At 46.7% G+C, this 60,948-nt stretch overlaps 1 protein-coding gene across 1 annotated transcript; it reads right to left on the reverse strand.

Annotated features, from left to right (window-relative positions):
• Positions 1 to 517: 517 nt before the first annotated feature.
• Positions 518 to 56,807, reverse strand: phf19 (PHD finger protein 19). Its single transcript, XM_033048743.1, has 15 exons — positions 56,602 to 56,807; positions 37,826 to 38,023; positions 35,331 to 35,412; positions 31,612 to 31,707; positions 28,435 to 28,535; positions 22,860 to 23,008; positions 18,409 to 18,504; positions 16,606 to 16,674; positions 14,883 to 15,006; positions 11,317 to 11,384; positions 9,245 to 9,421; positions 7,635 to 7,737; positions 6,072 to 6,157; positions 3,560 to 3,661; positions 518 to 2,360 (listed from the first exon to the last, which is right to left on the reverse strand). The coding sequence occupies exons 2-15, from the start codon at positions 38,006 to 38,008 to the stop codon at positions 2,030 to 2,032; spliced, it is 1,767 nt and encodes a 588-aa protein (XP_032904634.1). The 5' UTR covers positions 38,009 to 38,023; positions 56,602 to 56,807; the 3' UTR covers positions 518 to 2,029.
• Positions 56,808 to 60,948: the final 4,141 nt, after the last annotated feature.

The following is a 60,948-nucleotide window of genomic DNA, read 5'->3' on the forward strand; positions in this document are numbered from 1 at the left end:
ACCCATCCGTTTTCTCCAGAGGTTGACTCTCTACCAATCCTCCCCTCTGGCCAGAATCATGCTTTATTTAAAAGGACACAAAGTGCTGGAGTAGCTCAGCGGGTCAGGCAGCATCTCTGGACAAGTGATGTTTCGGGTCGGGACCCTTCTTCATACGTGATTGGAGGAGAATTAGGCCATTCAGCCCATCAAGTCCATTCAATCATGGCTGATCTATCTTTCCCTCCTAACCCCATTCTCCTGCCTTCTCCCCATAACCTTTGACACCTGTACTAATCAAAAATCTACTGATCTCTGCCTGAAAAATATCCATTGACGTGTGGCAAAGAATTCCACTGATTCACCACCCTCTGACTAAAGAAATCCCTCCTCACCCCCTTTCTAAAGAAACATCCTTTAATTCTGATGCTATGGCCTCTGGTCCTAGACTCTCCCACTAGTGGACAAATCCTCTCCACATCCACTCTAGCCAGGCCTTCTGATGTCCTGTCCATGAAACATCACCTATCCATGAACGCCAGAGATCCTGGCTGGTCCGCTGACATACTCCAGCACCTAGTGTCCTATGTGTATTAACCAGCATCTGTTGTTCCTTGTTTCTACACGTCTTACTTCATTTAGATTGGGGTGCTCACGTTTCAATGAAAGGATTCTTTCCAGAATCCCATGCTCTTCTCTTCCCTTGGGGTGAACGGGAAGCAAAAGGTGCAAATCACCCGGTGAAAGGTGAGGGGCAGGATAGTGCAAATCTGACAGAGCTTCCCCAGAAAGAATGGGAGCAGCATGAAATCTTTCAAGCAGCAAACAGGCAGGTGAGAGGAAAGACCAGGCGACCACCGTGTGACCAGCACACGGCGCCAATGCCGCGGAAAGCCACGGGCACAGCGGTGTAACAGCGGCCGTCAGCGCAGGTGGGCCCAGCCGGTTCTCAAAGGGTGTAAATTGCGAGGTGTGAAATCTGCCTGGTCAGATCCACACAGCGAGAGCAGCACTGTATAAAATCATGTCCATTCACATTGTGTCAAAGCATTGTGTACATAGCCTGGCTTCACCCACAGCACGGGGCACCCTGGAGCCCCTTGCGAGAGGCATTGAGGAGCAGCAGCCGGGACAACACAGATCAACGGACAAGGCCACTGACTTTAGCCACAGTCTGAATCTTTCCATAAAGCCGGCTAGTAGCAGATTCAAGCAGCTGAGAGCGGTCTCTCCAAAGTCAGGTGCACTTTGATCATTCACAAGTGGCTACATATGACAGCTGGTGTGATTCTAAATCTAAAGCAGAGCTGTGGGTGGAAATAGATTAAATATGCAGCAGATACACTGGAGCCTCCAAGATCAACTTAGTCAGGCCTGTTCCCACTCTACAATGAAACATTCTCAGTACACAACATCCATTTCCAATCACCGCTCTCTCCGCCTGCACTCCTCAAACCTGCAACAAGAACAAAAACGAATCACATTCCATTTACATTCACAACTTTCTCGTCTCATCCTCAGTCACTTGGTCAAATAAAACTTCCCGTTTTTCTTCCCTGAAGCACAGGACCATCTTTGAATAGGGCTTGCAAATCAACTCTGGAGCCATTGACGGGTCTCAATGAGGCAGGACCAGGAGGAGTGAGCAGAGGGTGGTGAATCGTGGGGTCAGTGTGGGGACAGATGCTGCCCGCTCTCCACATCAACACCCCCTCCACTGCGCTCGTGGGCGGGTAAAGCCAGTCCAGTATTCATTCATTACAAATACATCTCAGGATTGCACTGTAAATGCTCCTCGGTCGAGTATTAACTAACACTAGCGACTACTAGCAGCAGAAAGCGGGTGCGGTACCAACGTTGTCTTAAATGCGTTGGCACAGCGAGTGCCTACGATCTCAAGTCTTCAATTAACAGTCTCTCTCTGGTCTCCACGAGGCTCCACAGAAGGTGGCTGTTTTTTCACCTTGCACCAGGCGCGTGCGATGGTTTCAGGCCATGGGGCTGAACCCTGGGGTTGCCGAGCGGGCGGGGGGAGGGTCCCAGCTGCGGCTCAGTATGGTGTGGTGCCTTCCCACTGAACGAGGTACTGGACGCTGCCATCCAGCGTCTCCCTGCGGGCCAGGACGTGGAACCTCTCTCTGCACGCCAGCCTGCCCGCCGCGCCAAGGTAGCTGCTGATGGACGACTTGAGGTTGGAGATGGAGGTCTCGTCATCGCTCATGCTGTCAAAGGTGTGCACGCTGTGGTAGTTATTCTCCATCGCTTGCTCCACCCGACCCAATCCGTTGGCCGTGTGCGTGTAGACGGCTTCCTTACGGCTGTCGTTGGCGTTCAGCGAGTATTCCATTGGCGCCTTTCTCTTTTGGCTTCCCGCCATCTTTCTGTGGGGCGGGAACACAGACCATCAGCGGAGTCATAAAGTGACGCAATGTAGGAACACCCAGAGAGTTCCCAGGCTTCACGATAACTGCCCAACACAGTGGCAACCAGCGTGTCGGAAGGAACTGCAGATGCTGGTCTACACTGAAGATAGACATAAAATGCTGGAGTAACTCAGCGGGTCAGGTAGCATCTCAAGGGAAAAGGAATAGGTGACGTTTCGGGAAGAAGGTTTTCGACCTGAAATGTCACCCTGTCCCTTCTCTCCAGAGGCGCTGCCTGTCCCGCTGAGTAACTCCAGCATTTTGTGTCTATCTGCAGTGAGAACCAGCAGTGCCCGCTTCCTGTAGGGTTCAACAACCTGGGACACAAACAACCAGCGTTGGCAACGTGGATGTGGACAAGTGTGGAGGGAAAATTGGCTTCATGGAAGGAAGCAGAGAGTGATGGTGGAAGGTTGCTTCTCGGACTGGAGGCCTGCGACTACAGTGGTGTGGCTTCAGGGTTCGGTGCTGGGCCCCATTGCTGTTTGTCATCTACATCGATGAGTTGGACGAGAACGTACGTGTGGCATGGTCGGCCAATTGCAGATGGCACAAAAGTTTGTAGACAGTGAAGATGGTTGTCAGAAATTGCAGCAGGATCTTGATCGGTTGTGCATGTGGACTGAGGAATGGTGTTGCATTTTGAGAGTACTAACATGGGCAGAACCTACACAATGAATGGTAGGCTCTGGGGAGTGTTGTAGAGCAGAGGGATCCAGGTGCATGGTTCCTAGAGCAGGCAGGGACTATTCTTTGGAGCGCAGGAGGATGAGGGGTGATCTTATAGAGGTGTATAAAATCAGGAGAGGAATAGATCGGGCAAATGACTCTTGCCCAAAGTAGGGGAATCAAGAGCCAGAGGATATAGGTTTAAGGTGAGGGGGGGAAAGATTAACTATGTGTGAAAGGTAACTTTTTCACACAGAGGGTTGTGGATGCATGGAACAAACTGCCAGGGGAGGTAGTTGACATAGTTACTATTGCAACAGTTAGAAACAGTTAGACAAGTACATGGATGACAGGTTTAGAGGGATATGGGGCAAACGCAGGCAGGTGGGACTAGTGTAGCTGGGACATGTTGGTCAGTGTGGGCAAGTTGTGTTGAAGAGCCTGTTTCCACGTTGTATCACTCTATGACTCAGTTAGCAGGAACTCACCGGGAGTCTCCAGAGGAGCTTGTTGAGGCAGATCCAGATGTGCTTGCTGCATCTGTCGAATCCAGGTCCACGTTGAAGTTTTCCTCCGAGCGATCGCTGAAACTGGGACGGAAAGTAGTCTTTAGTCAGAGCGCGGTGGATCTGCGGAACTCATTGTCACACAAGGCTATGGAGGCCGTCAATGGATATTTTAAAAGCAGAGATAGATAGATTCTTGAATAGTACGGGTGTCAACGGATATGTGGAAAAGGCAGGAGAAAGGGGTTGGGGGGGGGGGGGAGAGAGATAGATCAGCCATGATTAAATGGTGAAGTATTCTTGATGGGCTGAATGTCCTAATTCTGCTCCTAAATCTTATGAACTTACGATGCTCTTTGTTTCAAGGGATGTAAGTGATGTCCGACCAGCGTGGTAAACCATAATAACTACACCTTTTGGATTTGATCGCTGGCCCTCCTGGTCTGGAATGTTCCCAGGACATTTTACGACCTCTGGGATTCTGCCCCTATCACATATGAAGCTTTGAAAGGAAGGAGCTGCCGTTTCCAGGGTGGGGAGGTGGCCAGTGGGCGTTGTGGCCAGCAGCGGTGACAGTGGCTGTCAGGGCCCAGTGCCACTGTAAGTATCGCAGCACTGGCAATGCCAATGTCTGATCCCCCCGCAGTTGCACCGAGCAGCCTGGTCAATGGGTGGCATCGAGGGTGGGCCTGGCCTCAACCACACGCGAGACCCACACTGCCAACCATGGCAGAAATGGGCGGCACGATAGAGTTGCTGCCTCACAGCACCAGAGACCCAGGTTCGATCCTGACTATGGGTGCTGTTTGTACATTCTCGAGTTTGTACATTCTCCCTGTAGGATAGAAATCAATGTACAGGGATCGCTGGTCGGCACAGACTTGGTGGGCCGAAGGGCCTTCTGCATCTCTAAACTAAACTCAACAATGTTTTCCTGCATGGTGAGGTTTTCTTTGTGCTCGTCCTCACGACCCCGACTGGTCACGTCAGGGCCTGGCTCGGCAACTCTCTAACATACAGGAACGCTAGAGGCTACAGAGAGTGGTGGACTCAGCCCGGCCCATCACAGGCACAGCCCTCCCCACCATCAAAAGCATCTACACCAGGTGCTGCCTGAAGGTGGCGGCATCTATCATCAATGTTCCCCACCATCAGGGCCGTGCCCTCTTCTCACGCCCACCCTCGGGCAGGAGGTACACGAGCCTGAAGTCCCACACCACCAGGATCTGGAACAGATACTTTTTTACAGAGGTTCTTGAGCCGACCTGCATAACCCTAACCCTCATCAACAGTTCACCGCTTGCACTACCTGGGACTTTTTATCTAATCATGCATTTCCAATGAAGATAGACACAAAGTGCTGGAATAACTCAGCGGGTCAGGCAACACTTCTGGAGATAAAGCATGGGTAACGTTTCGGGTCGGAACCCTTCTTCTGAAAATCGTCCTTTTTCTCCAGAGATACTGCCTGTCCCGCTGAGTTACTCCAGCGCTTTGTGTCTAGCTTTGGTATAAACCAGCATCTGCAGTTCCTTCTTATACGTGCCTTTCCACTAATATCTTGTATCTTCTTTTGGAATTTGATGTGTAATTTATAAATAATGTGTTTGTGTGTGTGTTTGGAAGTCATTGAATGGAGCTATGGAGTCAGACAGCACGGCAACAGGCCCTTCGGCCCAACTCGTCCATGTTGACCAAGATACCCCATCTGAGCCAGTACCGTTTGCTTGTGTTCGGCCCACATTACTGTGTGCGTGTTGTCCGAGTGTATGTGCCTGTGATGATGCTGCAGGCAGGATGTTTCAATGTACTTGTGCCTAGGACAATAAACCTGAGCTCGAAACTTAAGACGTCCTTATTTCAAATTACTAAGGGAGTTTAAATTCCACTCCTGCCCTGCTGAGATTTGAACTCGGTCTCTGGATCGGTTCCTCTGCTCTGCTCTACAGGGAAGTGAAGCCCTGTGTCGCCACCATGGCAGTGGCCATCACCACCCTGACGTACAACAAGGATGAGGCCGCTGGGTTTGTGCGTGCACCCGTTGCCGTGGCAACAATCACTTGTCCTCAGGCTCAATGCAAACCTGTGCCATCAATGGGCTCCGGGAAGCCCTGGTCCAAGGCCTGGGTGGCACAGTGGCGCAGCGGTAGAGTTGCTGCCTTCCAGCGCCAGGGACCCGGGTTCAATCCCCACTACGGGTGCTGTCTGTACGGAGTTTGTACGTTCTCCCCGTGACCGCGTGGGGTTACTCTGGGTGCTCCAGTTTCCTCCAACACTCCAAAGACCGACAGCTTTGTAGGCTAATTGGCTTCTGTAAATTGTCCCTAGTGTGTAGGATGGTGTTAGTATGGGGTGATCGCTGGTCAGCATGGACTTATTGGGCCAAAGGGCCTGTTCCCACACTGTATCTCCACAGTCTAAAGACAGAGCAGTCAGCAGCAGGAGATGCCTGGACCTGCTGAGGGTGGGAACTCTAAGGTGGGAACTTACTCACCTTTTCAAACTCTGCATGTCGTCCACTGTAAAGTCAAATATGTTGGCCAAGTGGTAGCTCGTGCTCTCAGCTGTTGAGAAATCGCTCTGCGATGGGACAAACGAAACATAAACAACAATTAATGTATTATTGCAAATTAACATCATAACACTTTAGAATTAAAATGCGTCACCAATGTGAAATCTCAGCTTCCTTCAATGCACAGTGACGATCACATTTTGTTACCAACATCACACAAGCACAGTGGTGCAGAAGGTAAAGCTTCTGCCTCAGCGGTTCGATCCTGATCTCGGGGTGCTGTCTGTGTGGAGTTTGCGCGTGTTCCCTGTGACCGCCTGGGTTTCCCCGGTTTCCCCCCCACACTCCAAAGACGTGTGGCCCTCTGTAAAATTGTCCCCAAGTATGTGGGAGTGGATGAGAAAATGGGATAATATAGAACTAGTGAGATGGTCGGCATGGACTTGGTGGCCCCAAGAGCCTGTTTCCGTGCTGTATCTCTCAATTGAACTAAATCTTGCAATGGGACTAAAGTCTTTACTTTAGAGTTTAGACTTTTGGGATACATCGCAAAAACAGGCCCTTCAGCCCACCGAGTCCACGCCAACCACTGATCGCCCCGTACATTAGAGACAATTTACAATTTTATCAAGGCCAATTAACCTACAAACCTGTACTTTTTGGAATGCGGGAGGAAACCAGAGCACCCGGAGAAACCCCACATGGTCACGGGGAGATTCTACAAACTCCGTACTGACAGCACCCGTGGTCAGGATTGAACCTGGGTCTCTGACGCTGTGAGGCAGCAACTCTACCGCTGCGCCACCGTGCCGCCCATTGTCCATGGCATAATTCTGGGTAATCACAGCGTCTGGGCGATTGTCGAAGGAGATTACAGATTGTCACCAGTTCCTGTCACCTCTGGAGTCCGTGATTCAGGAGGAGACCAGTGTCAGGCCGGCCTTACCTTATACACACACACACATTGCTGGAGTAACTCAGTGGGTCAGGCAGCATCTCTAGAGAACTAGGACAGGTGACATTTTGGGTCGGGCCCCATCTTCAGGATTGTCCCAGGAAGCAGGACAGGCTCTCCAACGACGGTGACTAGGCCGGTGGGGCCGGCACACCTACCGTGGCCTCCAAAGTCAGCCCTGAACCACCGCTGTTGACGGGACCAGAGGGAGAGGAGGTCCCAGAGGGAGGTGGACCATCAAGAACGAGGAGGAACCCGCAAGCTATGGGGACCATCGAGAACAAGGTGGACCCTTGACAACAATGGGGGGATTTGGTGGGGGGCCGCTGAGAATGAAGGGGGACCCAGCAGGGGGGGGGCTACTGCCATCTACAGGCAGAGGATGGGACTGTTCCGTGAACATTTGTAATGTAGACTGCGGCAGAAACGTGGCAACACAAGTGTACTGCCTCGCTCAGGTCCGCTGCAGGATTTGACCAGGTTTTGTGCGTTTCACTGTACCCAGGTACATGTGACAATAGAGTAACATCAAGGCATCGGTTGTCAGTGCAGGGTGCCCAGGGTTCCGTGACCCCAGGTGGGTGACTGACCTTTGGCACAGCATCCTGCAGAAACCAGCTCGACTTCCTGTTCCTCCGGCCCCATTTCAGTGGCAGCTGTGGCCGGCGAGGCTGGGGTACATCTGGCAGCGGCCTGTGGAACAACAAATAGAGCATAGGCATGTACACACGCAACATGCACCAAACACACAGCAGGGCAGTCAGCGTGTGTGGACGGAGGAACGGAGTCAATGTTTCAGGACAACAGCTCCCCGTCAGAACTGGAAACTGGAGACAAGAAGCGCCATTTAATCAGGGAGTGAGATTTGGTCAACACCCGAGCTGACTAATGAAGGGAATCAGAAAACATTTAGGGTAAGCAAGGTGAAAGAGACAAACTCACATCCCGTTGGAGATTGGAACACAGCTTCTTCAAGGTGCTCATTGCTTGAGAGAAGTGACAGGCAGGTAAAAGCAGAAAACAAGTTCATGTCATGCCCATCAAGTCTACGATGCCATTCAATCATGGCTGATCTATCTTTCCCTCTCAACCCCATTCTGCTGTCTTATCCCCATAACCCCCGACACCCTTATTAATCAGGAATCTGTCAATCTGCACCTTAAAAATACCCGATGACTGAGGCAATGAGTTCCACAGATTCACCACCCTCTGGCTAAAGGAATTCCTCCTTATCTCCCTTCTAAAGATACATCCTTTTATTTAGAGGCCTCTGGTCCTAGACAATCCCACTAGTGGAAACATCCTCACCACATCCACTTCATCCAGGCCTTTCACTATTTGGTAATTTTCAATGAGGTCCTCCTCATTCTGGTGTGTGAGACCAGTCTAGCAAAACTCTCTGAATCTCGTCAGATGTTATGTCATGTGATAGGAGTAGAATTAGGCCATTCGGCCCATCAAGTCAACTCCACCATTCAATCATGGCTGATCTATCTCTCCCTCCGAAGCCCATTCTCCTGCCTTCTCCTCATAACCTCTGACACCTGTACTGACCAAGAATCTATCTGTCTCTGCCTGAAAAATATCCACTGACGGCCTCCACAGCCTTCTGTGGCAAAGAATTCCACGTATTCACCACACTCTGACTAAAGACATTTCTCATCTTCCTAAAAGAACGTCCTTTAATTCTGAGGCTATCTCTAGTCCTAGACTCTCCCACCAGTGGAAACATCCTCTCCACATCCACTCTATCCAGGCCTTTCACTATTCTGTATGTTTCAATGAGGTCCCCCCTCATTCTTTTAAACTCCAGCGAGTACAGGCCCAGTGCCGACAAACGCTCATCATATGTTAACTTACTAATTCCTGGGATCATTCTTGTAAACCTCCTCTGGACCCTCTCCAGAGCCAGCACATCCCTCCTCAGATATGGTGCCCAAAATTGCTCACAATATTCCTAATGCATCCTTACTTGAGCCTTATAGAGCCTCAACATTACACCTGTTACACCTCTCAAGGCTGTGAGGCAGCTGGATGTAACGTCAAGATTTCCACCTGACGTTACTCAAGCTGAACCAGTTATTGATGCAACAACAACAGCAGATTAATGGTTTCTCCATCAATGCAGCTGCAGTTTTCACTGGTCAGACGGGTTCCCTGGATTTGCAGGTCGTGCAGTATAAATGTACACAGTACTCACCCATATTTAGTTGCAAACACCAACACGTTTTTTCCTCGTCTCTTGATCTCGGTGGAGGCGTGATCGGTCAACTGGCCGATGTTATCGGGCAGAATCACATTAGGAGGAACTGGCGGCACTCGAGTGCGGAGACGGAAAATACATTTCTTCTTCTTAATTTCTTTACCACAGATAAATCTGCAACACGACAGATAAGGACGTTGAACACCTCTTTATCAGCATTATCTGGTCCCCTATCATTGGGTTCAAGTTTACAGCACTAATTAAATCACAGTCTTTGAAAGCAAAAGCCTTGAGCCTTTGCACCCTACAAAAGCCCATTATAAACCATCCCTGACACGGGGGAAACATGCCCACGTACATCATGCATGACATTCTGCTCACATAATCATGTAGATAGGGGTTTCAAGGAGGCTTTCTGTACATTGCCCTTCATCAGTCAGGTACTGAGTATAGAATGTGTAGAAAGGAACTGCAGTTGCTGGTTTATACTGCAGATGGCCACAAAGTGCTGGAGTAACTCAGCGGCTCAGGCAGCATCTCAGGAGAGGAGGAATGGGTGACACTTTTAATCCTTCTACAGATTGAAAGATAGGGGTGAGGGTGGTGGGTGGGAGGGCAAGAAAAGGTCAGAACCACGGGGCTGGCAACAGATGACCTCAGGAAGGGTGGAGCCCGTAATGAGAAATGTCATCTATTCCTTTTCTCCAGAGATGCTGCGTGACACGCCGGGTTACTCCAGCACTTTGTGTCTATCTTGGGTATAAACCAGCATCTGCAGTTCCTTCGTACATCACAGTAGCTTCAGTCAAAAGTGCCACGAGAGGAGGTTTAGTTTAGTTTAGAGACAGCGCTGAAACAGGCCCCTCGGCTCACTGGGCCTGTGCCAACCAGCGACCCCTGCACACTAACACTACCCTACACACACTAGGGAATGTCGCTGTAAAAAGCAGATCCTAAAGGGAGAGGTGCTCCTTGAGCGAGCGGAACGGTGGTGCAGCGGGTAGAGCTGTTGCCTTACAGTACCAGAGACCCGGGTTCCATCCTGACCACGGTGCTGTCTGCACGGCATTTGTACGTGGAATTCTTTGCCACAGAAGGCTGTAGAGGCCGTCAGTGGATATTTTTAAGGCAGAGACAGATAGATTCTTGATCAGTACAGGTGGTAGAGGTTATGAGGAGAAGGCAGGAGAATGGGCTTCGGAGGGAGAGATAGATCAGCCATGATTGAATGGTGGAGTAGACTTGATGGGCCGAATGGCCTAATTCTACCCCTATCACATGACATAACATCTGACGAGATTCAGAGAGTTTTGCTAGACTGGTCTCACACACCAGAATGAGGAGGACCTCATTGAAAATTACCAAATAGTACGTTCTCCCCGTGACCATGTAGGTTTTCTCCGGGTGCTCCGGTTTCCTCCCAAGATGTACAAGTTTGTAAGTTAATTAATTGGCTTCGGTGAAAATTGTAAATTGTCCCTAGTGTGCAGGGTAGTGTTGGTGTACGGGGTGAATGCTGGTCGGTGTAGACTCGGTGGTCCTAAGGACCCGTTTCCACACTGCATCTCTAAACTAAACTGACCTATGCTACATACTTAGAGCTCAGTTTCTCATGGGTTTTACACGTTGAATTCAAGCCCTTTAAGAAACACCCAAATTCAATTTTATTGGCAACGTTTCGTGTGCAATGGTGGCATGGATTTTGTGCAGAGAGATAAGAGCTAGTCTTGACATTGTGGGCTGAAGGGCTGTTCATGTGTCGGAACTGCTCCAGCTTCAATATGGTAGACACAAAATGCTGGAGTAACTCAGCGGGTGAGGCAGCATCTATGGAGAGAAGGAATGGGCGACGTTTCGGGTCGAGACCCTTCTTCAGACTTTATCCAGCTTCAATATACTGTGGAGTGAGAAATTGTTCCCAGGGACAGCGTGAAGACAAAACACCAGCATCTAATAGTTGCTGCACCTGGACTCTTTCCAGCAGAATATTCTCACAAAACCAATATCATGAAACGCAGATGTGCTTTTTCCCACTTTACTCAATTGTAAAACACAAGACAAGATCTCACCGGCTTTTATAGCTGTTTAACGCATTCAGGAGATGCTGCTTTCGTTCCAGCATGGCAGTTTCTGTCAGCTGGAGAGAAATAAGAACAATTATTCATTCCAGGACACTAAACATCTCAGTAACAGTGTCTGCCTTCAGTCAGAAAAAGGGTTGAGCTGGTACTCTGAAACCCACCCGGTACTTTAACATCTGCACATCAACCACTAACCACGTGAGCTGCACTTTGTAACATTATCAATTGTAGCTCTGGTATTATAGTCACAGAGTCATACAGCATATAAACAGGCCCGACATCCATACCAACCAAGATGACCCATCTAAGCTAGTTCCAGTTGCCTGCATTTGGCTCATATCCTACTGAAACATCCTATCACCAACTAGAGAGCAGTCCTGAGCTACTATCTACCTTATTGGAGACCCTTGGACCATCTTTGATCGGACTTTACTGGACTTCATCTTGCACTAAATGTGATTCACACTATTGTCTTTGTTGTGTATCTGGATGGCTCGATTGTAATCATGCAGTGTTTGTCTGCTGACTGGTTAGCACGCACCAAAAGTTTGTAATCAGTTTTCCTTTGAGCCTGAAAGTCAAACAAACGGCTCCTGATAGAGACACAGTGTGGGCTACTCTTACTGTTCTATGTTCTGTGATCATGTACGGAGGCTGTCCCTCAAACTTTTGTTGGAGTTGTCACAGTGAAGATCCATTGTCTTGCTGGATGGATGTGAATCGATACACTGTGGATGGCTCGATTGTAATCATGTACTGTCTTTCTGCTGACTGGTTAGCACGCAATCAAAGCTTTTCACTTCGGCACACGTGCTATAATCTAAACTCATATCCCACTAAGCCTTTCCTATTTATTCTCTTAGACAAAAATGCTGGAGAAACTCAGCGGGTGAGGCAGCATCTATGGGGCGAAGGAAATAGGCAACGTTTCGAGTTTCCACCCGAATCTTTGCCTATTTCCTTCGCCCCATAGATGCTGCCTCTACCGCTGAGTTTCTCCAGCATTTTTGTCTACCTTCAATTTTTCAGCATCTGCAGTTCCTTCTTCAACTATTTATTGTCTTCCTATTTCCCCCACTCGGTTAAGGAAGTGAATACTCTGCTCCCTCCCAACATGTGGAGTTTGTGAACTTGAAACCAAATGGGAAAGTTTGTCTTGGCAGTTGGCTTTAAATCTGATTATAGTTGGGAATTTCTGCTATGAAAACCCCGACAAAAGGTCCACGGGGCCAGAAATTGTCAAAGGACATTCCTTTTACATTTGAGATCATCGCTGCGTGCAAGAGACCCGGGTTTGATCCTGTATACGGTGCAGTCTGTACGGAGGTTGTACATTCTCCCTGTGACTCACCAGGTCCTCCCACACTCCAAAGAGGTTTGTAGGTTAATTGGCTTCAGTTAAAAAAATAATTATGAATTGTCCCTGGTGTGTAGGTCAGCGTTAGTGTCTGGGGCGATCGCTGGTTGGCCCAGACTGGGTGAGCCAATGGGCCCGTTTACATACTGTATCTCTAAAGTCTATCCAAAATTACCACAATAACCATTGAATCACCAAAGCGGAGAAGGCTACAGCAATCATTGTCCCAAAACGTTCACTATTTCTTTATCTTCAAGCATCTTGTTTTCATTTCAGATTTCCAGCATGTGACATTCTGAAGGCCGCAATCTATGATAAATGGGATTAATATGGATGGGTCCTTGATGTCTGGCGTGGATATGATGAGTCAAATGACCTCTTTCTCTGCTGTGCGACTTTATTCGGTATCCAAGCCTTTCATGCAGAGCACAGCCTGGTTCTAAACCTATCTGCAGTAGATATCTGGTATAACTGAAGAAGCAGGTGTAGATTCCACACTCCCATTAATTCTTCTCTGTCTGCAGGGAAGGAAGTTAAAATCTAACTTCTCTCTTGCTTCTCAATCATAGTTATCATGTGCAGTGGTTCCAATACCAGGCTCATAATGCTAAAGGTAGAAACAAGGAACTGCAGATGCTGGTTTACAAAAGAAGACCCAAAGTGCTGGAGTAACTCAGTGGGTCAGGCAGCAGCTCTGGAGAACATGAATTCAGACTGTGATTGTGGTGGAGAGGAGTAAGACAGAAAGTGTGAGACAAAAAGCATAGACTTGTTTATATTACAGCAGGGAAACAGGCCCCTCGGCCCATCGAGCCCATGTCGATCATCGATTACCCGTTCACACTAGTTCAATGTATCCACTCCCTACACACTAGGGGGCAATTTACAGAGGGCCACTTAACCTACAAACCCGCACGTCTATGGGACGTGGGAGGAAACCGGAGCACCCGGAGGAAATCCACCCGGTCACTGGGAGAACATGCAAACTCCACACGGACAGCACCCGAGGTCAGGATGGAATCCAGGTCCGTGGTGCTGTGAGGCAGCAGCTCCACCCACCGCATCACTGTGCCGCCCATGCCTAATGGCATGTTTAAAATCTCGGCATCACAAGTGAGGAGGTTAAATTCAATTAATTTACAATCTAGAATAAAAAGTTGTTTAATGGACACCATGTAACCACTAAAATGTTAAAAAAAAAATCTGGTTTGCTCATAGCTTTAATATATACCCTACAGATGATCCGAGCTAATTCAAGAGTTCTCCCGCATTCCCCTGATTCGAACTTGGAGAATTACGGTAATAGCCGCTCGTAGGTACTCGGGGCTCTCGTGGACATTTTTCAAAGTTGAAAAATCTTCACGAGTCTTCACGAGCTTACCGCGTTTCCCGAGTACTTGCTGTTAGCGTTACGAGCCGCCCCGAGCTCCGACGTACCCGCTACGTACATTCTACGTGCTTACCACGAGCTCGATTTTTTATAAAACTCGGGAGAGCTCTTGAATTAGCCCCTTAAGACGGCAAGTAGATTTGCTTTTCCAGACTGCTACTGTGTCGTCTCGAGCAGAGTGCAACTGTGTTAACCCAGTCATTCAAAGTGGTGCCCTTTGTAGAGATTGGACAGCACATACCACAGACTGACGTCTGATTAAAGCTGATGGCTACACAAAAAGCAGCTGCCCTTTTGTAGTGCACATCTATCTCCCTTCTCCAGAGACCCAGGTTCAATCCTGGCCTCAGCTGCTATCTGTGTGGAGTTTGCACGTTCTACCTGTGACCTCGTGGGTTTCCTCCGGGTGTACCAGCCTCCTCCCACATCCCAAAGATGTGCAGATTTGGAGGCTAATTGGCCTCTACAAATGTCCCCTAGTGTGCAGAGAATGGATGAAAAAGTAGGATCACATGGAGCTAGTGTGAACGGGTGCTATGGTCGGCATGGACTCGGTGGGTCGAAGGGCCTGTTTCCATGCTGTGTCTCTAAACTAAAGCTAAACAAAGTAAGTTGGTTTTAAATGAGGGAATCAGGCACGGGGGAACAGAACAGCTTTCAAACTAGCTTCACCTCAACCTCTGGCCTAAATATTGCTTCACACATCCTGTTTTCAATATTAAACAAGGGCTCTGATATATAATTCTAGTTGCATTGCATTGAGAATGGGAGAGAATTCACTAAACAACTCCACAGTAAAGCACCTACCTTTCCAAGTTGGAGACTCAACCAGTTTTGATTAATAAATATAAAAATTTCCTCTTCAAAGTCAAAGTATTTCTTTTTACCACGGACTCCTAAATTGTACAAGACGAGGTGCACAACATCTACCCTGGAAGCAAATGGACAAGTTATTCATTAAAGGTTCAACTAGCTTCTCTCAATCCTGCAACACTGATGCAGAAATAAAGAACTGCAGATGCCGTTTATACCAAAGATAGACACAAAGTGCTGGAGTTACTCCATGTCAGGCACCATCTCTGGAGAAGAAGGTTGAGTGACATTTCTAAACTAAAATGAAACAAAGTAAGTTTGGTTTTAAGACAGCACCCGAGGTCAGGATCGAACGGGGTTTCTGGTCACTCATCCTTTTTCTCCTGCAGGTACGATTGCAATGTCTAAGAAACATGTAAACAGGTAGAGTAGGAAGGAAGTGCAGATGCTGGTTTAAACTGAAGATAGACACAAAACACTGGAGCAACCCAGCGGGTCAGAAAGCATCTCTAGAGAAAAGGAATAGGTGACATATGGTCCCGAGACGGGTACATGGATAGGACGGTTTAGAGGGATATGGGGCAAACGCAGGCAGGTATGACTGGTATAGATGGGACATCTCGGGCAAATTCAACTCGCCGATGAGGTTGAGATCGGCCGCCTCACCCGGCCTAGGCGCCACACCTTTTTTTTGGGGGGGTGGGTGGGTACTTCTGCTGGGGGGGGGATTTCAAATATGCTCTCGTTATTTTGTCCAGATTAAAGGAGGTGCCAGACCACCAGTTGCTGTAAAAACCGGTGCAGAAACTTGCTTTGGGTTCAGTTCTAACCACACACTGTGTACTGGGTTTATCATATATTGACTGGGCTTTTGAGCACTGCGTCCAGACCAAGAGTAAAAAGCATAACATGATGGAAAACCACCAGGGGCACCGGGGAGATGGCTGCCCTGCCGGCAGTCTGTTCGTATTTTCTTTCTTTTTGTTATTTTTTAGTGCGTTAAAAGTTTGTTTTAATGTTCTTCGGTTTGTTTTATGTGGGGGGAGGGGGGAGGGGATCGAGGGAAACTTTTTTTCAAGCTCTTACCTTCCCGGAGATGTGATCAATTTTCGGATCACATTCTCAGGGCTCTGCAGCCTACCATCGCTGGAGCTGGAAGCCTCCTCGGACTGTCGTGAGCCCCACTGCGGGGCTCAGACTTAACATCGGAGCTGATCCCTTGCCTGGGATCGCACCCACTGCGGAATCACCATTAAGGGCTCGCAGTCTCGGGTGAGGCCGAGTCGGGAGCTTCAAAGTCACGGAAGGTTCACCAGCCCCGACGTGAGGTTCGATCGCACGGCGCGGGGGAGTTGACATCCTCCCGATGCAGGAGCAGATCGCCTCGACGCGGAGGGCCCGAACGCCGCCGGCTACGGGAGTCAAGATCATCCCGTCAACGGGGGCTCGAGGCCCACGACCGAGGAAGAACTAAGGGAAGGACTTGAACTTTATTTCGCCTTCCATCACAGTGAGGAATGTGTAGGAGTCACTGTGGTGGATGTTCATGTTAAAATGTGTTTTGAGTGATCTGTTGCTTTTAATTGTATGACTGACCTGGCCAATGAAATTCCTCGTATGTTGCAAAACATACTTGGCGAATAAAGTGTGATTCTGATGTAAATGTACAACTGCAAACTCATGAAGCTATGTTTTTATACATTTTTGCATATCTTACCATCTGAGGGGCAGGCGTTTGATATATTCCGGTCCTTTATTGCACACTGAACAAACAAACAAATAGAATCTGAAACAAAAGCAGAACAGAAAATGCTGTTATGTCAGGTCCTGTTCTGAATGAATGTTCTACACATGTTCTGAATGAATATCTTATTTATGGGAAATTCTGTCTGAAGGAAATATTGGAGAATGATAGCGGCGTGTGAAGGCTTTGCACAGATCGGCCAGCGAGCTGGGAGGATTGAACAGAATTAGGGGAATTATAGGAAGATTGAATCCCATTCAGTTGAGTGCAATGTAGTTCTGGTCGTCCCATTACAGGAAGATGTGCAGGCTTCAGAGAGGGTGCAGAGGAGGTTTACCAGGATGTTGCATGGATTAGAGGTTTCAGCTACAGGGCGAGGTTGGACAGACTTGGATTATTTTCACGGGAACGTTGGTAGCTGAGGGGAGACCTGATAGAAATATACAAGTTCATTAGTTATAGGAGCAGAATTAGGCCATTGGGCCCATCAAGTCTACTCCGCCATTCAATCATGGCTGATCTATCGTTCCCTCTCAACCTCATTCTCCTGCTTTCTCCCCATATCCCCCGACACCCGTAATAATCAAGAATCTGGCCATCTCCAAGTTAAATGTATCCATTGACTTGGCCTCCACAGCCGCCTGTGGCAATGAATTGCACAGATTCACCACCCTCTGACTAAAGAACTTCTTCCTCATCTCCTTTTATTTCGAGGCTATGACCTCTGGTCTTAGTCTCTCCCACTAGTGGAAACATCCTCTCCACATCCACTATATCCAGGCCTTTCACTACTCTATATGTTTCACTATTCTACGCTGTCTTGGAGTAGTCCCATCCTTCAACTAATCTTCCCCTGGATCCATTTCCTCCAACATTACTACCCATATTTTACCACTAACCTACATACTTGGGTCAATTCACAGTGGCCAATTTACTGATTAATGTGCATGGTTTTGGCATGTGGGAGAGCACCGGAGCAGCAGGCAGTCAGGAGGAGAAACATGGAAACTCCACACAGACAGCAGCCGAGGCCAGCACTGAACCCTGGGCACAGGAGCTGTGAGCTGCGCCAATGGTCGCTGGTTACAGCCCATCGAGCAGTTAGTGGAGGCAGAGCACTTTTTCCACCCCACACTCACGAGCCTGTGTATGTGTGAGAGTGTGAGAGTGAGTGTGTGTGAGTGAGATTGTGCGAGTGAGATTGTGTGAGAGAGTGAGCGTGAGAGTTTGAGAGAGTGTGAGAGTGAGTGTGTGAGTGAGAGAGTGTGTGTGTGAGAATGAGTGAGTGTGCATGTGAGTGAGTTAAGTGGATGAGTGAGTGTGCATGTGAGTGAGAGGAGTGTGAGTATGCATGTGAGTGAGAGGAGTGTGAGTGAGTGAGTGTGTGTGTGTGTGTGTGTGTGAGTGAGAGGAGTGTGAGTGTGCATGTGAGAGAGGAGTGTGAGTGAGTGTGTGTGTGTGTGTGTGCATGTGAGTGAGAGGAGTGTGCATGTGAATGAGAGGTGTGTGAGTGGGAGAGTGAGGGGAGTGCGAGTGTGTGAGTGAGGGGAGTGCGAGTGTGTGAGTGTGTGAGTGAGGGGAGTGCGAGTGTGTGAGTGAGGGGAGTGCGAGTGTGTGAGTGTGTGAGTGAGGGGAGTGCGAGTGTGTGAGTGAGGGGAGTGCGAGTGTGTGAGTGTGTGAGTGAGGGGAGTGCGAGTGTGTGAGTGTGTGAGTGAGGGGAGTGCGAGTGTGTGAGTGTGTGTCTTTACACCACGAACGTGCCGGGTGTGACCAGACCTGTCTCCAAACAGCATGGCTTCATTCAGGCATTGAGTGCAGGCTTCATGAAACCACTGCCTACATCGGCAGCACTGCAGCATCTTCAGATACCACCTGTGTTAGAAGAGAAGAGAGATTACTGTCAGCTCTGGGAGGCACCGTCACGTTTGCTATCTCTCACAGCAGCAGATTCCAACCTGCCCTGCCTGACACGAGGTGTGAGAGAGTCATAGAGTCATACAGCATGGAAACAGGCCCACACCGACCAACATGTCCCATCTACACAAGTCCCACCTGCCTGTATTTGGCCCATATATCTCTCTGAACCTGTCCTATCCATGTACCTGTCCAAATGTGTCTTAAACGTGATTGTACCTGCCTCACCGACCTCCTCCAGCAGCTCGCTCCATACACCCACCACCGTTTGTACGAAAAAGTTACCCCTCAGGTTCTTCTTAAATCTTTCTCCCCTCGCCTTAAACCTATGTCCTCTGGTTCTCGATTCTCTGGGCAAGAGACGTGCGTTTACCCTATCCATTCCTCCCATGATTTTATACACCTCTACAAGATCACCTTCCTGCGCTCCAAGGAATAGAGTCGTAATCTGCTCAACCTCTCCCTGTGGCTCAGGCCCTCGAGTCCTGGCAACGTCCTCTTTAATCTTCTCTGCGCCGCTAGACAACATCTTTCCTACAACATGGTGCCCAGAACTGAACACAATACTCTAAATGTGGTCTTACCAATGTCTTATACAACTGCAAGAAGACCTCCCAACTTCCATACTCAAAGAGTACTGATGAAGGCCAATGTACCAAAAGCCTTCTTGACCACCCCATCTACCTGTGGTACTACTTTCAAGTAACCATGTACCTGCACTCCTAGATCTCTCTGCTCTACAACACTTCCCAGAGCCCTACCTCTAAATGTGGCCTCACCAACGTCTTATATAAGTGTGATCTGCGATCAATAACCCCAACAATAAATCTCCTGCGGACAAAACAGTAAAAGCTTGTGATTTACAAGATTAATTGTGCAGAAATGTAGCTCGGTAATTCTGTGCGTTCAAAATCTAATTACAATGCAGTTTTCAGGAGTTGGAGGGTGGTGAATCTGTGGGATTCATTGCCACAGAAGGCTTTTATGAGGCCAAGTAAGTGGATATTTTTAAGGCAGAGATAGATAGATTCTTGAATGGTACGGGTATCAGAGGTTATGGGGAGAAGGCAGGAGAATGGCGTTGGGAGGGAGAGATAGTTCAGCCATGATTGAATGGCCGAATGGCCTAATTCTACTCCTATCACTTAAGACCTTAAAGTCAGAGGGAGAAACTTGAAGGGAGAAGTTTTCTTCGGTCGGAAGGGTTCTGATCTAAAACATCGTCCATTCTCTCCAGAGATGCCGAGATCCTCCTGCTACCCGCTCTTTATTTGCATGGGCATAGCCAACTGTCTGGTTCCAACTAGTTATCCATTGCACTTGAATCCAGATTAGTGCTGGAGGAATAATTGATTAATTTATCAATTATTCAAAATTAATAAATTTATTTTAAATTTAAATTACAGGCCCTATGGCCCAACTTTCCCATGCCGACCATGATGCCCCATCTAAGCAAGTCATGTTTTTCCACATCATTCTCAACCCCTCATATTCTTCACAACCTTTCCTATCCATGTACTTATCCAAGTGTCAAAGGTGTTGCAGTACCTGCTTCAACTACCTCCTCTGGCAGCTCGTACCATATACCCACCACCCTCGGATTGAGAAAGTTCCCTTAATGTCCTTTTGTCCTCAATTGCCCTCTCACTTTAAACATATGTCCTCTGGTTCTTGAATCCCCCACCTTGGGTAGAGGGCAGTGCATTACTCCTGTCTATTCCCCTCATCGTCTTTATAAGATCACCACTCAACCTCCTGTGCTCCAAGGAATAAACTCCTAGCCTGCTCAACTTCTCCCCATAGCTCAGGCTCACATGTCCTGGCAACATCCTCATAAGTCTGCCCTGGACTCTTTCCAGCTTAACAACATCCTTCCTATAGCAGGGCGGTGAAAACTGGACACAATATTCCAAATGTGGCCTCACCAAAATCTTGGAAATCTGTAACGTAACATCCCATCTTCTCTACCCAATACCCTCACTAGATTGTTAAGGGTTTGGACACACTAGAGGCAGGAAACATGTTCCCGATGTTGGGGGAGTCCAGAACCTGGGGCCACAGTTTAAGAATAAGGAGTAAGCCATTTAGAACGGAGACGAGGAAACACTTTTTCTCACAGAGAGTGGTGAGTCTGTGGAATTCTTTGCCTCAGAGGGCGGTGGAGGCAGGTTCTCTGGATGCTTTCAAGAGAGAGCTAGATAGGCATCTTAAAAAATAGCAGAGTCAGGGGATATGGGGAGAAGGCAGGAACGGGGTACTGATTGGGGATGATCAGCCATAATCACATTGAATGGCGGTGCTGGCTCGAAGGGCCAAATGGCCTACTCCTGCACCTATTGTCTATTGTCTGACTAGTGAAGGCCAATGTACCGAGAGTCTTCTCTCCCACCCTATCTAGCTGTGTTGCTTTACGACTTGTGACTGGATGGGATGTATGGGATGTTATCATCCGCCATGACAAACATCAAATGTGAACCAACCATGCTCCCTCCTCCAGCAGGTCCCTGCCTCCAACTTGGAAGATCTCCCTGTCTAGGGCAGCACGGTGACGCAGCAGCAGAGTTGCTGCCTCACAGCACCAGAGACCCTGGTTCGATCCTGACTACGGGTGCTCTCTGTACGGATTTTGTACGTTCTCCACGTGGGTTTTCTCCGAGATCTTTGCTTTCGTCCCACACTCCAACGACATACAGGTTTGTAGGTTCATTGGCTTGGTATAAATGTAAATTATCCTTAGTGTGTGTGGGGTAGTGTTAATGTGCGGGGATCGCTGGTCCGCATAGACTCGGTGGGCCGAAGGGCCTGTTTCTGTGCTGTGTCTCTAAAACTAAATCTAAGCCACAATCACCAGCAGAAACTTGGCATCCCTGTCTGAAAGAAGGGTTTCGGCCCGAAACATTGCCTATTTCCTTTGCTCCATAGATGCTGCCTCACCCGCTGAGTTTCTCCAGCATTTCTGTCTACCTTCGGTTTTCTAGCATCTGCAGTTCCTTCTTAAACACATTATTGTGTTTGGCTCAGGCCCCATTCAAGTGAAAGGATGGGAGACGGAGCAGGGATAACACTGCGGGTCTACACTGACTGCATCTCACCAGTCTAGTTGGTTGCCACTGTAGAGCAGCAGCCTACAACTCAATGACATTCTTTGACATTCTTCCCACCTAATCATGCAGGTAGGGTTTTCAAGGAGGCTTTTGGTACATTATCCTTCATCAGTCAGGGTACTGAGTATAGAATGTGTTGAAAGGCACTGCGGATGCTGGTTTACACTGAAGATAGACACAAAGTGCCGGAGTAACTCAGTAGGTCAGGCAGCATCTCTGAGAAAAAAGTTGGGTGCCAGTGGAGACGGGAGAAGGGGGTCAACATTGGGTGATGAGGTCTCCTTCCCGTCTGAAGGGTTCCAACCCAAAATGTCACCCATCCTTTTTCTCCAGAGATGCTGCCTGACCCGCTGAGTTACTCCAGCACTTTGTGCCAATCTTCCAAACTGAGTATAGGAGTTGGGACATTATGTTTCAGTTGTACGAGACGCTTGAGAGGCCACATTTGGAGTATTGAGTTCAGTTTTGGTCATTCTGCTATGAAGGATGTTATTAAGCTGGTGTGAGTGCAGAGAAGATTTACAAGGATGTAGCCTGCACGAAGGCCTGAACTATAAGGAGAGGTTGGGCAGACTAGGACGTTGGAACGCAGGGGGTGTGAGGGGTGATTGTATACAGGCGTATGAGGGAGAGAGCTAGGGAGAGCGCACAGTCTTTTACCCAGTGTAGGGGAATCAAGAACCAGAGGACATAGGTTTAAGGCGAGAGTGGAAAACCTGAGAGGAAACCCTTTCACACAGGTATGAGGAATGAGCTACCAGAGGAGGTAGTTGAGCAGGTACTGTAACATTCAAAAGGCATTGAGACAGATTGGAAAAGTTTAGGGGGAAATGGGCCAAACATGGGCTGGTGGGTCTCGAGTAGATGGGGCATCTTGGTCAGCATGCGTCAGTCGGACTGAAGGGCCTGTTTCCATGCTGTATGACTCTGTAATCATCAGGGGAACAGTCTGGGTTTTGCAAATTCGTGCGGGGCGCATATATACTGTTGCAATTTCCCACGTGCCGAGTTCTGAATAAACCTTGAAGAGGAATAATAAACCTTAAAGGCATTGAAACGATGGCTGGCAAAGCCCACCTATGTCACGTCAGCAGAGACCTCCCTCAATAACCAATAAGGGAAGAGTAAGAAAGAACGGGTGAGGAACATCTGCGGAGGTGGATTTACTGAAACATGCAAGTTAATAGAAAGATACTCTGCAAATCTTACTCTCCAGGTCCCCCACAGTAACAGTAACACTGTTGTAGGTTAGTTCTGTGCAGAGAGTCCCAGTTCAGCTCGTGCATGGTGTAGGGCAAAGCCTGTTTAACGCTCTGCAAGGCTTTGGCAAGGGGTCCCTTTCTCAACGCACCTCCTTTCTGTTAAAACGACACAGAAAACAAATTCAGTTCATCAACATCTCATTACACAAATAAATCACTACATCTCTAGTAAAAGCCTCGCACAATGACTTTGTGATCAGGATATCGTTTAGTTTAATTTACACACACAGCATGGAAACAGACCCTTCGGCCCACCAAGTCCATGCCGACCATCGATCACCCATTCACACTAGTTCCATGTTACCTCAGTTTCCCATCCAGTCCCTGCACGCTAGGAGCAACTTAGAGGCCAATGAACCTACAAACCTGCACGTCTTTGGGATGCGAGAGGAAAGAGCCAGGGCTCTGAGGAATGTTGTAAAGCAGAGCGATCTAGGAGTGCAGGCACTTAGTTCTTTAAAAGTGGTAGATCGCTGGTTGCTAGAATGGTCATGAAGGCTTTTGGCACATTGGCCTTCATCAGTCGGGATACTGAGTATAGAGGTTGGGATGTCATGCTACAGTTGTACAAGACGTTGGTGAGGCCACATATTGTGTTCAGTTTTAACCACCCTGCCATAAGATTAAGCTGGAAAGAATGCTGAGAAGATTGATAAGTATGTTGCCAGTATTTGGTAGGCCAGTATCCTACTCCTTGGAGCACAGGAGGATGAGGGATGATCTTATAGAGGTCGAGATCGAACCCGCGGTCTTTGGCGCTGTGGGGCAGCAGCTCTACCTGCTGCGCCACTGTGTCCCATTGTGGATTTGTAGTTTAGTTTTGAGGATACAGCACGGAAACAGGCCCGCGTTGACCAGTGATCCCTGCACACTAAAGCTATCCTACACACACTGGGGACAATTCACATTTTATACCAAGCCAATTAACCTACAAACCTGTACGACCTTGGAGCGTGGGAGGAAACCAAAGATCTCGGAGAAAACCCACACAGGTCACGGGCAGAAGGTACAACTCCTTACCGACAGCACCTGTAGTCAGGATTGAACCCGGGTCTCTGGCACTGTAAGGCAGCAACTCTGCCGCTGTGCCATTGTGGTTTCCTCAAAGCCAAAATACAGATCAGCACTTGTAGAGTCAACTTGTAAAGTAACAACTTATCCTCCGTCCCAGAAAGCAGCTCTTCAATCTCATAACTGGCGCTACACGCCACCTCGGGTTCTCGTGGTGCACCATGGTTCCTATTCAATCATCTCTCTCAGAAGGCTGGAGGTCTGAGCCGAAGATAGGCACAAAATGCTGCCATAACTCGGCGGGGCAGGCAGCATCTCTGGAGAGAACGAATGGGCGACGTTTCGGGTCGAGACCCTTCTTCAGACAGACTCAGGCCAGTTTGAAGAAAGGTCTCGACCCGAAACGTCATCCATTCCTTCTCTCCAGAGATGCTGCCTGTCCTTCCGAATTACTCCAGCATTTTGTGTCTACCTTTGATTTAAACCAGCATCTGCTATTCCTTCCTACACATTGAGGTCTGAGCCTTTGGTTACGTTCAGGATCTTTTTTGAGTTATTTTTATGTACTTCGGGGTACTTAAATTAAACCGGTCAATGTCTGGTTTATTTCATCATTGACAATGCCAGTAAATAATATTTGTACTTTCAAAATTGTTGTTGGCCACCTGAGTCCTGCCACACGTGGTCTCCCCCCACCCAGTGTTCCCCATCACATCTCTGGCCATTGCAGGGGTGTAATGCTGGGGCTCTATAAGGTGCTGGCCAGGCCACATTTAGACTGCTGTGAGCAGTCTTTGGCCCCATATCTGAGGAAGGATGTGCTGGCGTTGGAGAGGGTCCAGAGGAGGTTTATGAGAATGATCCCAGGAATGATTGTGTTGACATATGATGAGCGTAGGCCTGTGCTCGCTGGAGTTTAAAAGGATGAGGGAGGACCTCATTGAAATATACCAAAGCGTGAAATGCTTAGATAGAGTGGATGTGGAGAGGAAGTTTCACTAGTGGGAGAGTCTAGGACTAGAGGACAGAGCCCCAGAATTAAAGGCCGTTCTTTTAGGAAGGAGATGGGAAGGAATTTCTTTCATCAGAGGGTGGTGAATCTGTGCAATTCTTTGCCACAGAAGGCAGTTGGTGAATATTTATAAGGCAGAGAATGACAGATTGGTAAGGGTGTTAAGAGTTATGGGGAGAAGGCGTGTGAATGGGGTTGAGAGGGAAAGATAGATCAGCTATGAATGAATGGCATAGTAGACTCGATGGCTCAAATTGCCCATTTCTTCTCCTATGACTTATGAAGTTATGAAGGTTTTACGTGTCCACTATCACACACTGTTTATCAACGCTTCATGCATGATCTTCCTACTTTTAAAAATCATTCTTGGCACTCTGTACAGTTGACACTATAAAATTGGCTGTGTTCATCAGTGCTCAAAAGATAAACAATTTTTCAAAAAATGACACAAAATGCAGGAGTAACTCAGCGGGTCAGGCAGTATGCCTGGAGAACATGGATAAGTGACGTTTTGGGTTGTGACCCTTTAGTTTTTGGTTTCAGTTTCAGAGATACAGTGTAGAAACAGGCCCTTCAGCCCATCGAGTCCGTACCGACCAGCTATCCCTGCAAGCTAAGGTTATCCTACACATGTCAGGGACAATTTACATTCATACCAAAGCCAATTAACCGGCAAACCTGTACGTCTTTGGAGTGTGGGAGGAAACCGAAGATCTAGGAGAAAACCCAGGTGGTCATGGGGAGAACATATAAACTCTGCACAGACAGCGCCCGTAGTCAGGATCGAACCCGGGTCTCTGGCGCTGTAGAGAGGAGGGGCAGAACAAAGCCTGGCAGGTAATAGGTTGATACAAGTGAGACGGGTTTTTGACCGGCAGATGGTTGGACAAAGGCCAGAGATGAAAAGACAGAAGATGTTACAAAAGGATTGAAGCGTTATGAATTGTGAAGCTAGAGGAAGGAATGTAGGTGGAAGTGGAGAGGAGAAATAGGTGTGAGTGCAGGTGGGGGCACAGGGGAGAGAGGGGGAGAAAGGAAAGGGGAGGGTCCAGGGGAGGTGGGGGAGCCTTAGGTTATCTAAAACCATTGGGCTGTAAGCTGACCAAGTGGAATATGAGGTGCTGTTCCTCCAGTTTGCATATGGCCTCACTCTGGCCCAGGACAAGAAGGCCAATATAGGAATGGAAAGAGGAGTTAAAATGGTTAGCAACCAGGAGATCCGATAGGCTTTGGCGGACTGAGTGCAAGTGTTTGGTGAACAGTCGCAGAGTCTCTGCTTGATCTCGCCGATTTACAGGAGGCCACATCGGGAACATCAGGTGCAGTAGATGAGGTTAGTAGAGGTGTACGTGAACCTCTGTCTCACCAGAGAGGACTGCTGGGATCCCTGGATGGTGGTGAGGGAGGAGGTATAGGGACAGGTGTTGCACCTCCTGTGGTTGCAGGGGAAAGTACCTGGGGCGGGGGTAGTTTGGGTGGGAATGGGAAGATGTGACTGGTTGTGGGGTCATGTGAGAGGGCATAGCTATAAGGTGAGATGGGGAAATATAATGGACATGTGCCGGAATTTTCCTTTACACAGAGGGTGTTGAGGACACTGTCAGGGGTGGCGGTGGAGACAGACACAATAGTGGCATTTAAGCTTTTAAATAGGCACATGCAGGGAATGGGGGGATATGGATCGTTTGCAGACAAGGCAGTTGAGCTAGGCATCATGTTCAGCATAAACACTATGGGCCGAAGGGTCTGTTCCTGTGCTGTACTGTTCTATGTAATGGAAATATCAGAGAATGATGTTTTAGATGCTGAAGCTGGTGGGGTGAAAGGTGAGGGCCAGGGGAACTGTCGTAGTAAAATCCTCAAGTGTTGACGTCCCTTTCAACAATTTGCACCATGTTCTGGGAATTATCAAATGTTTCCTTTTCCTTAACCAATTGAGCAGCAGTAAAAAATGAAAGCCCACACAAGTTTCAGATGTGCGTTTGAAAATGTAGGCACAAGTGACCGCAAGTGCTGGCTTACAAAATAAAAGTGCTGGAGTAACTCAGCATCTCTGGAGGACATGGATAGGTGATATTTCCAGTCTGGACTCTTCTTCAGACTGATTGTAGTACGGGAGAGAAAAAAGTTGGAAAAGAGCTGGGGGCAGGACAAAGCCTGGTAAGTGATAGGTGGATAGACACAAAGTGCTGGAGTAACTCAGCGAGTCTGGCGGCATCTCTGGAGAAAAAGGAATGTGACGTTTCAGGTCAGGACTCTTCTTCAAACCCTGAAGGGTCCAGACCCGAAACGTCAACTATCCTTTTACTCAAGAGGTGATGCCTGACCCGCTGAGTTACTCCTGCGCTTGGTGTCTATATTCAGTCTAAACCAGCATCTGTAGTGACGGGTGGATACAGGTGAGAGGGGTTTTGATTGGTAGATGTTTAGACAAAGACCAGAGATGAAAAGGCAAAAGATGGTGAGATAAGGGGAAAGGATAGAAGACGCATGAAATGTGAAGCCAGAGGAAGGCATATAGGTGGAAGGGGACAGGGGGTAAAAGGAAAAAGGGGTGGGATTGTGAGATAAATGGGTTCACATCCAGGTTGGGCACAGGGAGAGGGGGGAAGGAAAAGAGGGTGGTGCATAATCCAGAGATGCTGCCTGACGCACTGAGTTACTCCAGCACTTTGCGGTCTTATAGGAAAAATTATAAACACTGCTGGACGGCATCCCTACAGCTGTCAGTTAACAAACTAGACATCAGACATGGCTTGTGATGAAAGGAACTGCAGATGCTGGTCTATACCAAAGACAGACACAAAGTGCTGTAGTAACTCCAAATTTTTCTCCAGAGATGCTGCCTGAGTCGCTGGGTTACTCCAGCACTTTGTGTCTATCTTCAGACATTGCTTGACTCTTATTAAGTCCAGATGGTGCCCAACCCAGGTGACTCTCTGCGTGCTGGTCCCAGAAGTGGATCTGCAAGAACTCATTACAGTCGATTCGCTCCACACTTTTAAACCCTTACTCCAGCAACAGCACCAAACCTCATTCCCTACATCCTGTACAATGTGGACGGCTCAATTGTAATCATCAATAGTATTTTCACTGATGGGTTAGCACGCAACAAAATGCTTTTCACTGTATCTCGGTACACATGACAATAAACCAAAATTTAAAAAAACTATTTTGAGTTGAGTTTAGTTTATTGTCACGTGTACGCAGGTACAGTGAAAAGCTTTTGCTGCGTGGTATCCAGTCAGCGGTAAGACCTTACATGATCACAATCGATCCAGCCACAGTATACACATACATGGTAATAGGAATAACATGAATAATGTTTAATGCAAGTAAATTCTGACCAAACATAGTCCGAGGATCTCCAATGAGGGACATTTTATCTTTGCACAGATGGCAGTTTAATTCTGAGTTCCTTTATATTCCAAAGCAAACACTATAGATAAGATAGTAAAACGATGAAGACAATGGGTACTTCAACAAATGCAGTTCTTACCCTGACAGCCAATGCAAATATACACTGTCGACAGAACCAGGGCGCGCTGGATACATGGATTGGCCGGTCTACATTGGGATTGTGGCACAACTGATGATAACCTGGAGAGAAACAATGTTTAAACATTCTAATTACGATCACATTTCTTTTGGCAGCATTGTTTTCATCGCGCATACGTTATTTTAATTCTGCTATCGCCAATGAGTATGAAGTTAACAATCTCTGTGAAAATACAAGGGGACAACTGATGATTTACTGTCAATGTTTAAGAAGGAACTGCAGATGCTGGAAAATCGAAGGTAGACAAAAATGCTGGAGAAACTCAGCGGGTGAGGCAGCATCTATGGAGCGAAGGAAATAGGCAACGAAGGGTTTCGGCCTGAAACGTTGACTATTTCCTTGATTTACTGTCAATGTTCTGCAGATCAAACACCAATGCTGGAACTGGAATACTTCCCTTTACAGTGAACAGTCACCCTCTGGAACACATGGATCGAGCTGGGCATGCAGCGTATATTACATATCCATAATTGCCCCAAAGTGGACAACCACAAGACTGACACAGCATGGAAGCAGGACCTTCAGCCCAACGGGTCCACGCTGACCACACTAGTTCGATGTTATCCACCTTCCTCGTCCACTCCCTACACACTAGGGGCAATTTACAGAGGGCCAATTAACTTACAGATCCGCATGTCTTTGGGATGTGGGAGGAAACCCATGTGGTCACAGGGAGAACGTGCAAACTCCACACAAACAACTCCCGAGGTTGTGATCGAACCAGGGTCTCTGGCACTGTGAGGCAGTGACTCTACCAGCTGCGCCACTCTGCCACCCAACCACAATGGCAGCTCTGGACTCAAACTAGAGCTGGGAGGCAGAGATAATTACCTGAAGGACATGAATACACCAAAGATGATGTCATGATAATTCCATAGTTTTATCGACAGGCAGATTGGCATTTTAAAACTAATTGCAAATGTATTTATTTACTACAGTTTTATTTCCTTGACTGCCAGAAATGGATTTGAATATGATTCTGGATTAATAGTCCAAAGTTCCAGGTGTGACCCCGGCAACAACTAAGCCATCATATTCTATGACCAAAGCCTAGGTGAGGTCTGCAGTATGATTTTACCATGGTGTATGCATAACAAAGCATTCCATTGTACTATGTATCATAGAATCATTGAATCTCAATTGCAGAGTAAAATTCACACCAATAAGCTGCGACTCCACAGCTTTATACAAACATCTCTGTTTTAGTGTGACACAAGATGTTTTTTCTGCACAATTGGAGTGAGATTGCTACTGTAGTGGTGAATTAGGGGGAGTTAAGGGCCTGTCCCACTTACACCATTTTATTTAGCGACTTGCCGGCACCCGTCACTGTCGCAGCAGGTCGCCAAATATTTTCAACATGTTGAAAATCCAGCGGCGACCAGAAAAAGGTACTATTCTTTAGGCAACTATTCACGACCAAACTGGCGTCACCCCGCGGTGGCGAGTAGTCGCCCAAAGAGTCGTACCTTTTTCTGGTTGCCGCTGGGTTTTCAATATTTTGACATTTTTGGCAACCTGCTGCAACTATGACGGGTGCCGGCAGGTCGCCGAAAAAAATCACGCAAGTGGGACAGGCCCATTAGTCAGTCTCACAAAATGAACTAAAATGCTGGAAAGAAAAACGTAAGATAGCAATTAAAAATAATACATTCAGTGATACTAAGTGCAGTAATATGTTAAATGCATTCTTTCCTGTAGAATCAATTCTATAATGAGAGGTGAGAGGGCAAAGTTAATGGAGATGCGTGGGGCAAGTTTTGTTTACACATGGAGTGGTGGGGACCTGGAACGCAATGGAGGCAGATACAATAGTGGTGTTTAAGACAGGTGTTTAGACAGGTGCATGGAAGTGCAGGGAATAGAGGATCGCGTACAGGCAGATGAGACCAGTTAAACTTCTGGGCCGAAGGGCCTGTCCTGTGCTGGACGTTCTATAATTCAGTATTTCTCCAATAAAGATATACTAAATATTGACTGCCCTAAAGAATTGTGGTAGTCCCCATCTGTGCCACATCAATCGGCCAGTAATGCAAGTCAAGGAATACAATTGTTTAATTATACCAGGTTAGTGGGGTTGAGCACAAGAGATGGGAGCAGTCAAATGGCAAATTTCAAGCCTTCCGATAATATGGTAAAATCATCACAACCATTTCTGTATCAAAATGCATGCACGAAAACCTGTTGTTGACCAAGCGATGGCCTCTGTCAAACAGCAGTGGTCACTAGGTCTCAAGAACGGCCAGAATCTTACACCAACAACCAGCCTCCTCAACAAGGCAACTGAAACCATAAATCCTCCAAAGTGTTAGGTGGGGAGGAATATCATGTATCGAATAACAGCTGGTTCAAACATTAACAAATGTTGTTTTCTCTGGGTCTGTTTAGAAGATTTTCAAAAATCGAATCATGAGCTAACCGCACAGATTCAATTTCATTCCAACTAATTACACTGTGTTACTTCCCTAATTCAGCTACATTCTTGGGATGTGTCGAAAATGTAATGAGACTACTACAATTTGACTGAGGCCAGTGCTTGTTTAACAATAGTTTTTCATGTGTGCATTTTGATACAGAGAGGACAGGGAGAGCTGCACACTTGGCTATCCGTGCATTGCACCTCACACTGAAACCCTGGCCACAATCCCTCCGGTACAGGACCTGGGGAGTTATGGAGAGTTGTGTTGGAGTTCCAGATCAAGTTTGAAATGCCCTCTTGCCACCTCGTTAGAGACCCAACAGTCCCTGGAATAGAGTGGATGTGGGGAGGATGTTTCTACTAGTGGGAGAGTCTAGGACCAATGTTCATACCCACAGAATTAAAGGATGTTCCTTTAGGAAGGAGATCAGAAGGAATGTCTTTAGTCAGAGAGTAGTGAATCTAAAATTCATTGCCACAGAAGACTGTGAAGGCCCTCAGTGGATATTTATATTGCAGAGATAGATAGATTCTTGATTAGTACGGGCGTCAGTGGTTATGCGGAGAAGGCAGGAGTATGGGGTTAGGAGGGAAAGATAGACCAGCTATGATTGAATGGCAGAGTAGACTTGATGGGCCGAATGGCCTAATTCTGCTCCTATCACTTATGAGTTTATGATTCCAGCAGCATTTCTTACCCAGGCCACACTTGCCACAGACCAAGATTTCGTTGGGTGGAGTGGAGTTTTTCTCCGAGCAGATTTCACATTTCGGCTCTTCCCCCGGAACTCCGGCTGTTGGAGATTAAAATATACGGTCAATCATGGAAATCTTAGACGGAGAGTCAAACAGTCAAGAAAATAGAAGCACTAGCAAGAACAACTTGCTAATATTTCAACAACAGAGTTTTCAATCAGCAAATAGCCACAAAATGCTGGAGGATTTCAGTGGGACAGGCAGTATCTCTGGATAGGTAGAGTGAGAGGTAGTCTGTAGAATGGGTCTCGACCCGAAACATCACCCATTTCTTCTCTCCAGAGATGCTGCCTGACCCGCAGAGTTACTCAAGCATTTTGTGGCTATCCTGTGAGCATGTCTGGAGAGAAGGAATGGGTGGAGTTTTGGGTCGAGACCCTTCTTCAAATTACGTCTCAGTCTGAAGAAGGGTCTTGACCCAAAACGGCATACATTCATTCTATTCAGATACTGCCTGTCCCGCTGAGTTACTCCAGCATTTTGTCTATCTTCAGTGTCAACCAGCATCTGCAGTTCCTTCCTACACATACCCCAAGATGACAGGAGGGAGGAAACAGGGTGCAACATAATTTATGTCACTTCAGCAGTTCATTTATACTCAATGGAAATAGAAATGAGAAAAGTTCAAGAATGAACTGGTAAAAATGTGGTAAAGGAGGCATGTGTAAATTTGCCTTCGTAAGTCGGGGCATTGAGTGCAAGAGTCAGATATTCATGGTGCAGCTCGCTAAGATTTTGATTTGGCCACATTTAGAGTATTGCGTGCAGTTCTGGTCGCCCCATTACAGGAAGGATATGGAGGCTTTGGAAAAGGTGCAGAGGAAGTTCACCTGAATTGTGCCTGGATTAGTTACAGGGAGAGGTTGGACAGGCTTGGGTTGTTTTTTTCTGGGGATTACTGTAAATGCACAATCTTTCACCCAGGGTAGGGAATCAACGACCAGAGGACATAGTTTTAAGGTAAGAGGGACAAGATTTTATAGGAACCCGAGGGATCACTTTTTTCACAAAGGGTGGTGGGTATATGGAACAAACTACAGAGCAGGTAGTTGAGGAAGTATTATAACAGTTTAAAGACACTTAGACAGGTAAATGGATTGGAAATATTTAGAGGGACATGGGCCAAACACTGGCAAAGGGAACATGCGTCTTGGTCAGTATGGGCCTATTTCCTTGCTTACTGACTCAACACCCTCTGTACTGGAGAATTAGTCTCCTGTATCTTAGCAACTGCATCATTGTAACACCCTGAGTGAGAAAACCATGAGACAAATTAATGAATTCATGCAGCTCTTGCCTTTGTGATGTTCTATATTAAGGCTGTGGAAACTCTGAGACGACACTATCACTGAAGTGTCGGCTGTGGCTGAGACAGCTGTAACATTGTCTTTACGTCAGAAGGTTGCTTGATCAACACTAATCCCACAGTTTAGCACAGAAATGAAGATTAATACAGGTAGCTAGTTCTGCTATAATGTGATCGTCATGTCCTGAAGAAACTTTATGTTCTAGAAAACCCTGTTGTTAAAATAGTTTGTGTCAAATAGAGGGAAATGGAACATGTACAGGCAAATGACATCAGTTTAGTTTGATACAAGATACATTTATTTGTCACATGTGCCAGATGGCACAGTGAAATGTGATCACCATACAATAAAAATAAAGAACACAACACACGATAGAGTTCAACATAAAACATCCCCCCACAGCAGAATCAAAGTTTCCCACTGTGAGGGCCCGCTCGCCGGGGTGATGTAAGTCCGACGTCGGGGCTGGGGGACCTCCTCAGCGGCCTGGACATCAGAGTCGGCCACCTACCGGAGTCCGCGGCTCCCATAGTCCGCAGGCTGAGCCGGGCAGAGATTTAATGTTGGCGGCCCTCGACAAAGGGCCCCAGGACTCCGCGATGCCGAAGTCAGCGCCGGCTGCGCTGGAAACTCTGCAAACCACAGCTCCGCGATGTTGGAACAACGGCCCTACTCTCCGGAGCTCCAAACGGCGATCCAGGTAGGCATCGCCCGCTCCGCGGTGAATTCAGCGCTGCGTCGCCGCTGTTGTAGCTCTGGTCCGGTTCCTGGTCCCCGGCAGGAAAGGCCTCTCCGATCCAGGTGGTAGGCCGCGAGGAGGGGGGCGAGGATGCGACTCGGAGAAATAGTATCTGAAGCAGGGTCCCAACACGAAAGTCACCCATCTTTTTTCTCCAGAGATGCTGGCTGACCCGCTGAGTTACTCCAGCACTTTATGTCTAAAGGGCCTGTCCCACTTAGGCGATTTTTTAGGTAACTACAGGCGACTAGGCTGTCGCCACATGGTCGCCGGGGTGTCGCCTGTATGGTCGTGAGTCATCTCCTCACTTGTAGCATCGTTCTGGTCGGCGAGTGGGTTTGATGCCAATGAGCTTCTCCTGACGTAGGTTCTGTCGTAAGTTGTCGCTGGGTGACGTAGGTGAATTCCATTGGCGACTACCTACGTCAACCGGCATCAAGAGTAGTCAAGCAGTGACCGGCATTGTCTTCAGTTGCTGCCAACAGGGTCGTAGCTTGTCATGGGTGGATGTAGGTTGACTTCGATTGTCGTACGTTGTCGCCTGTGTGGTCATAGGTTGTCGTAGGTGGACGTCCTAAGTCGCGACGATTGGGTCGCCGGTTGTCGGTAGCTTGACGTCGACTAGGTGGTAGGTTGTCGTAGCCATTGTCGTAGGGGGTCCAGGCGCAATAACACTATGTCACACTAACAGGGCCAGGTTATCTCAGCATGATCGCAACTCTTGTTAGAGGGACATGAGGAACTGCAGACGCTGGTTTACAAAGAAAAAATACACAAAGTGCTGGAGTAACTCTCGTCAGACTGATTGGAGTACGAGGGATAGAGGTGGGGCAGGACAAAGTCTGGCAAGTGATAGGTGGATACGGATGAGGGGGATTTTGATTAGGAGAAGGGTGGACAAAGGCCAGAGATGGAAGACAAAAGTGCGTGAGATAAGGAGAGAAGAGGCATGAAATGTGAAGCCAGAGGATAGATAGATTAGGTTAGATTTTATTTGTTGTCATTTGAACCCAGAAGTTCAAACGAAATTTAGTTTCTGCTCTCATACAAACAAGAAGAACCAAGACACAGCACAATTTACACAAACATCCATCACAGCGAATCTCCTCCTCACTGTGATGGAAGGCAAAGTCTTATCTCTCCCCAGCACTCCCCATTCTCCTCCCGATGTCAGAGTCAAAGCCCCCGGCGGGCGATGATAAATAAGTCCCGTGGCAATTTGAAGCCACGCCAGGCGATGTAAGGCCCTGCTCCAGGTCATCCTCAAGGAAGGAATAGAGGTGGAAGGGGACGGGGGAAAATGAATAGGGAGAGCGGGATTGGGAGAGAAATGGGTGCGAGTAGTTATTTGTGGGATCTTGCTGTGTAGATAACTGGCTTCTGTTTCCCACATCGCAAGAGGTTTTTTTTTTAAATCATAATGATCTCGGCAACAACTTCAGGATAAGAAAAACACATAAATACATCCTTTATATCAGTGAAAGAAAAGCCCATCTTTGATCAATCCGACAGCATTTTAAACGTTTAAACTGTGGATAGATCCTGTGGTGATGGTGGAAAATAAAGATGTGGCATTAAGGAAGAACATTCACTTGGAACTGAACAATATCCTCACCATGCTGAATATCTTTCCAAAGAATCCAAAACTCAGAGTTATCTTCGAACACCAAGAGGCAATTTTGCTTGTGTCTGTTCACCTGAAGAAAGAAAACAAAATTAGTTCATTAACTGGAGCAGCAAAGATGAGGTTAGTATTTGAATATTAAAAGGGTGCATATTCTGAATATTTTATCCGAATCGCAATTAATGCAATCTATTAAAAGCTGCCACGTTTTGTAGGACGTGCAAAGCCTCACAGATGTAATGGTGGAATACTGCTTTTGTTTAAGAAGGAACAGCAGATGTTGGAAAATCGAAGGTAGACAAAAGTGCTAGAAAAACTCAGCGTGTGCAGCAGCATTTATGGAGCGAAGGAAATAGGCAACGTTTCATGGAACAATACAGCACAGGAACAGGCCCTTCAGCCCTGGCAATGTGTGTTCCGAACATGATGCCGAGACCAACACTCATCTACAGCACATATCCCACATCCCACTATACTTTTGCAAATGGGATTTGAGAGGCAATATTGATGAAATGGTACAGGTCTACAAAGCAGGAACACAGGGTCGTGAGATTCATGCACATGCATGTCACAAAGATGACAGGGTATAGTTAGCTAAACATGACATCGCAGACTTCATGAACAGGCACCCTGAATGGTGCAACAGTTATAGAGTCATAGAGCTCTAAAGCATGGAAACAGGGCCTTTGATCCACCTTGTCCAAACCAAGTTGCCATATTGGGCTAGTCCCATTTGCCTATATTTATCCAATATCCCTCTAAACCCTTCCTATCCACATATCATTCCAAATATCTTTTACAAGTTGTGATTATATTTGTTTCTACAACTTCCTCTGGCATTTCATTCCACTATTCTCCGAGTGAAAAGGTTGCCTAGGAAACCAAGGGTTTTTTTTTACACAAATGGTGGTAAGTGTATGGAACGAGCTGCTGGTGGAGGTAGTTGAGGCAGGTACTATCGCAACGTTTAAGAAACATTTAGACAGGTACATGGATATGACAGGTTTAGAGGGATATGGGCCAAACCAGGCATGTGGGACTCGTGTAGATGGGGCATGTTGGTCGGTGTGGCCAAGCCGGGTTGAAGGGCCTGTTTCCATGCTGCATGCGTCTATTACTAATCCTATTTGCCTCCTTTAAGTCCCTAACCTTCTATGGTTTCCCTATTTAAGTGACTTCTAACAGTCTCTGAAAAGTGATTATGTCCGTGTAAAATATTATTTCTCAAATCCCCTTTAAAAAAAACTCTTTCCTCCCATTTTAAACGTATGCACTCTTCTTTTTGATAATCCTACAATGGGAAAATGATACTGACTATCTAACGTACATATGCACAGAATCATAATGTACCCATTTTGTCAAATGCCAAAGATGCCCCATCTAAGCTTGACCCTTTTGCCTGTGTTTGGCCTTTGGCCGTCTAAACCATTCTTATCTATGTTCTCGTCCAAGTGTCTTTTAAATGGTGTTATAGTACCTGCCTCAACTACCCCCTCTGGCAGCTCGTTCCATATACCCACCGCCCTATGAGTGAAAAGGTTGCCCCTCAGGTTCCTATTAAATCTTTCCCCTCTCACTCGGGCAAGTGCCGCTGTGAAATTAATAACTCTTGTGCAACCCTGAAGTTCAGCACCTATGTCCATGTTTGGACCAAGGTTGAAATGAGACTTGAGTTCAATGATCATGGTGAAACCTTACCTGATGACCGGTGACAAGGTCATCTGCCACTTGATGGTACTTTCCACGTTATGTGCCATTACCTTCCCAATGGTTGAGAGCACTGATCAGAAAGTAGCGAATTATGGGCGTAGCCCAGACCATCACACAAACCAACCTCCCTTCCATCGACCATTTAAACCTCACGCTGCCTCGGCAAGGCCAGCAGCATAATCAAGGACGTGTCACCCACTGGCCACTCCTCCTCCCCTCTCCAATTGGGCAAAAGGTACAGAAGTGTGAAAACGTACACCTCCAGATTCAGGGACAGTTTCTACCCAGCTGTTATCAGGCAACTGGACCATCCTTCCACAACCAGAGAGCAGTGCTGAACTACTATCTACCTCATCGGGGACCCTCGAACTATCTTTGATCGGACTTCACTGACTTTACCTTGCATTAAACTGTATCTGTACACTGTGGACGGCTCGATTGTAATCATGTATTGTCTTTCCGCTGGCTGGTTAGAACTCGGTACACGTGACAATAAACTAAACTGTACTGAAGTAGTTAGCAGCATAGATGTCTCCTCCCTTTGGGGGTACAGGATTAGGGGCAATGTTACATACTGTTGGCTAGGTGCGAGTGATGGGGCGTACTGGAATGACTTGCCTAACGGCAGGCGTAGCTAGACCACAGCATAAACACTCAGTCCAGCAGCCAGGATATTGTCTAGGCCCTGGCATTTAGAAATAGGAAATGCTAGTTTAGAGGCATTTTATTAAAACCAACATTTGCTATTTTACTGTTTGAGTCAGGAATATTCATGCCTTCTTGATTTTTCCAAGGTAGACCAACCCATCTGTCCATCTTGACAAGACATACTGTCCTTCTGTGAAGGCACATTCCTGTTGTACGAGCACCGTTCCGTTTTGCAGAGGTTTGACGGAGATCTTCTCGATCTTTTTGTTGATGATCCCAACATCACACAGTTGCGACGTGCCGTTCTCCATCAGCTCCTCCTCTCGCTGCAGATAAACATCACACATTAATAATATTATTAGTGTTAGCCAACCAGCAGTTCTACACACTCCATGTACTGAAAGCTTTATGGTGGTGGCAAGGTGGCGCAGCGGTAGAGTTGCTGCCTTACAGTGTCAGAGGCCCGGGTTCATTCCAGACTACGGGTGCTGTCTGTACAGAGTTTGCACGTTCTCACCGTGACCTGCGTGGGTTTTCTCCGGGTACTCCGGTTTCTTCCCATATTCCGGGCATACAGGTTTGTAGGCTAATTGGCCTGGTAAAACAGCAAATTATCCCGAGTGTGTGTAGGATAGTGTTAGTGTGTGGTGATCGCTAGTCGGAGGAGCAGTGGTAGTGTTGCTGCCTTACAGCGCCAGGGACCAGAGTTCGATCCAGACTACGGGTGCTGTCTCTACAGAGTTTGCACGTTCTCCCCGTGACCGCATGGATTTCCCCCGGGTGCTCAGGTCTCCTCCCACACTTCAGTAAAGATTATAAATTGTCCCTAGTCTCTAGGATAGTCTCTGGTCAGCGTGGATTAAGTGGGCTGAAAGGCCTGTTTCTGCACTATATCTCTAAACTAAACAAAAAAAAATTACCAAAGAATAAGTGGTCTCTTATAAACTGACAATTGGATAATCTGGAATCCATGATCCTTAGGGAACCGTTGTTGATGAGCCTTATAGAGTTGCATCACAACTTCCTGACTGTAGAATTGTGCCACGATCAATGAAAACAAGTATACCATAAGCTTTCCTTGCCACTATCGACTTGTACACTTGGATCACAAGATCTCTCTGTACATCAATGCTGTTAAGGGACTTGCCATTAACTATGAATATTTTCCACGGATATTCAACCTCGGAGTGCAACACCTCACCAAATATGAAATGATGAAATGTTATATCCTGGATGTCTCCCAGGAGGCCACGAGCAGCTTGATTAGGCTGCCGGTCTAGGTAGGGGCGGGGTGGAGGACAGGCTGGCAGTCGGTGAGTAGGTCGGGACAGTAATGGAGGATGGTGCCGGTGATCGAGGACGGGCCAAAGGTTTGCCGGAGGGTGGTCGTGCCGCCAAGAACATAGGAGGACCGCGTGTGGGGGAACTGCCATGAAGGAGCCGGGGGGGAAACAAATGTGGACCCGGCGGGGGTTCCTTTGTAACTGTGTCGGCGTACTTTGGCTGGTGACTCTTTGCACACCTTGGGTACACAAAACAAAGAATATTACCGTGACTTGTCACATGTGACAATAAAGTATCACTCATTCATTCGCACTTGCTCAGATTAAACTTCATCATCCATTTCTTCAACCATTTTGTAGACTGATTCATATCCTGCTGTATATTGTGACAGCTTTATTTACAGTTCACAATGTCCAGCAGTCTTGAAGTCATCTGCAAATTTATTAACCATCCCATTTACATTTATGCCCAGGTCATGTTTATATATCATAAAAAAAAGAGCTCAGCACTGACCCTCACAGACCGCCAGCCCGAATATTATCCTTCCACCACAACCCTCTATCTTCGATCAGTAAACCAGTTATGAATCTATACGATCAAATTACTGTTAATCCCGTGTATTTTAATCAATTTATTATGGGGAATTTTATGAAAAGGCCTTAATAAAATCCATGTAAACAGCATACACCACCCTACCCTCATCAATCATCTTTGACACTTCCCCAAAATACTCAAATCAAGTCAATCTAGGAAATGACCTGCCATGTACAAAGCCATGCTGACTGTCCCGAATTAACCCATTCTCTTCCAAATTAGAGTAATTCCAATCACGAAGCATTCTCTCCAAAGGCTTGTTGAGGCCAGTTCATTGGCTATATTTAAGTTGAGGCCAGTTCATTGGCTATATTTAAGAGGGAGTTAGATGTGGCCCTTGTGGCTAAAGGGATCAGGGGGTATGGAGAGAAGGCAGGTACAGGATACTGAGTTGGATGATCAGCCATGATCATATTGAATGGCGGTGCAGGCTCGAAGGGCCGAATGGCCTACTCCTGCACCTATTTTCTATGTTTCCCAATATAATGTCACGTCGTAAACTCCATGTGGGAGCAAGTTCCACATTTCCAACCACTGTCCAGGTAAAGAAGTTTATCCTGAATTCCTCCTTGCATTAAAAAAAAGACTATCTTCTCACAGTTTTAGATTGTTCTAAGATGAAAAGCTTTTCCATACCTCGACATATCAAGCACATTCATAATTTCATAGAATGCTATTTGGATCATTCTCAGTGTTTCATTTTCTAGTCTTTTGAATCTTCCATGAATATAATGATATTACTTTTATTATTCATATATATTTAACTATGTATCTTCTGCAGTTTTGTATAAAGTCTCAGACTATTACAATATGGTTCTATATATATCAACATGGATTTCTGATTTTTTTATAATCTAGAAATTAAGTCAATGCTGAGTTTTCCATTGTTATTCATCATTGTTGTTTAATGATTTGTGAACGTGCACCTTATTCACTAGTGAATTTAATTTGTCATTTATATCTCCATTTTAAACGTTTGTTAATATGTTATATTTTGGCTACAAGACACAAGAAACTGCAGATACTGGAATCTTGATTAAAACAAAGTGCTGCAGGTCAGGCAGCATCTGTGAAGGAAAGATGGAAACAAAATGCTGGAGTAACTCAGCAGGTCAGACAACATCTCTACAGAAAAGGAAGCGGTGTCATTTCGGGTGGAGTCTGGGGTTTGAAGAAGGGTCTCGACCCGAAACGTCACCAATTGATTGAAAATTGATGTTTTCAAGAGAGAGTTAGATTTAGCTCTTAGGGCTAAGGGAATCAAGGGTCATGGGGAAAAAGCCGGAACGGGGGTACTGATTTTGGATGATCAGCCATGATCATATTGAATGGCGGTGCTGGCTCAAAGGGCCGAATGGCCTACTCCTGCACCTATTTTCTATGTTTCGATTCCATTTCTCCTGAGATGCTGCCTGAGTTACTCCAGCATTTTGTGTCTGTCTTTGGTCTAAACCAGCATCTGCAGTTCCTACCTACAGAGCATTTGCGAAGGGAATGGTCAGGTGACGTTTCAGGCACTGAATGGAGGAGGGGGAGAAAGCTGGAAGAGAAGCGGGAGTTAGACAAAGGGTTAGACATGGATACAGGCTGGGGGGGGGGGGGAGTGTTATAGGTAGGTGGAGTAAGTGATAAAGGCTAGAGGTGAAAGGGAGTCAAAAGGGTGTCAGATGAGCAGCGAGTGAAATGTAAAACTGTCGGGAGGGATATAGGTGGATAGGATGGGGGGGAAAGAGGACGTAATAAAAGGAAAATGGGGGACGAGGATGGGAGATGAGTGTATGAAGGATGGGAAAGGAGTAGGTAGGGTGACTGGGGGGTTAGGTGATGATGGGAGAAATGGAAAGTGAAAGGTGAGGGAGGATTTGATCAGCAAATGAGTGGAGTAAGTGGCAGAAGCTAGAGGTGAAAAGAAGTCTAAAGGGGTGTCAGTCACTCCCAGTTTTCAATGCCTGACTTACAGGCATTCCTTTGTGGAATGAACCCCCCTAATATCATTAGATACAACATTAGGATGTACATATATTTGTTTGTTCCTATGCATGACTGACACGGTTTCCACTCCATTCGTACTTTTAGAAAATTGTTCTTTCTTATCAGTCTTTGATGCTATTAGTTTAGTTTAGAGATTTGGCCTACCAGGTCCGTGGTGACCAGCGATCCCCATACACCAACACTATCGTACACATCAGGGACAATTTTACCAAAGCCAATTAGCCTACAAACCTGCACGTCTTGAGTGTGGGAGGAAACCGGAGTGGTCACAGGGAGAATGTACAAAATCCGTACAGACAACACCCAGAGTCAGGATCGAACCCGGGTCACCTGTACCACTGCACCACCGTGCCGCCCTAGTGTAATTGATTACAATGTGATGTAATATAGTTACCATATTGAGCGCCTTTTGCGTATAGGTTGCTCTGTTACAACATACATTAACATAAACGCAATTTGGATATAAAGCGAGCAATAGATTATGGAATACTTCTTGTATTAAGCGGGATGAATGGATTCTAACGCAATTTCAATCAGCAAATACAAACAACTTAAAAGTTACTTTGGAAATTCTCAAGCAGGAACAAAATGGTCTTGGTAAAAAAAGTCAAACGAGAAAAAAACTTGTGTCCAGTAATTTCCCTGCAGTAGTCAGGCCCCGTTTTCTCTTAAGAACATAGCTGCTAGTTTCACAGCGGTTGGCCATTGACATTGACAAGCAGTTGCTTCTATGGATATTTGTGCAATGATACTCTGTTAATACAATGTGGTATTGTTAGCTTGCCGTAACAAATATGAACCTGGAGCTTTTGAAAAGACCTTTTAACCTGCAGGTTAAAAAATGCTGTTTTGCGAATCTGAACCTCTCCAGCCCCTTAACCCAACTTATCCCCATTGACATGAGAGTTTCAGAACACGATTTTCTAGAATGCAAGTTTTCTGGGCATCACAACTACCATGATACAGCAGAACTACCTGCATTTTCCAAACTATGGACAAAATCGATCTATGTTTGTGAAAATGGAATCTGTTTGTTACCCGGAGATGGTTTGTGACGGCACCGTGTCACAGCGGTATGGTTGCTGCTTTACAGCGCCAGAGACTCGGGTTCCATACTTACTATGGGCGCTGTCTGTGTGGAGTTTGTATGTTCTTCACTGGACTGCAGGGTTTTCTTCGGGAGCCTCGGTTTACTCCCACACTCGAAAAACGTTCAGGTTTGTAGGTTAATTGGTTTCAGTTAAATTTTAAACTGTACTTAGTTTGTGAGGTTTAAGTTTCAGTTTTAGAGAAACAGTGCGGAAACAGGCCCTTTGGACAACCGAGTCCACACCAACCAGCGATCTTCATAAACTAGCACTATCCTACACACTAGGGACAATTGACAATCTTTACCGAACCCAATTAACTTACAAACCTGCACATCTTTGGAGATGTGGGAGGAAACCGGAGCACCCGGAGAAAACCCATGCGGTCACAGGGAGAACGTGCAAACTCCGCACGGACAGCACCCGTAGTCAAGATTGAACCCGGATCTCTGGCACAGCAAGACAACAACTCTACCGCTGCGCCACCGTGCCACTCTAATCTGTGTATTTCGACAAACACTGGACACCATTAATTCTATCGCTGCTAGTTACCCATTCCAACGAATGTTGGTACATCCAAATGTTGACTTGAATCCCTGGTTACCGAATCTAATCATTTCTCTACATGGGAACAACTCTGCTTTCAACATAAATCACTTCTCATTTGTCGCTGAACTGAAAACAGGCCCCCACAGGTCTCCACCCGTCCCTCTCCTCTTGGACTCCCCAGAATGGCCTTGAGTCTGAAGAAGGGTCTCGACGCGAAACTTCACCCATTCCTTCTCTCCTGAGATGCTGCCTGTCCCGCTGAGTTACTCCAGCATTTTGTGCCTATCCCCAACTCCTGTCGTTTGTTTTGATCCTTCTTTCAATGCAGTAGCTGCCTGCCCCCACTCTGCATCATATTTAGTCCCTCACTGAAAGCCATTCGGGAGCCCGAACTCCTCTGTTGTTTCTGCAAAGTAAATCAATAAAGTCAAGCATTTTTTGTACCAGTTTTTATTATATTCTACATTTTAGGGTGTTTTGTTGCTGGATATTTTAGCAAAGTTTCCAATAGCTTTAACACCGTCAGTAGTCCTGCAGCCTCACATTGACAGAAACCCGAGTTCAATCCTGACCTCAGCTGCTATCTGTGTGGAGTTTGCACATGACCTGGGTTCGATCTTGACTATGGGTGCTGTCTGTACAGAGGTTGTACGTTCTCTCTGAGACCTGCATGCATTTTCTCCGGGTGCTCCGGTTTCCTCCCACACTCCAAAGATTTACAGGTTTGTATGTTAATTAGCCTCTGTAAATTGCCCCTAGCGTCTAGTGTATGTGAAATTGGGATAACATAGAACTAGTGTGAATTGGTAATTAATGGTCACTGTGGATTCAGTGGGCCGAAGGGCCTGTTTAAATGCTGTACCTTTTAGTCAGTCAATTGCTGATGCAAACCTAATTGCCTCGGGGCAACCTGGAGTTTAATGCTAAAAATATTTTTTTGAGTATCAGGGCAGCACAGTGGCACAGGTTCAGGCCCGGGTCTTCGGAGTTGTATGGTAGCATGCTACCAGCGGTACCATGCTACCTTACAACTCCAAAGACCCGGGCTTGAACCTGACCATGGTGCTGTCTGTACGGAGGTTGTATGTTCTCCCTGTGACTGCGTGGGTTTTCTCCTGGGTGCTCTGGTTTCATCCCACACTCCAAAGACGTACAGGTTTGTAGGTTAACTGGCTTTGGTAACATTGTAAATTGTCCCTAGTGTGTAGGATAGTGCTAGTGCACGGGGTGATCGCTGGTCGGGATGGACACGGTGGGCCGAAGGGCCTGTTTCCACGCTGTATCTCTAAAGTAAACTAGAGACCCAGCCTACTCAACCTCTCCCCATAGCTCACACCCTCTAGTCCTGACAACATCCTTGTAAATCTTCTCTGAAGCCTTTCAAGCTTGACAATAACATGGTGCCCAGAACTGAACACAATATTCTCAATGCGGTCTCACCAACATCTTATACAACTGCAACATGACCTCCCAACTTTTATTCTCAATACTGATGAAGGCTAACGCGCCAAAAGCCTTTTTGACCACATCCACCTGCGACTTGAACTTCAAGGAGCGTTACACTTGTACTCCTAGATCCCTCTGCTCTACAACACTCCCCAGAGGTCTACCATTCACTGCGTAGGTGACAGTACCTTCAGTATTGAGTCTTGACAACATCCTTGTAAATCTTCTCTGAAGCCTTTCAAGCTTGACAATAACATGGTGCCCAGAACTGAACACAATATTCTCAATGCGGTCTCACCAACATCTTATACAACTGCAACATGACCTCCCAACTTTTATTCTCAATACTGATGAAGGCTAACGCGCCAAAAGCCTTTTTGACCACATCCACCTGCGACTTGAACTTCAAGGAGCGTTACACTTGTACTCCTAGATCCCTCTGCTCTACAACACTCCCCAGAGGTCTACCATTCACTGCGTAGGTCCTTCCCTTGTTAGACGTCACAAAATGCAACTCCTCACACTTCTCTGTATTGAATTCCATCAACGATTCCTATGCCCACCTGGCCAATCGATCCAGATCCTGCTGCAATCGTTCACAACCATCTTCACTATCTGCAAAACCTCCCACTTTTGTATCATCAGGAAACTTGCTAATCTTGCCCTGTATGTTCTCATCCAAATCATTGATGTAGATGACAAACAGTAACGGGCCCAGCACCGAACCCTGAGGCACACCACTAGTCACAGGCCTCCAGTCCGAGAAGCAACCTTCCACCATCACCCTCTGCTTCCTTCCATGGAGCCAATTTGCTATCCATTCAGTTATCTCTCCTTGGATCCCATGCGATCTAACCTTCCAGAGCAGCCTACTATGCGGAACCTTGTCGAATGCCTTCCTGAAATCCATGTACACAACATCTACAGCTCTGCCCTCATTGACCTTTTTGGTCACGTCTTCAAAAAAATCAATCAGATTTGTGAGACACGTCCTCCCACGTACAAAACCATGCTGACTCCCTAATCAACCCTTGCCCATCCAAATGTCTGAATAATCTATTCCTCAGAATACTCTCTAGTAACTTTCTAACTACAGATGTTAAGCTCACCGGCCTATAGGTCCCAACATTTTCCCTGCAGCCCTTCTTGAAAAGAGGCACAACATTTGCCACCCTCCAGTCTTCCGGCACCTCTCCCGTATTTAAGGACGACTCATAAATTTCAACCAGGGCTCCCGCAATATTCTCTCTAGTTTCTCGCAATGTCCTCGGATATATCTGATCAGGCCCTGGAGATTTGTTTATCTTCATACTCGACAGTACCTTCAGTACTTTTTCGACGGTAACACTGACTGCTCTCAAGCCACTTCCATTAACTGCCCCAAGTTGCTCCGTCCAACTGTCTTTCTCCTCAGTAAATGCAGAGGAGAAATACTCATTGTAGACCTTGCCCATCTCCTATGGCTCCACACAAAGGTGACCGCTTTGATTCCTGAGAGGTCCCACTCTCTCTCTCTATTTACCCTTATTTATAAAATATTTTAGGATTGCCCTTAATGTTACCCTCCAGAGCTTCTGGCCCCTTTTGCCCTTCTGATCTTTTAAAATTTACTCCTTAGTTCCCGAACGTCCTCCAGGGATGCACTTGATCCGAGTTGTCCCATGCATCCTTCTTACTTTTGACCAATGTCTCAATTTCCCTCGTCAGCCAAGCTTCCTGACGTTTGCCTGCTTTGCCCTTCACTCTAACGGGGACGTACATATCCTGCGCCTTCGTCAGCACATTTTTAAAAACATCCAACTTGGCCGATGTTACTTTCCCCTCAAATAACCTGCCCCAGTCAACTTGAGCGAGACCTTTGCTCATACCCTCAAGGTTGGGTAATGAGCGGACATTTTATACTCACTCATAAAATTCCCGTCCAAACTTTAGTGGTCATTTTGAACAGCGTTTAAATATCTTTTAATATCAGTCACAAAGGCCAAAGTGCAAAAATGGTACTGTTCAATAGCAAGTTCTTTATGCATCACATATTGACAGGGCATCTCTCCAATTCTCAGTGGAGTCTTTTTGGTTCTAAATAAAGACTTTATGAAAAGTATTAAGAACTATCAGAACTATTTATTAAGGTGATTCGATATTATCTTGATCACCTTAGCCTTATAGGGACTCATTTAGATCTGTAAAATTACATAAGAATCATTAAATTAATTATTTCCCAAAAATATATAGTTACATATTAAGGTTAATAAGTGTATCGAGTTAGGTATGATGCCGCTACTTTTTATACTTGAATAAGAATGTTTCAGCTTTGGAGATGTTACCCAGATCAGTTCCTCAGATGACTTTTCTGCTGATAATTCAAAGTTTAAGGCTAAGGTTTAACGCAATACAGTTTCATTTATTCTACTCTACCTCACATGTGCAGTTCAGCCTTAAACACTGTGTCAGCAGAGCTTGCTCAGGCCTGTTGCCTCAATGTCAAAAGGTCCTGGGGTTCAAACTGCACTCGAGACAAGATCACAAGACTCTGGATGACCACCAGTGCAGTACTGAGATTAGATTTATATTCTATATACTTTCTATATTCTATATAGACTCTACTATATTTCAGATCCTAGGTTATCGGTCGGGCTGCCAAGAACAAAGATGGACCCGGCGGCAGGGGGGGGGGCACTTAGAACAATAGAGGGATCCTGTAGGGGTGGTGGAGGCACCGAGAGCAAAGACCGGGACTGTAATGAGTTACATCAAAAATAGATGCAGGAGGAGGCCATTTGGCCCTTCGAGCCAGCACCGCCATCCATTGTGATCATGGCTGATCATCCACAATCAGCAATCCATGTCTGCCTTCTCCCCATATCCCTTGATTCCGCTAGCTCCTAGAGCTCTATCTAGCTCGCTTTTAAATTCATCCAGTGAACTGGCCTCCACTGCCCTCTGTGGCAGAGAATTCCACAAATTCACAACTCTCTGGGTGAAAAAGTTTTTTCTCATCTCAATTTTAAATGGCCTCCCCTTTATTCTTAGACTTTGGCCCCTGGTTCTGGATTCCCCCATCATTGGGACCATTTTTCCTGCATTTAGCTTGTCCGGACCTTTTATAAATTTATACGTTTCTATAATAACCCCACTCATCCTTCTAAATTCCAGTGAACACAAAAGTACTTTTATAACTTTGCCAGTGCCAGTTATGTAGCGGCTCTGAGAGAATTTTGCATATTGTATGAAAAACAAAGAATTTCACTGCATCTAGGTACGTGTGACAATGGAGTATCATTAAATCATTGGAAAAGTCCTCCCTTGTTGTTTGAAAGCCCACACTGTCGACGTCAACACTCCATCACATTCAATCACCCATTGGGATCAGGGATTCCGATTTTTGGACCATTGGGGTCTCTATCGGGACAGAGATGATAGGTACGAGGGAGGTGCAGCACTTGAACTGGGGGGGGGGGGCACAAACATCCTCACAGGGAGGGTTGCTGGTGCTACTCAGGAGGGGTTAAACTAGAATGGCGGTGGGGTGGGAACCAGAGCAGTAAATGGAAGGGCTGATGAGAAAGTGGAGGCTATGAGTAGGTAAGTCTCAATGGAAGGAGAGGCAGGGAGAGGTTCATGAATATGGGGATAATGAAGTGTGTTTACTTCAATGCAAGGAGTATTGTGGATAAAGCTGAGGAACTTGGAGCCTGGATCAGTGCTTGGAATTGTGACATTGTGGCCATTAAGGAAACTTGGTTGCGGGAAGGACACGACAGGCAAATCAACGTGCCTGGGGTTCGATGTTTCAGACGAGATAGAGAGGGCGTAACAGAGGTGGAGGAGTTGCTTTCCTGATCAGAGAGAATGTCTTGGCAGTACTCAGAGAAGACATACTGCAGGGTACGTCTACTGAAGGGCCTGTCCCACTTGGTGGCGCGCGAAGATTTTGTGAATCCCAAAATCCTGGGGTGCCGCGCTCTACCGTGTGTCACTGCCTACGCCACCACGCGCCATGCGTACGTAATGCACGCCATACGCATAATTGATGTTGTATACATGACGTGCAAATGACACCCAAATGGGACAGGCCCTTGTGCCATTATGGTTGGAACTCACAAATAAGGAGCAATTACTCTAATGGGATTATATTATAGGACACCCAATAGCCAATGTCCAATAGCAATAGCCAATATCCTAACCAACAGACCCCAATCAGTGAAGATAGAGGACAAATAATCCTCTACAATAATCCTCAACACTGGTGCTCCACAAGGATATGTTCTCAGCCCCCTTCTTTACTCCTTGTACACCCACGACTGTGTAGCCATGTACAAATCTCAATCAATGTACAAATTCGCGGACGGCACCGCCATACGGATATCAAATAATGACGAGATGGAGTGCAGGAAGAGGATTGAGGACCTCATGTCCTGGTGTCGAGACAACAACCTTTCTCTCAATGTCAGCAACACAAAGGAGATAGTGATCGACTTCAGGAAGCGAAGCGGTATTGACGGTTTGCATTGACGGTGCCGAAGTAGAAATGGTTAAAAACTTCAAATTCCTAGGAGTCAATATCACCAACAACTTCTCCTGGACCAACTACTATTGAAGCAACGACTTAAGAAGTTCAGATTGACCCCAACAACTCTCACCAACTTCTACAGATGCGCCAGAGAAAGCATTCGATCAGGATGCATCACAGCTTGGTTTGGGAACAGCTCCATCCAAGACCGCAAATTGTGGACACAGCCCAGACCATCACACAAACCAACCTTTCCATTGACTCCATTTATATATCACGCTTCCTCGGCAAGGCCTGCAGCATAATCAAGGACAAGTCGCACCCTGGCCACTCCCCTCCCCCATCGGGCAAAAGGTATAGAAATGTGAAAAAGCACACCTCCAGATTCAGGGACAGTTTCTTCCCAGCTGTTATCAGGCAACTGAATCATCCTACCACAGTTGGAGAACAGCCCCGAACTATTATCTACCTCATTGGTGACCCTCGGACAATGTTTGATCAGATTTTACTGACTTTACCTTACACTAAACGTCATTCCCTTATCATGTATCTATACATGTAAATGGATCAATTGTAATCATGTATTGTCTTTTTGCTGACTGGTTAGCACGTGACAAAAACAAGAGCTTTTCACTGCACCTCAGTACGCGTGACAATAAACTAAACTAAACTAGTCAGTGGGAGATAGAGGATCAGATATGTAGAGAGTTTACAGAAGGATGCAAGAACCAGAGTTGTTGTAGTGGGTGACTTTAAAAGATGAGATAGCCGCATAAAAGATGAGATAGCCGCACATTTGGATAGCAGTAACAGGATCGGTCCGAGTCAGCATGGATTTACGAAGGGGAAATCATGCTTGACTAATCTTCTGGAATTGTTTGAAGATGTAACTAGGAAAATGGACAAGGGAGAGCCAGTGGATGCAGTGTACCTGGACTTTCAGTAGCATTTGATAAGGTCCCACATAGGAGATTAGTGGGCAAAATTAGGGCACATGGTATTGGGGGTTGAGTGCTGACATGGATAGAGAAGTGGTTGGCAGACAGGAAACAAAGAGCAGGGATTAACGGGTCCCTTTCAGAATGGCAGGCAGTGACTAGTGGGGTACCGCAAGGCTCGGTGCTGGGACCGCAGCTATTTACAATTTACATCAATGATTTGGATGAAGGGATTCAAAGTAACATTAGCAAATTTGCAGATGACTCAAAGCTGGGTGGCAGTGTGAACTGTGAGGAGGATGCTATGAGAATGCAGGGTGACTTGGACAGGTTGGTGGAGTGGGCAGATGCATGGCAGATGAAGTTTAATGCGGATAAATGTGAGGTTATCCACTTTGGTAGCAGAAACAGGAAGGCAGTTTACTATCTAAATGGCGAAAGTTGGGAAAAGGGGAAGTACAACGGGATCTGGTGGTCCTTGTACATCAGTTTATGAAAGTAAGCATGCAGGTACAGCAGGCAGTGAAGAAAGCGAATGGCTTGTTGGCCTTTATAAAAAGAGGATTCGAATATAGGAGCAAAGAGGTCCTTCTGCAGTTGTACAGAGCCCTAGTGAGACCACACCTGGAGTATTGTGTGCAGTTTTGGTCCCCTAATTTGAAGAAGGACATTCTTGCTATTGAGGGAGTGCAGCGTAGGTTTACAAGGTTAATTCCCGGGATGGTGGGACTGTCATATGCTGAGAGAATGGAGCAGCTGGGCTTGTACACTCTGGAGTTTAGAAGGATGAGAGGGTATCTCATTGAAACATATAAGATTGTTAAGGGCTTGGACACGCTAGAGGAAGTAAACATGTTCCCGATGTTGGGGGAGTCCAGAACCAGGGGCCACAGTTTAAGAATAAGGAGTAAGCCATTTAGAATGGAGACGAGGAAACACTTTTTCTCACAGAACGTGGTGAGTCTGTGGAATTCTCTGCCTCAGAGGGCAGTGGAGGCAGGTTCTCTGGATGCTTTCAAGAGAGAGCTAGATAGGGCTCTTAAAAATAGCGGAGTCAGGGGCTATGGGGAGAAGGCAGGAACGGGGTACTGATTGGGGATGATCAGCCATGATCACATTGAATGATGGTGCTGGCTCGAAGGGCCAAATGGCCTACTACTGCACCTGTTGTCTATTGTCTATTGTCACCAATATTGACGGGGACTTTCTCAGAAAGGACTTTAACATTATGTGGATAATCCAACTGAAGGAGGGACCACACGGGACCTTATATTACAAACAAGCCTCACCAAGTGACTGGTGTGAAGGGACAAAAGGGGCCACAAAATGGCATTGGCAAGTCGGATTCAGGAAAATCCCAAGGCTTTTTATACGTACGTTAAAAATACCAGGGTGACCAGGGAGAAGGTAGGTAGACATAACTGCTGGAGAAACTCAGCGGGTGAGGCAGCACCTGAAACGTCACCTATTCCTTCGCTCCATAGATGCTGCCTCACCCGCTGAGTTTCTCCAGCATTTTTGTCTACCTTCGATTTTTCCAGTGTCTTCAGTTCTTTCATAAACAGGGAGAAGGCAGGAGCGCTCAGAGATAAAGGAGGGAACCTATGTTTGGATTTAGAGGATGTAGGCAAGGTATTAAACATATACTTTGGATCTGTATTCACCAAGGAGAAGGACTTGGAGGACAGTGAGATCAGTGTGGGGAATACAAACATGCTGGGACAGTTTGAGGTTGAAAGAGGTGGTGCTGAGGCTCTTGAAGAATATTAAAGTGGATGTCCCTGGGGCCTGATGGGATCTATCCCAGGTTATTGAGGAAGACAAGAGAGGAGATTGTGGGGGACTTGACGAGGATCTTTGTTTCTTCTCTAGCCAGAGGCGAGGTCCCAGAGGACTGTAGAGTGGCCAATGTTGTTTAAGAAGGGAAGTGGAGAGAATCCTGTGAACTATAGGCTGGTGAACCTCACATCAGTGGTAGGAGAACTATTGGAGAGAATTTGTTGTGATTGGATTTACTCCCATTTGGAAGTGAATGGGCTAATTAGGGATAGTCAGCGCGGCTTTGTATGTGGCAGGTCGTGTCTTACTAACTTGATTTGAGTTTTTTTAAGGAGGTGACAAAGGAGATTGATGATGTAGCCCAGCTATGCCTGCCTCTTTGTAGGGTATGTCGAACAATCCCAGTTCCAGGCCCTATCCCCACACTATTGAAAACTGCATTGGTACTACCTCCTGCACCCATGCAGAACTCAGCGGGTCAGGCAGCATCTCTGGAGAGAAGGAATGGGTGACGTTTCGGGTTGAGGCCCTTCTACAGACACCACCCATTCTTTCTCTCCAGAGATGCTGCCTGACCCGCTGAGTTACTCCAGCATATTGTGTCTACCTTCGATTTAAACCAGCATCTGCAGTTCTTTCCTACCCATGCAGAACTCATGGACTTCATTTGGACCATCTCCGACACCTCCCTCCCCTTTCTTAATCTCACCGTCTCCATCACAGGAGATAGACTATTGACTGACGTCTATCATGAACCTATTGACTACCACAACTATCTCGACTACACTTCTTCCCACCCTGCATCTTGCAAAGACTCTATCCCCTTCTCCTAATTCCTCCATCTACACCACATCTGCGCCCAAGATCAGGTGTTCCATACCAGGTCATCCTAGATGTCCTAATTCTTTAGGGAACAGGGGTTCCCCTCTTCCATCGCAGATGAGGCCCTCACACGCATCTCCTCGGTACCCCACAGCTCTGCCCTTGCTTCCCCTGCAACACCTCTCGCTATACCTCCTCCCTCGACTCTGTCCAAGGACCCCGACAGCCCTTTCAGGTTAGGCAGAGTTTCACTTGCACCTCCTCCAACATCATCTACTGTATCCGTTGTTCAAGGTGTGGACTCTGTACATCGGCGAGACCAAATGTAGACAGGGCGATCGTTTCACTGAACACCTTCGCTCAGTCCGCAGCTTACAGCCCCCATGATATGAATATTGATTTCTCTAACTCTTGCATTCCCTCTCTCTCCATCCCTCCCCCACCCAAGTTGCACCAGCATCAAAGTCGTCTTAGACACAAAATGCTGGAGAAACTCAGCAGGACAGGCAGCCTCTCTGGAGATAACTAATGGGTGAAGTTTCGGGTTGAGACCCTTCTTCAGACCATCTTCTAAGTCGTCTTGTTGAGTCTCATTGTACTTGCTCTCACCTGGCAAACAGCTAACAATGGCCTGTTTCCTTTATCATTGTTACTTTTTTGCATATCTTTTATACATTTGCTCTATATCTCTCTCTACATCACCGTCTATGTCTGTTTCCCTTTCCCCTGACTCTCAGCCTGAAGAAGCGTTTTGATCCGTAACGTCACCTATTCCTTTTTCCAGAGATGCTGTCCGACCCGCTGAGTTACTCCAGCTTTTTGTGTCTATCTTCGGGTTAAACCAGAATCTGCAGGATTCCTACACGATAATTACTCATATGGATTCAGAACTGGATTACTGATAGAAGACACTGGTTGCGGTGGAAGGTAGATATTCAGGCTGGAGGTCTGTGACCAGTGGGATCCCGCAGGTATCGGTGCCGGGATCTCAGCTGCTTGTGATATTTATTAATGACTTGGACGTAGATGTAGATGGGTTGGTGAGTAAGTTTGCTGACAACACCAACATTGGAGGAGTTGCAGACAGTGAGCAAGGTTGTCAGAAGATACAGCGGGATATAGACCAGCTGCAGAAATGGGCAGAGAAAAGGCAGATGGAGTTTAACCTCAGCAAGTGGGAGGTGTTGCTCTGTGGGAGTTGAATGCAAGGGGAAAGAGCACAGTTAATGACAATGCTTGAATACCAGAGACATGCAGAGGGATCTTGGAGTCCAAGATCCTGCCTGACTCGCTGAGTTACTCCAGCAATTTGTGTCTATCTTTGGTATAAACCAGCATCTGCAGTTTTTGGTTTCTACAAGTGATAGGTGGATCCAGGAGACAAGGGGTGAATTGGCAAATTAGTTAGATGGGTTCGCGAATGGCGGAGATAGCAACTGAAGGTAATCAGTGGAGAAGTCAAAAGGGTGCAAATGATGAGGAAGAAAAATGTAAAACCAGAGGGAGGCGAGAGAGAAATGGTAGATCTGAGTGGGGAGGGGGTTGGTGAGCGAATGGAGGAAGAGACAGGAACTGGATGAGTGGAGAGTGTAAAGAAGGGTGTGCATGGAGAGGGGAGGGGAGGGGAGGGAAGAAAGAAGCTGGGTGGATGCAAAGAACACAACTGATATTGGGGAATTTAATGTAGACAAAAATGCTGGAGAAACTCAGCGGGTGAGGCAGCATCAATGGAGCGAAGGAAATAGGCGACGTTTCGGGTCAAGACCCTTCTTCACTGACCTAACCCAAAACATTGTCTGTTCATTCTCTCCACAGATGTCGTCTGACCTGCTGAGTATCCTCCAGCACTTTGTGTTTTGCTGAAGATTCCAGCACCTGCAGTCCATGCAATTGTGTTGTAGGATACCCAAAAAATATGAGATTCCTCATGGCCTCGCTCTGGCAATTACTTTATTTTAGACTATAGAGAGATACAACACAGAAACAGACCCTTTGGCCCACCGAGTCCGCACTGACCAGTGATTTCCCCCCCCCCCACCCACCCCACCCACTATCCTACACACACACTAGGGACATTTTACAGAGGCCAATTAACATACAAACCTGTGCGTCTTTGGAGTGTGGAAGGAAACCCGAGCACCCGGGGAAAACCCACTCCGACTGAGGTGAGAAAAAACTTTTTCGCCCAGAGTTGTGAATTTATGGAATTCCCTGCCACAGAGGGCAGTGGAGGCCAAGTCACTGGATGGATTTAAGAGAGAGTTAGATAGAGCTCTAGGGGCTGGTGAAATCAAGGGATATGGGGAGAAGGCAGGCACGGGTTATTGATAGGGGACGATCAGCCATGATCACAATGGATGGCGGTGCTGACTCAAAGGGCCAAATGTCCTCCTCCTCCATCTTCCTGCATCTAGCCTGTCCTCCTTAAGGGGTTGGACAGGCTAGATGCAGGAAGATTGCTCCCGATGTTGGGGAAGTCCAGGACAAGGGGTCACAGCTTAAGGATAAGGGGGAAATCCTTTAAAACCGAGATGAGAAGAACTTTTTTCACACAGAGAGTGGTGAATCTCTGTAACTCTCTGCCACAGAGGGTAGTCGAGGCCAGTTCATTGGCTATATTTAAGAGGGAGTTAGATGTGGCCCTTGTGGCTAAGGGGATCAGAGGGTATGGAGAGAAGGCAGGTACGGGATACTGAGTTGGATGATCAGCTATGATCATATTGAATGGCGGTGCAGGCTCGAAGGGCCGAATGGCCTATTCCTGCACCTAATTTCTATGTTTCCACCTATTTTCTATGTTTCTATGACACGGGGAGAAAGTACAAACTCCCGACAGACAGCATCCGAGGTCAGGATGGAACCCGGGTCTCTGGCGCTGTGAGGCAGCAACTCTACCGCTGCGCCATCGTGGTCAGGGATGGGAGCAGTTGTAGTGACCGGGAGCTGCAGTGGTCCAGGCGGGCAGAGTTGCTGCCTCACAGCGGGCACCCAGCCACCCAGCCTGCGCTCCCTGCGTCTCGGCGGGAGAGAGGAGACTCTCGCTCACGCCGGGAGGGTGTGAAGTGTGTGAGTGGCCCGATCCTCCGTCAATCAGCCAGGCAGCTCCACAAACCCCGGTGTGGGCTCAGTAACTGAAGTTGGTTACACTCTCTGCAACATTACTACAAAAAAAAAACCGACCCAGTTCATTCATAACATGAACTTTGTACCAAAACGAGGGATGACACCGGATGAAATAATAAACCAGACCCGTGCTCTATCTCACCCCCGAACTGAGTGAGTCACCGTCAGAAATAACTATGTACAGAACTGAACTCTTGCACAGAATATCAGGCAACTTCCATCAACTTTAACACACGCCAGCCCTGAGCGGGCTTTACATTAGACACGACTAAAGAGAAATAAATAACTTTATAATTTTAAACTTTTTTTCCCTTAGATTATTCAATTTACTAATGAACATCATTACAGGTTATTTAAATAATAATAATAATAATAATAATAATATGAACAGGTAGCAGGCAGGTCCCAGAACAGAAAGAAACACCGGGCACCGGATCACAGCTGATCATATGCCGGCAATATCCATGTTCTTAATCCTGGACAATTATACTGTTTAAAATTCAAATGGCATTGCATAAACTCAGAATAATCTGCAACTTCATAAATAGCAAAGTGGCATTAAGAAATTCTGAAGCAAATTGCATTAGTTTGCTGTAAGAAAACAAAAGAACAATTTGCAACTTAATGCATGGTGTGACTCGGGTTAGGGGAAATCCCGCCCGTTTGCATTCAATACAGAATATTTCAGAGCATGGTTAATTTTATAATCGACATTAAGAGCACATCTTTGGGGGCTGGCACACTCCCACAGCCGCCCTCCGCTGTGTCACTGCACTAACCTGCTCCAGTTCCTGTATCTCCCTCTGTGTGTGAGTGAGTGAGTGAGCGTGTGTGTGTGTGTCTGAGCCGCTGTCGCTCCGCCGCTGCCAGCGCTGTCTGTGCGGCCACAGCCCGGGAACGGCTCGGTCCCCGACGGGGCAGGGGCAGGGCAGGGCAATGCAGGGAGTGTCAGTCCGCCCACTTGCTCCTCACAGCTCCTTGCCCCCACGAGTCGCCATTTTTTCCCTTTCCCGCGATTTATTTGCGTGTGCTTATGTAATTAACACATCATCAAGGAAGTTAGCGGCGTGTGTATGTGCGGGCAACTAACTACACGGCGAAATGTCACAGCGCCACGGGAGACATATACACTGCATGATCCAGACCCAAGCGCACGCCGGGGACGCAGAACCCTTCACAAGCCATATTTGTTTAAGGCAGCAGTTTTATCCGTGCAAAATAATTGCAGTTCCAGGGGCATCTACAAAGTTAAAAAAAACTTATTTAAAGTTTGCTCATTAGTTTGCCTGTTTTGTGATCAGAGTTTGCAAGTGGAGACGAGGTGTCATTTGCTCCAACACCGACACCGCGCTTCTTTGCACGGTTGGAACGTGTCGCAGATTTGGACCCAACCCAAACTTACACATAGTCTAACGACTATAACGATTTGACAAATAAGACTTGTAAAAGATGATCTCACTATGAGTCAACGCTCTTACTGCAGTTTTGGCAGGAAACTCGCGGAGAAGAGAGTTTCATGCAAAAGGTTAAACCAAAAATAAAAACACTCCAGAAGCCGCAGATTTGACACAATAAAAAACGCTGGATTTCCACATATAATCTGTGGAGAGGAACAAGGTTAGCGGTTCAGATGTGAAGGTGGTTCACTGAGATGAAGGGAGTGGGGATGGATGCTCTCCACAGATGCTGACTGTTTTTATGCCATGTCTCATGTTGCCGCGGGGGGCAGGAAAATCTGCCAGGGGCCATTCACACACTCTGAAGTGAGGTGGTTTAGTTTATTTTAGAGAAACACCGGCGAACACTAACACTATCCTACACACCACGTACAATTTTACCGAAACCATTTAACCTACAAACCTGTACGTGTTGGTAGTGTGGGGAGAAACCGGAGAAAACCCACGAAGAGAAGGTACAAACGCTGTACAGGCAGCACCCGTGGTCAGGATCGAACCCGGGTTGCCGGAGATGCAAGGCAGCAACTCTACCGCTGCGCCCCCCTGGTTGACTTGCTTGTTTGTGAAACTTTGCAATCACCTGACCTATAGATCCTTCAGGCAGCAGGGGGAGCTCAGGTGAAACATAGGTAAGGTGCATGTGAGGATTACCAGGTACAACCACCTGACACATGAGAACATCAGGTACACATGCATTACTCATGTGAGAAGATCGGGTGCACACGCATGACATATGAGGACAGCAGGTTCATGACACACATGCAAACATTAGGTGCACATACATGCAGGAAAACATTTTAGTCAGAGGGTGGTGAATCTGTGGAACTCTTTACCACAAATGGCTGTGGAGGCCAAGTCAATTGATCTATTTAAGGCAGGGATAGATAGATTACTGATTAGTATGGGTGTCAGGGGTTATGAGGAGAAGGTAGGAGAATGGGGTTGAGAGGGAAATATTAGATCAGCTATGATTGAATGGCGAGGTAACTTGATGGGCCGAATGGCCTAATTCTGCTCCTATAACCTATGAACACGAGGTACTCACACATGTCATAGCCATGACAAAGACCAGACATGCATGATAATATGAGAATATCAGATATGCATACCAATGTATAAATAAAGAACTGCAGATGCTGGTTAATACACAAAAGGACACAAAGTGCTGGAGTGACTCAGCGGGTCAGGCAGCATCTCTGGAGAATGTGGATAGGTGACGTTTTGGGTTGAGACCCTTAGTTTAGTTCAGTTTAGTTTATTGTCACATGTACCGAGGTACAGTGAAAAGCTTTTGTTGCATGCTAACCAGTCAGCAGAAAGACAATACATGATTATAATCAATCCGTTTATAGTGTATAGATATATGATAAGAGATTAACATTTAGTGCAAGGTAAAGCCAGCAAGGTCCGGTCAAGGATAGTCTGAGGGACATCAATGAGGTAGATAGTAGTTCAGCACTACTCTCTGGTTGTGGTAGGATGGGTCAGTTGCATGATAACAGCTGGGAAGAAACTGTCCCTGAATCTGGAGGTGTGCGTTTTCACACTTCTGTACATTTTGCCTAATGGGGGAGGGGAGAAGAGGGAGTGGCCAGGGTGCGACTAGTCCTTGATTATGCTGCTGGCCTTGCTGTGGCAGCGTGAGGTATAAATGGAGTCAATAGAAGGGAGGTTGGTTTGTGTGATGGTCTGGGCTGCGTCCACAATTCGCTGTGGAATTCAGAATTCAGAATGAGGTGACCATGGCTGAAAAAGGAAGTCAAAGACAGCATAAAAGCAAAAGAGAAGGGCTATATCTAAAGAGTAAAAGAAAGAGTGGACATTGGACCACTGAAAAATGACATTGGAGAAGGAGTAATGGGGAATAAAGAAATGGCAGATGAATTGAATATGTTTTTTTGCATCATTCTTCATAGTGGATGACACCAGCAATGTGCAATAAATTCATAGAGTCGGGGGTTGGCAGTTAGTGGAGTGGTTATGAACAAGAAAATGGTGTTTGGGAATCTGAAAGGACTGAAGGTGGATGTCACCTGGACCGGATGGGCTGCGTGCCAGAGTTCTGAAAGAGGTGGCGTTAGAGATTGTGGAGGCATTAGTGGTGATCTTTCAAGATTCACTAGAGTCAGGAGTTGTCCCAGAGGGCTGGAAAATTGCAAATGTTACTCTGCTGTTCTAGAAAGGAGAGAGGCAACAGAGGGGAATCGAAAAGCCGCTTACTCTGACTCCAGTGCTTGGTAAGATTTTAAGGATGTTAAGGATGAGGTTTCTGAGTGCTTAGAAGTTCACGATAAGGGGAGATTTTGCTGACAAATTGCTGGAATTCTTTGAAGGAGTAAATAGTAGGACAGACAAAGGAGAGTCAGTGGGTGTTGTTTACTTGGACTTTCTGGTGGCCTTTGATAAGGTGCCGCACATGAAGCTGCAGAGGAGGATGAGAGCCCACGGTATTATAGGGAAGATACTAGTATGGATGGTAGACAAAATTGCTGGAGAAACTCAGCGGGTGCGGCAGCATCTATGGAGCGAAGGAAATAGGCATCCATCTGAAGAAGGGTTTCGTCCCGAAACGTTGCCTATTTCCTTCGCTCCATAGATGCTGCCGCACCCGCTGAGTTTCTCCAGCAATTTTGTCTACCTTCGATTCTCCAGCATCTGCACTTCCTTCTTGAATATACTAGTATGGATAGCAGGTAGACAAAAATGCTGGATAAACTCAGCAGGTGAGGCTCCATAGATGCTGCCTCACCCGCTGAGTTTCTCCAGCATTTTTGTCTACCTTCGATTTTCCAGCATCTGCAGTTCCTTCTTAAACAGCTGGATGGCAGTTAGCAAAGAATGGGGATGAAGAGGGTTTTATTCTGTCTGGTTTCCAGTGACCAGTGGTGTTCCCCTATGGGTTGGTGTTGGGTTCGTTACTGTTCACATTGTATATTAACGATTTGGATGATGGAATTGATGACTTTATGGCTAAGTTTGCAGATGATACGAGGATAGGTGGAGGGGCAGATAGTATAGAGAAAGCAGGGACTCTGTCTGCAGAAGGATTTGGACAGGTTGGGGGGGTGGCCAAAGAAGTGGCAGATGGAATATAGTGTAGCAAAGTGTGAGTCATGCATTTTTGTAGTAGGAATAAAGGCGTAGACTATTTTCTAATTGGGGAGAGGATTCAGAAATCGGAGATGCAAATCGGGGACTCCCAGAAGGTCAATTGGTAGTAAGGAAGACAAATGCAATGTTAGCATTTATTTTAAGAGGACTAGTATAGAGAAACAAATGTAATGTTGAAGCTGTATAAGACACAGGTCAGACCACATTTGGTGTATTGTGAGCAGTTTTGGGCCCCATATCTGAGGAGGGATGTGCTGGTGTTGGAGAGGGTCCAGAGGAGAATGATCCCAGGGATGATGAGGTTAACATATGATGAGCGTTTGATGGCTCATGGCCTGTTCTTGCAGGAGTTTAGAAGGATGAGCGGGCCCCTCATTGAAACTTACCAAATAATGAAAGGCCTGAATAGAGTAGACGTGGAGAGGATGTTTCCACTAGCAGGAGAGTCTAGGACCAGAGGGCACAGCCTCAGAATAAAAAGATGGATCTTTAGAAAGGAGTTTAGGAGGAATTTCTTCAGCTAGAGGGTGGTGAATCTGCTATAGATGGCTGTGGAAG

The sequence above is a fragment of the Amblyraja radiata genome, chromosome 32, assembly GCF_010909765.2.
Source record: "Amblyraja radiata isolate CabotCenter1 chromosome 32, sAmbRad1.1.pri, whole genome shotgun sequence".
In the NCBI taxonomy this organism is placed as follows: domain Eukaryota; kingdom Metazoa; phylum Chordata; class Chondrichthyes; order Rajiformes; family Rajidae; genus Amblyraja; species Amblyraja radiata.

Bases quoted from the DNA above. Each gene is read 5' to 3' on its own strand.
- phf19 (XM_033048743.1), bottom strand. From the start codon at position 38,008: ATGGAGAACGGCACGTCGCAACTGTGTGATGTTGGGATCATCAACAAA. The intron at 11,385-14,882 runs GTAGGTGCTTTA...ATTTCTCTCCAG, and splicing joins TGAGTCTCCAACTTGGAAAG to CTGACAGAAACTGCCATGCT. The intron at 9,422-11,316 runs GTGAGATCTTGT...GTCGTGTTGCAG, and splicing joins TTAAACAGCTATAAAAGCCG to ATTTATCTGTGGTAAAGAAA.